The following is a 72,089-nucleotide window of genomic DNA, read 5'->3' on the forward strand; positions in this document are numbered from 1 at the left end:
CCAAAAGACAAATTCATAATACCATTTCGACAGTTAATGATCGCATTGGATGTAGCTAAAAACGGGCGACCTAAAATCACTGGTATTTGGTTCTCTGGGTCAGGGACAGGTTGGGTATCTAGGATAACAAAATCCACTGGATAAATAAACTTGTCGACCTCAATAAGAACGTCCTCGATCACACCACGAGGAATTTTAACGGACCTATCAGCTAACTGAAGTGTCATCTGGGTAGGTTTCATCTCACCAAGTCCTAGCTTAAGGTACACATGGTATGGCAGTAAGTTCACACTGGCTCCTAAGTCAAGCAAAGCTTTCTCGACACGGTATTTACCTATTGTGCAAGAAAGTAGGGGACCCTGGGTCTTTATACTTAGGAGTAGTGGTATTCTGAATAATAGAACTCACATGACTAGCTAGGAAGGCTTCTTCTGGACACTAAGTTTTCGCTTTCGCGTACACATATCCTTAAGAAACTTGGCATAAGCGGGAATCTGCTTAATCGCATCTAACAATGGGAGGTTGATAGTAACCTGCTTAAAAACCTCCAATATATCATTAAAGTTGGACTCCCTCTTAGTTGGAACTAGCAGCTGGGGGAACGGGGCTCTGGGAACAAAGCCGGGCTCAGCATGACCCTCATTGGTCTCTTTGGAGACTCTATCAGTCTCCTCATTTTCTGGCTCAGAAGGGTGAACTACAGCATGTTCACTATCAGGCATGGCAACCTTATTGTCAACTTTCTTTCCACTCCTAAGGGTTGTTATAGAATTCACATGATTGTACGATTTCTCTCCTTTAGGGTTAGGATCAGTTTGACTAGGGAACCTTCCATCTTCTCTTTCACTAAGAAACTTAGCTATTTGGCCGACTTGAAGTTCTAAGTTAGCAAGAGACTGGGAATTATTCTTAAAATTCTGCCTGGTTTCTTCTTGAAAACCATAGTGGTTCTTTGATAACATCTCATGGTTCTTTGCTAACATAGTAAGGGTTTCTTCTAAGGTGGAGATCTTTTTCTCATTCTGAAACTGGGTTGACCTGAAGAGTTCTTAGCATAACCAAAACCTGGGGAGGCTGAGAATTACTAGACTGTCCTTGATTCTGACCCTTAGACCAAGAAAAATTAGGATGGTTTCTCCAACCAGGGTTGTAAGTCTCTGAGTATGGGTCAAACTTCTGACGGTTCTCAAACCTAGCATTGTTATAGACATGGGCTTGCTCTTCACTAACCTGACCTTCCCAAAACGAGTTATTGGGTTCTACTCCACAACTAGACACTTGAGAGGCTCTAAACCTATCATCAGGTTCAACAAGAGACCTATGTTTAGGATGATTCAATTCCAAAGCTTCTAACCTTCTAGACAAAGCAGCAAACTTAGCATCAGACCCGAAGCTTGTATCTACCACATTGGTGCTACTTCTATTGACCAAGAGTCTTTTGGGGGTTCAACACAAGACTCCCACTGTTGGGATTTTTCAGCGACAGCTCCTAAGAAGGTAAAAGCATCATCAACACTTTTACTAGTGAACTCACCAGCGCACATAGACTCAACCATGGCTTTGGTTGAATAGTCTAAACCATCATAAATAATCTCTACGAGTTTCATCTTATCAAATCCATGGTGAGGACACTGGGATAGGAGATCATTGAATCTCTCTAAAAACCTATAAAGAGACTCTCCCTCTTGTTGCACACTAGCACTAATTTTCTGCCTAACAGACGCAGTTTTATGCTTAGGGTAGAATTTCATATAGAAAGCAGCAATAAGTTCCTGCCATGTTTCAATGGATTCAGATGGTAGGTTGTTCAGCCAGGTCTTGGCTTTATCTCTCAAGGAAAAGGGAAACATCTTAAGTTTCAAGACTTCATCAGTAAGGTCTTTTATTCTAATTGTCCCACAAATTTCCTCAAAGTCCCTAATATGAAAATAAGGGTTCTCATCATCTTTCCCTAAGAATATAGGGATCATCTGAAGAATACTAGGTTTTATCTCGAAATTAGCCGTAGTGGCTGGCAATTTAATGCACGAAGCTCGGGTGGACCTAGTTGGGAACATGTAATCTTTCAAAGTTGCCATTGCTGGCACAGCTGAAGTACTAGGGGTATTTTCCTCACGAAGAGACAGATTCTCAAAACTGAAGTTTCCAAAAACAGGGTCTCAAAAGAAGAGTCTTCGAGCTCCCCGCCTTCACAAGAAGAACTACTAGGTTTATCATAATCAACGACCTAGAGTGTTTCTTTTCCAAGCCCGCTCTTTAATAACCTTGGGCATACACTAGAAAAACAAAAGAAAAAAAAGAAATCCTAAAAGGAAGGGAAGTTCTATGCAAACACAAACAAGGCTGACTCCACACAGCAAACCTACTGATTTCTAGCAAACAAAAAGCATGATGGCTCCACTTAGATTGTTTCTAGACCAGCTTCTAATCCTTCGAAAGGGAATTCGTTACAATTTAAGCAAACCCCTCTGGAATCAATCCGAGTTAAGTAAGTTGAATCGAGACGAGGGAAGCTCAGGAGCTTTGATACCCAAGGCCTCACCGGCGTTACAACGGCGTATTCAACTCACAGAAACCATCATGAACTTTGAAGCATGCTTAAAAGAGTAAACCAGTATTTTTCGAATGACTTTCCTATTAAGCTCGTTACCCTATAGGTCTCGTTCTAGTCAAATTTTAGGCTTAGGTTCGCGTTTGGTTTCGTTTTCCTAAGGCATGCAAGAAGGGAACGGTGATGAAATCCGAACCCTTATCTTGTATGGCCAGTCCTTGCCCTTTACTAGGAAATTAAAGCAGCCATTTTCAAATCCTCAACATATATGCAAACGAAGGAATACAGTAACTCGCTGACAGGGGATTCGCGAGTGTTTCGACAAACTTACCTCCCGTACCAGACGGGGGATGAACTGCTGAAGTCGACTCGGGCCACGACTCCTATGTCATGTACGAACCCGAGGGGCCGAGGCGATATCGTAATCGCCGTCCTTCTCTGCAAACAGTTTATATTTAAACTCCCCTTCCGTAGGGTATAAAAAAAAATAAAGTCCCAAAGTCCACAATCCAAAGTCCAAAAATAAAGTGCAAAAGAAAAAAAAAATTCTAAATTTTTTTTTGTCTCTCTCTCTCTCTTTTTTTAATTAATTTTTATTCTTCTTTTCTTTCGCTCCTTTCGCTTTGCTTTTACTCCAAATCTTTAAGTATTCACCAAAAACTTTGGCAAATTTTTCTTTCGCTCCAAACTCCAAAATCTGTAAGGAAAAGACAAAAACCCAAAAACGTAAAGAAGAACTAATAAAATAAAAATGAAAAACAAATAAAAACCTAAAAAAAAAAAATCTAAAAACTCTAGCCTAAAGACAAGTCTGCGTCGGCAGCGCCAAAAGTTGGTGTGATTTTTAATTGAGTTGTAGTAAAAAGTTTGTTGAGACTTGTGAAAGCAAAAGATTTTAGATTTAATGAAATTTAAAAACAAACAAAACTTAATTCAAGATTATTTGGAATAACCAAGACACTGATTCCACTATCACACATGAATAAATTATGGAAAATAATCCAAACTCTAATTATCTTTTAACTCCCTTATTTATTAATTCACAATTAATCAAACATATTCTCAAATATTAGTTGTATTCCCCATGCATAGACTATCAATTGATTAAACAAAGTATAATCTATCAAATTGAATCACAAGTAATTAAGAAAATTATGTAAACATTTAAAAACTCTGCAAGAGCAGTGATTGATTAAATTATAATTAAAAATTAGGGAGAATGAAATAGTTACCCATTATTCATGAGCGAATAGCTTCCTCATTGCCTTGTTTGTGGGAGAATTAGCTCATCATCATGTTGGAAACACACTCAAAATTCCTTTTTATTGCTTAAAGGGTGTTTACAAAGATGAAATGGAGAAAAACTATTAAAAACCGGGTTTGTAACAGTTATAAGTATTACAAACTGAAAAGAACGATAGAACCGTACTGTCGCTGATTCTCGACCCTCGTCTGTGTGTCGTTTCCACTGTTGAAAAACGACTGTCTTGGATGGTCTGTTCTTCGCGTTCTTCAGATGAGCAGCAGCAGAAAAATATTTCCGGAACTTGATTTTCTCGACTCTGTGATGCTCTATAATCTCCCCAAACTCTCAGTAACACTTATATGACCCAAGGGACTCTATTTATACCCGAAAAATGCATCGAATCTCCTCCATAACTTCACAAATTCTCGGCAGTGAAAGAAAATATTTTCGGATATTTTCTTTCCTGTTTTAGCTTCTTACACGTTTTACAACTGCAACTCTCCTTGTTTAACTCTTACACGCCTCTAGCATTCTCCTAGCACATTCCAAACTCTCCCAGCAAAATCAGACGCGTGAAAATCTTCCCCTGGTGTACGTGTTGCTTTGTTTACTTCTACGCGAGAATCCAACCAATTTTAATCGATCAAATCACTCATGATAGTTTTGTTGGAACATACCACAACTACCCAACAAATTTCAGCTCTTTAATCAACCCAGAACTCCTTCAAAATTCGATCGGAAATTACACAGTTCGGTTTTCTATTTTCCCGCCAAAAATGAAATTCAAAAGAAGAAGATGGGTGCTAAGGATGAATTTGGGATCGCATAACCTTGGGTGCCCCTTAGCCAAATCTGGGGTCCGTATAGCAAATGTCCTCCAGGGGTCCAAATAGCACTTTTTGAGCAACTTTTTCCACACAAGTGTATTTCTCCAAAAACACCTACACAAACATAAAAACACCATAATAAGTACAAAATCAAGCACTAGCAATAGAGACACTGAGGACAATTCCTCTCCAATATCCGCTTTTGCTACCATATAGGAGTTATGGATGGGATCTGAGTAGTATGGATGAGAACGGCAAACAGTTTACATGCCTCGAGTACTACTCCTACATGCTCTAGGTATATATAATATTAATATTTAACAACTACACTTTACAATTGAAATTACACATATTATGTTGACACAAATAATATAAATAACTTATATATTTGTTGCCGCTATTGTTTGACAGATTCGAAGTAATGACGCTTCGCTTCTTCTTCGAGGTGGAAGAATACTACAACAATATGTTGTGGATAACTGGGTGAAGATTGATTTGTCTAGACTTAGATGGTTATGGGATCATCAAGAGGAGATAAGAGCTGAATTGCATCAAGGCCTACAAGATGCACGAATGGCCGGCGAAACCAGTGCAAGTAAGTTAATAGATAATCACTTTTTTTTGGTCCAATGTCGATTAAGCCTAGCTACATTCATTTTATTCTTCATTAAGCCCAGTAAAATGTTATAGGATAGTGACAAACAGTTAAAAGGAAAGTACTCCCTTGAAATATGAAATATGTTTTTTTTTTCATGACAGAGAATCTTGGTCAAAGGAAAGTGTTTCCTTCCTCATACATGGGCAGCCCCCGTGACATGTACCAGCGGTATCAGGATGCAACGGCACTGGTGCAAAAGTATGGAAAGCCTGATTTGTTCATTACAATGACTTGCAACCCACTTTGGGATGAAATCGTGTCCAACCTGGGGTGGCGTCAATGTGCAACGGATAGACCTGATCTGATTACAAGGGTGTTCCATGCAAAGCTTGAAGAGTTAAAGGTAGATCTTTTTACCAAGTCAATATTTGGCAGAGTAGCTTCCCATGTGCATGTTTTTGAGTTTCAAAAAAGAGGTATGCCTCATGTTCATATGTTTATTATTTTGAGTGAGTAAGACAAATTACAAGGTCCCGATGATTATGATAAGATAGTGAGAGCAGAAATACCTAACCCTAACGAAGAGCCAGAACTACACGAGTGTGTGAAAAAGTGGATGATTCACGGTCTGATGATTTTTCAAAATGGTTGTAGTAATAGTGGTAAAACTGGGTCTTTTCAGACTTGTGAAGAAAATAATTTTTTAGATGTAAATTAAAAACAAAAGATAAAACAAATTCAAAATTCAAAATTATGTAAATATTACGGAAAGACCAGGGTTTAGGATTTCACCATTCACCAAAATTCATGTGATTCAATAATAATTATTATCATGCAATTCTAGACATTATAATTCAAATCAAAAACAATTATGATTCTAATCATTGCCTAAATCAGATTTTTAAAACATCCATTGTTAATCGCAAGCATGAAATATCAAAAGCAATAAGCCAAGCATATTTCATCAAGAGAAAACACAATTAATTAATAAAAATCATTTATTCAATTTTCATTCGGTGCAATTAATCATAAAAGGATTGCATAAATAAATTTAAATGAATTTTACCACATAACTTTTGGAAGAATGGCTTCCTCCATCACCCCTGGGATTGGGTTTAGCTCCTCATCCCAAAAACACACTCACAAGATAAATTCATGGCTAAAATAGGTGTTTTTATTGATGTATATAAGATGAAACAGGAATTAGCAACGCTGTAGAAGTGTTACAACGTCACTGTTACAAAGGGGTAAGTGCTATTGAAGACTGCTGTAAACGATAAGCCTTTACTGCTGTAAAAGAACGACACTGGTATTGTTATTTAAGACTGCTAAAGAACGACTGACTATGTGAGTCTGTTCTTCGTGTTCTTGAATAATCTCATTGTTCTTCTCGGGCAGTTTGGAGAAAAATCACTTTCCTGTTGATTCACGTGGTTCTGTTGGATATTCTCTCGTATCCAAACTATTCTCTGACTTGGAATGAACTGAATTGGTATATATCCACGCAAGAATATCCCATAAATCTCTCTGACCAATCCCAAACCCTAAAAAGAGAAGCCGTATCCTGTTGGGACTTTGATCAATTATTCCGAATTATCCAGCCCAATTGGATGGGTCTAGACGATTGCATTAGGCCTGTTATGTCTTCTAGAGTCCGTAGGTACCAAATACACCCGTTTAATCTCCTCGGAACTCGCTAAGAATTCAACTCCAAAATTGTTGTCGCTGCAGCCAATTCTTCCCGCCAATTTCTGTTTTGAATTTTGAAGATGACCTCCCCCTATCCAGTTCCGGTGTCCCTTTAGTACATGCCCTGAAATGGGGTGCCCCTTATCCAAATTAGGGGTGCCTTTAGCAATTCTTCTGGGATGTTTTCTGCACTTTTTCAGGGTTCCTCCGGGGTATTTTTGGTACACTATCAACGGCAATCCAAGGGCCACATTTTTAGCCAATTTTGCCGCAAAGCCTTATTTATCCAAAAACACCTACAAAAGCATAAAAGACCATAATAAGTACAAAATCGAGCACTAATAATATACAAATGAGATAATTAGACACATAAATGTGTCTATCAAATACCCCCAAACTTATTATTTTAGTCCCGAGCAAATCAAAACTACAAAATAAAATCCTAACTCACTGTCGCAGGCATCGTCGATTGCATTTAGCGTATGCAATAAGCCTTTAAACCCCTAGGTGTCCCTAGTGGCCGAGTTATAGTCTCGGGAGGGCTTACAGAGATATACCCACAAAATTACTCCAGACCTAGCTATCTACGCAGAACCTTGGAAGCACTAAAGAATCTCCTTGGTTGGCATACTTATTGACTACAGGAAGTACCCTGATGCGAAATTCCAATTGTTGTACACGAGTTTGCACTCAAGCATACTAAAATTCATATAAAGTGACAGAGCTCTACTCAGATAGTTGCACTATTGACATCAATATCCGGAGTCAAAACTAATCACATGGATAAATCAAGAAGATGGATATAGAAAAACATAGATGGTTTTGATGTTTACTAAGTGAACGACGTTTTCCATATCTGTCTGAAGGCCTCCGCCAAAATGAACCTATCCTAATAGATTGAGGTACTAGTCTGACTAATATCAACAACCTGACATATACAAGGGAACCAGTGGTCGATAACCTAACTCTAGGTCAACACAACTGGCATATACAAGGGTACCCGTGGTCGACTTTATTGAATTTATTCTTTTTGGTCAAATGGTCTGGTCTCATTTTCTTTTCTTTTTTAAAACTTCTTTTTTTTTTTCAATTTTTTTTTCATGGTATCTCAATCACTCTAATTCACCCTAGCATTGGTAACAACTTGAATCGTGAGCCCCACCAAATCACTTAGAAACATATTTAAAAAGAAAACAACATCAAAAAAGAAGTGAAAAGGACTCAACGAGATATGGTGAAACTATCATGTTATTCCTAACAACTGAGCTCTGTGCTTTTATGAATAGACTCTTTAGATGTTTCCATCTAATCAGATTGGTTCCTCAACTCCTACAACCAAAATGCTTCCATCCACTTAGATTAGTTAGTGCAATCCTCAATAGGCATAAATTTCTAGGTTCTGGAGTTTATTTATTCATACTGCAACTAAAAAGTTTCTCCCATACCCCCAAACTTAAATCTAACATTGTCCTCAATGTTCTAAAGATAAAATTAAAAGCATGAACAAGGAAAAACTGTTACTATTTGAAGCAAAAGAGTTAAGGAAAGATATTACCGTGTTGCATGAGATTGGGTTACCTCCCAAGAAGTGCTAAGTTTAAAGCCCTCAGCCAGACATTGGAAAGGATTAGTCAACTCGAACCGTATAACAATAGCCGAAATAACTGTGGGTCTTCAAAACCAAATAATGCTGACCAAAAAAAACCGCAGTAAGCCAAGAAAATGAACAAGAATAGCATTCCCTTACCTAGTTTCCTGATTAAGAAATTTATATCTAATTGTGGTTCAGGTTCTATGAAAGGGTCTACATAGAAAATTTTCATTAGCTGCGTTTCTTCATAGGTGGGATCCGAATCATTAGGTCATAGAGTCTGGAAAAACTCAAATATGATCTTAGAAGCGCACAATAATGACCTAAATAACTGAGGATCCTCTAAGTCAATAATATTTGACTTACGTAATTGACCACAATGAGAGTAGTGGTCATTCTTAAGCAAATGTGTCGTGACTAATTTCCTAAAGCATTTAGGTTTAGTCTCACAACTTAATATTCGACACATTTGGAATATAAACGTTCCCACAGTTGGAAGAAAACTATTTGGTGGGAAAACAAAGTCAATCTGGGGATCATATCCTGGGCAAACCACATCAACCATAGGATGGGTTTCTAACGACTGAACTTCTTCCTGGACATCATTAGGTTCGGGAAAACGAGTATGAAGGTAATCTTGTAAAATTGTCGAGGCAGAGATATCAAGTCCTAAGTGAAGGGACTTTCTGAGAATTAAAGGTAAGGCACTAGGAAGGTGATAATCACCCCCAAACTTAGAGTTTTCAGTGTCTCTAGATAGACTAGTTACAATCTCCCTAATTTCTGGATCATTAGATTCTTGAAAATGGTCAATTGATTCTTCTAATTTATTATCAGGTAGTGCATATTTACTCATCTCTACGGGTATATCTTCTTCATCTAATACTATTGTTTCTAAGTCGCTAGACTCTTAAACAACATTTTCGGAATAAACCCGTTCCTCTAAATCACTATCGGCTTCGTAATCAAAAGGAAAAACTACATCGTCTAAAACGGTGGTATCCCTAATCAAATCCTCGTCCTTTTGAATAGGTGAATAATCATAAAAATTATTTGTATTTGAACTAGAAATAATATAATCATTGTAAAGCTCAATTGGATTAATAGATTCCTGATCACTATGCCTACATATTTCAGATTCTTCATTACTACTATCCTCATCATCATAATAGTACAAAGATGATTGAACCTTATCTAAATAAGTAGTGTCTTTTATTCTAGCCTCATCCTCTAAATTAGGCAAATATTCACTATTGATATCAAGGGTAGAATTAGAAACCCTATTTTGGAAATTTAGATTATTTCGAGCAGCATTAGCCAACTGTTCATTTTCTGCCTCTAGACGTGCCTGAATTTCACTGAGCATAACACTTATACGTTCACCACTCTCGTTTATCATCTCAGAATATCGTGTACACTCTTCCTTTGAACTATTCATTGCAGCTAAACGTTTATACGTCCTTTCAATCCGTTGTTGGGTCTCTTCTAGAGATGGAACAGGTTCAGAAATATCATAATCAGGACTAGTTTCCAAAAACGAGTAACTAGTACTACAGTGTTCCTGATTTTCTTGCTCGTAAGACCAATTCGCGTGTGGATAGTAATCAAGCTCACAATGGTATGAACCATAACCTTGAAAAGGTTGGCGTTCCCAACTACTATTCCCACCATGGTCATAAAACTGATGATGTCCATATTCAAATTCAGGTCGATACTCATTGTATTGTCTTCTATCATACCAGTTCGACATTCTTAATTGCAAGGGAATTCTACACAACCACAAACAAGGCCGACTCGACTCCACCAAAACAAACCTAAAGATTTCTAGCAAACAAAAAGCATGATGGCTTCACTTAGATTGTTTCTAGACTTGCTTTTATCTCTCGGAGGGGAATTCGTTACAATTTAAGCAAACCCCTCTGGAATCAATCCGAGTCAAAGTAAGTTGAATTGAGGCGAGGGAAACTCAGTGGAGCTTTGATACCCAAGGCCTCACCGCTATCACAAGGCGGCGCAGTCACGCATTCAACTCACAGAAACCATCATGAACTTCGAGGTGTGCTTAAGAAAGTAACCAATATCCTTCGAAAATTTTTCCTGATAAGCGCGATACCCTATCGGTCTCGTTCTAGTCAAGTTTTAAGCTTGGGTTCGCGTTAGGTTTCGTTTTCCTAAGGCGGGAAAGAAGGGAGCGGTGATGAAATCCGAACCCTTATCTTGTATTGGCCAGTCCTTGCCCTTTACTAGGAATTTAAAAACAGTCCAAATTCGTCCTCAATCAATGAATCACCTTAAGGAATACAGTAAACCCGCTAACAGGGGATTCGCGGGTGTTTCGAAAGCTTACCTCCCGTACCAGACGGGGGATGAACCGTTGAAGTCGACTCGGGCCACGACTCCTATGTCATGTACGAACCCGAGGGGCCGAGACGATATTGTAATCGTCGTCCTTCCCTGCAAACAGTTTATATTTAAATTTTTTTTTATTAATAATAAGACCCTTCCGTGGGGTTAAAAAAATAAAATAAAAAAAAATGTCCAAAAGTCCAGAATAAATTCCAAATAAAAAGTCCAAAAATTATGAAAAATAAAGCCTATTTACATATTCTAAAAAAATAAAAATAAAAGCTATATACAAAAAAATAATAATAATAAAAATTAAATCCTAAAAAAAAATTATGTCTTTTTTTTTCTTCTCTTTTAGCTTTTTGTTCCCAAGTCCTTAGTATTCCACTTCGAACCTGTAAAAATCAAAGACACAAAAAGAAACGTAAAGAGGAACAAATAAAAATAATAATAAAAAATAAATAAAAAATAAATCTAAAAAAATGCTACCTAAACACAAATCCGCGTCGGCGGCGCCAACAATTTGATGATATTTCAAGATGGTTGTACTAATAGTGGTAAAACTGGGTCTTTTCAGACTCGTGAAGAAAATAATTTTTTAGATTTAAATTAAAAATAAAAGATAAAACAAATTCAAAATTCAAAATTATGTAAATATTATGGAAAGACCAGGGTTTAGGATTTCACCATTCACCAAAATTCATGTGATTCAATAATAATTATTATCATGCAATTCTAGACATTATAATTCAAATCAAAAACAATTGTGATTCTAATCATTGCCTAAATCAGATTTTCAAAACATCCATTGTTAATCGCAAGCATGAAATATCAAAAGCAATAAACCAAGCATATTTCATCAAGAGAAAACACAATTAATTAATAAAAATCATTTATTCAATTTTTATTCGGTGCAATTAATCATAAAAGGATTGCATAAATAAATTTAAATGAATTTTACCACATAACTTTTAGAAGAATGGCTTCCTCCATCACCCCTGGGATTGGGTTTAGCTCCTCATCCCAAAAACACACTCACAAGATAAATTCATGGCTAAAATAGGTGTTTTTATTGATGTATATAAGATGAAACAAGAATTAGCAACGCTGTAGAAGTGTTACAACGTCACTGTTACAAAGGGGTAAGTGCTATTGAAGACTGTTGTAAACGATAAGCCTTTACTGCTGTAAAAGAACGACACTGGTATTGTTATTTAAGACTGCTAAAGAACGACTGACTATGTGAGTCTGTTCTTCGTGTTCTTGAAGCTCTTCAATGGCAGCAGCAGCAGCAGCACTGTCTTCTCTGTAATCGCTTCTCCTCGGCTCTCATGGACTCTAAACTCTCTCCTAAGGTTTTTTTAACCCTTCTATGATGAAAACACGGCTATTTATAGCTATCCAACTTCCTAGAAACTTGATCAAATCCGAGAATAATCTCATTATTCTTCTCGGGCAGTTTGGAGAAAAATCACTTTCCTGTTGATTCACGTGGTTCTGTTGGCTATTCTCTCGTATCCAAACTATTCTCTGACTTGTAATGAACTGAATTGGTATATATCCACGCAAGAATATCCCATAAATCTTTCTGACCAATCCCAAACCCTAAACAGAGAAGCCGTATCCTGTTGGGACTTTGATCAATTATTCCGACTTATCCAGCCCAATTGGATGGGTCTAGACGATTGCATTAGGCCTGTTATGTCTTCTAGAGTCCGTAGGTACCAAATACACCCGTTTAATCTCCTCGGAACTCGCTAAGAATTCAACTCCAAAACTGTTGTCGCTGCAGCCAATTCTTCCCGCCAATTTCTGTTTTGAATTTTGAAGATGACCTCCCCCTATCCAGTTCCGGTGTCCCTTTAGTACATGTCCTGAAATGGGGTGCCCCTTATCCAAATTATGGGTGCCTTTAGCAATTCTTCTGGGATGTTTTCTGCACTTTTTCAGGGTTCCTCCAGGGTATTTTCGGTACACTATCAACGGCAATCCAAGGGCCACATTTTTAGCCAATTTTTCCGCAAAGCCTTATTTATCCTAAAACACCCACAAAGGCATAAAAGACCATAATAAGTACAAAATCGATCACTAATAATATATACAAATGAGATATATTAGACAAATAATTGTGTCTATCACGGTCCATGTGGTAGTAAGTGCATGAGGGATGGTAAATGTAAGAGAAACTTTCCGAAAGAGTTTTCTGAGTGCACCGTGCAAGGAAAAGATGCATACCATGTTTGCAGCGAACGCAATAATGGACGACGCATACGCAAGAGTGAGAGTTTTGAAGTATATAATAGGATGGTTGTGCCTTATAGCCCTTGGTTATTACAAAAGTATGATTGTCATATAAACGTAGAAATTTGCAGTAGTGTGGATAATGTTAAATATCTTTACAAGTATGTGTATAAGGGTCTGGATTATGTATCTTTCGGAGTGCAACCAGAAGACCACGACGAGATAACAAGGTACAAAAATGCAAGATGGGTTTGTGCTCAAGATGCAATGCGGAAGATCTTTAGCTTTCCTCTTTACAAGGTCTATCCTTCGGTAGTGAGATTACAGATACATCTTCCCAATCAACAGAGTGTCAGGTACTATGATTACCAAATGTTAGATGAAATTTTGTCCGATGAGAGGAATTTGAGAACAACTTTGACAGAGTTCTTTGTGACAAATGCTTGCGATCCTAGAGCGAGAGAGTTCTTATACCGTGAATTTCCAGAGCGCTATTGTTGGGATACAAAATCCAAAGAATGGAGAAGAAGACGAAGTACGCAGAAGTCTATAGGGAGGGTTTATACGGTACCTTCATGTGCAGGAAAGGTGTGGTTCTTAAGACACATTCTGAACCACATCACAGGTCCTACTTCTTTTGATGATCTATTGTTTGTTGATGGAGAGAGATGTCGGACATTCAAGAGAGCTGGCGAAAAACTGGAACTCTTAGAGAATGATCAGAGTGCGAGAGCGTCTTTGGCTGAAGCAACAACAGTAAAGATACCGTCTTCTCTGAGAAGAAAAATTTCCTCTATCTTGAACTTTTGTAATCTATCAGGCGTGAGAGAATTGTGGGATTAATTTTCAACAGCGTGGTCTAGGATTACTCGAGTTCAAGCTGTAGCGCCCCCTAAGCTAGCAGCTGACTAATCCAAGAGATTAACTAAATAAAGAGGCACTACGAATCTAATTCAAATACTTAAACATTCAATTAAGAAATCTGCTACAAAACTTATCCCAAAACTAACCCCGCTCAGAATATATATACATGAACTTCTCTCAAATGATACAAATACAATAGTCAATTGGTTTACAGATACAGTAAACAACATAATAAACATAGCAGAAGTTAACTAATTAACGGAGTCAACACTTGTGGCTTTCGCTGCGCATCTCTGATCTGTCTCTGAAAACTGAAAGTGGGAATAATTAACATTTAACTTCTAAGTAATCATAAATAAGATTAAGAAAAACAATAATGTTTTCCCAGACATTAAATAGTGACCAAGTCACTGAGATACACAAACACGAATATGGACAATCTCTTTCTTCAAACAATGTTTACTATGGTTGTGCAATTCCGAACTCGCAAATCCACACCTAATCATAAATATGGATGTCCACAATTTCGTTGTGAAATTCCGAACTCGCAAATCCACACCTAATCATAAATATGGATGTCGACAATTTCGAACTCGCAAATTGTCGACCGATATAAGCATAAAAGCTGAATTCATGTAGGTATAAATATGAAAGAGCATATCCTCACATAAGTAAACAAACATGTATATGGACAAACTCCTTCTTCAAACAATGTATACTATGATTGTGCAATTCCGAACTCGCAAATCCACACCTAATTGTAAATATGGATGTCGACAATTCCGAACTCGCAAATTGTCGACCGATATAAGCATAAAAGTTGAATTCATGTAGATATAAATGTGAAGGAGCGTATCTTATATACCACAAGTGGAAATTCGTATTTCCCATAACAATTCATATGACAAACAAACATTACAAGTCCTTTCCAAACCATGGAAAGATTCAAAGAATCAACAAAATTATCATAATGCAATTTAAATAAAGCATGGAATGCATAGACAGACAATGCATGGTTTGTGAAATATAAAATTTTATAAAAGAAACAACAATGGCTACAAAAGAGTCACATGTATTCCCACCTCTTTTGATGAAAAGCCACGCCTACCTCGAGATCCATGATCCACTGGTCCATCCTTAATCGATCGTTGTTAAATAAACTAACTGTTAATCACACAAGCACTCTAAGAATTTATCCAAAAGGATGATACAAGGCTCATACAAGTCTATTCTATGGTTCTAAGCCCATTTATGACTTTATACCTTTTTATTATCTATCTTTAACATATCTAAGGTTTACTAATACGATTAGGTTGGTTCTATAGTCCATTAGATAAGTCTTGTGAATATCTACAACTTAGTAGAAGAAGCCAAAGGCTTATTCGGACCATAAAGGGTCCAAACATCTAATTAAGAAACACTTATTCTAAACCCAAGTCCACTACTCCAGCACATTAACATAAGGCATGGTCCATATGAGTCAACTAACAGTCACTGACGGTCAAAGGGTCCACTAACGGTCAACTTCAGTCATGGTCAAGTCAAGTCTATGGTCAACAGAGTCAGGGTCAGGTCAAAGTCCAGGGTCAATGGTCAACGAGTCAAGACTAGTGACTCAGTGGGTCAAACCCGTTTCAACCCGATTCGACTCAGTCAGATGGACTAAGTCAGCTAGAGTCAGATCCTGACTAGGATGAATGGCACAAGGCCACCAACTCTTGCACAGGCCAGAGCCATTGCTCAGGCCAAAGAGCACTAATGCACAAACATTGTACAACCTAAAATTAATTACAACTTCTACTCCATTACCAATTCAATTTAATATAACAACATCTAACTCTCATTGCAATATATCATATTAAATTTAACTGAACTTCATAATTGAACTTCAAATACAAGCTTAGCCTACCTGCGAAAGCAGTATCCAAGCTTTACAGCAACCACTAACAACAATTTCAATCACCACCAAACTCAACTACAAACACCTATATGTCTAACTCATAACTCAACCTCAACACAGTTTGTAACCCAATCTCTAAGCACTTCAACATAACCTAACTCAGATTCATTACAACCACATCCTACACAATCAAACTCCAAAGCAATCCACTACCTAGCCATAGTATTTCAGAGTCACACCACTTCTGTCATACAACCATGTCAGCTTCATTAACTTACAAACAACACTCATATCTATCATCTTTATCAATTACATCACCATTCTCATAACCCTGTAACTCAATCCAACTCTTCAATAACTCCATGTAATTCATCACATCCCTAGCTAAGTCACAATTATAGCTTCACTCCATTTCATCACTCCACCAAATTTATCTCTAACATCATCATCTTCTTTAGTTGTATTCGTTATTAGTTCATTTCCAAAATAAACAAAAACAACTTCTACATTTCAACTTCAACTTCAACTGCCATCAACAATACCACCAGAGCAGCCACTGCCTTCTCTACCGCAGATTCAGAAATCCATTGAAACCCCGTAACTTGAACATAAGTCTAGAAAACATACCACAGTTCCATAACACCTTTTCCATAATCATTTAAATTATTAGCTTAACAACCATTCCATAAATTCAATAATTCAAATGAGTAACTTAACTAAAATCACAGAGAAGAACAATTACCTTATTTACCAACTTTGGAGTCTTCTTATTCCATTCAACAACAATATCGTCTTCTCCATCAGTAACCCAAACCCAAAAACCCTAATTCCCAATTCTATTTAGAAACCCTAATTTCTAATTCTTAGATTCTACATCCAAACAAAAGCTACAACTGATAAATTAACACAAAACCCATCTTCAATCACCCTTCTGAAACATCAAATTCAACTTCTAATTCTTCTTTGAACTTCTCTTTCAGAAACCCTAACTTCTTTAATTCATCGCTATAAAAGCTTCACTTCGTCGATTTAACAACAACCCTTTTCTTCTCCATCCATCAACATCTCGATTCACTTCTCAATCTCCCACTAAACCCTCAATCAATTTCCAGAATTGAATCCTAATTGCCTCTCTCTGTTCATCACGAAATACTAATTATACCTAATCGTTATATTCAATCATTCACTACAGTACCAGCACCTTCAACATCTACACATCATCAACTGATTTTCTCAATTGAATCTCACTGAAAAAAACGGCCGGAGAAAAGAAAGAAGAAACGAGAATAAGAAGAACAGAGAAGCGGAAGAAAAGAAGAAAGAAGAAGAGAAAATGACTTTAACAACCGACCGAGGTTGTTAAAGTCACCCAAGAATCTGATAAGGTAAAGCCACAACGTGTCCTTGTTGCATCAAAAGCGTTTTTCCGGAAATGACGATTATACCCTTCATATTGTCTCGATGTTTTCTTCTTCGTCCGATATCTGATTCACACGTTCGAGTAGTCCATTTCGCATAACTTTTCAGGATTTATCCAGCGGTACTAGTTTCATGTCTAAATCGTTGTTAGATTAATTCCTATTAATTAATGTTCATGTTAAGCTAATCGAGTTATTATCGGCTAATACGTCTCTTGACTAGTCTAATAGCGTTGACGAGCTTGAGGTTCCTTACACAAGCAATACAAGCTCGACATTCTTATCAGATTGTTTTCTTCGCGAGTTGAATTTGATACTTAAGAAACACTATAACGATATATCTATGTATGATCTACCTCCGATTGTAGGCACATTGGGTGAGGACTTACAGATTTCGAGTCTGATTCAAGAGGAGTTTTCGATTCTTGTATCCGACGAAGACCTGTCTTCTGTCCAAAAGTTGAATGAAGACCAGTCTAGGGACTACGATACTATCATGTGAGCAATTGAGAGAAAGGAAAGTAAAGTCTTCTTCATTGATGGTCCGGGAGGTATGGGGAAGACATATCTCTATTGTGCTATTTTGGCGACTGTCAGGAGAAATGGTGGTATTGCGTTAGCAATAGCCACGTCAGGAATTGCTGCTATTATGCTACCTCGTGGGAGGATAACACACTCAAGGTTTTAGCTTCCGATGACACCGACATCAACTTCAATGTGTAGCAAACTTGGGAAGCTAAACTTTTAAGGCATGCTACCGTCCTTATGTGGGATGAAGCTACAATGGCGCATCGCTACTCTTTGGAAGCATTTGATCGGACGACGAGGGATATCACTGGGATTCCTGAACTATTTGGTGGAAAGATTCTAATCATGGGAGGTGATTTCCGCCAGGTATTACCAGTGATTCCAAGGAGTACAAGGGGACAAACAGTCGATGCATGTCTTAGCAGGTACGTTGCATTTTTTTCTTTCCTTTTAAGATAAAAAAATTTGTTTTATATTGATATGATGCGATACTTAATGTTTCTTAAACGCTGGTACTTAATTAACTTTTAAGAGGATATTGCGAAATGATATTGAGTTACATTGCATTATTAACATGTCACATTTGTGGAAAAGTGTAAATGTTTTGCATCTGAAGAAGAATATGCTTGCAGCCAAGGATGCATCTTATTCTGAATTTTTGATTCGTATTGGTGACGGGGATGAACCTTGCGTTGCTAATGAGATGATAAAGGTTTCGGAATAGATGGCCATACCATGGGTTAGTGATGCTTCTTTGTCTCAGCCTATAGATGTAACATTTCCAAACTTGGTGAAAAATGCCAGATATAGAGACTACATGGTCAATAGGGCATTGATCACACCATTTAACGAGTACGTCGAGAAGCTTAATGACCGAGTACTTAGCATCTTTCATGGAAAAGAGGTTCTGTTATACTCACTTGATTATGTGGACGACGATACTCACGGTACTTACCAACAAGAATACCTGAACAACATTGCTCCTGGAGGTTTGCCATCACACATTTTGAAATTAAAGATCAGTGCGCCTAATATGTTGTTTCGGAATGTTGATGCAAAAAATGGTCTATGTAATGGTACCAGGTTAATAATCAAAGAGTTCTTCCCAAACTATATAGATGCTGTAATAATTAATGGGAATTACATTGGTACATGAGTCTTCATTCACAGGATGTCACTGGAGCCACCTGAGAATCTGAAGCTCCCGTACAAGTTTAAACGTAAACAGTTTCCGATCTGTTTGTGTTTCGCCTTTACAGTCAACAAGGCACAAGGGCAGACGATCGAAAACACGGATATTATTTTCCCTGAACATGTGTTCAGCCATGGTCAATTGTACGTTGCTCTCTCGAGAGGAGTGTCAAGTAGCAACACAAAAGTATTAGTGACTAAAGGCACCATTGCTAAAAATAAGGGAACATACACGAAAAATGTTGTGTATAAAGAAGTGTTTTTGTCTTAGAAAACTACGAGTTACGAATACACATTCTTAATGTAAAATGACATTTATGACTGAAAAATTATTAAATGAAAAATTCAAGTTTAGTCATATTTACTTTTTGCAGATTAGATTGAAATTAGTTTTCACCACTTGGCGTTGATCGTTGACTTTGAACATTGACCAGTTGTTGACTTTAACCTTCGACTAATATACGAAAAAACAAAATTACAAAATGAACGGAACGGCAGGCGCATCGCGCGTGCGTGCTATACTAGTGTAAATAACAAGAAAACGTGAAGTTCATTTTTAGACCATCGTTTGTTGGGATTTTCAAACATAGGTCTAAATAAAATAAAAATCTAAAACTTATCTTCAATAGTCAGAGTTGTGTTATGTGATAAGCACAAAAATATTTGTTGATTTTTAATAAAATTGACGACATGGAATTATTTAGGGGTGATTCTAATGGTGTAGTTAAGATTTTCTCTAACACCTTCATATTTAGTAATTCGTCCCTCCTAATTTGGAAGACCTAACAATTGGAGATGCATTTATACTAAATGAGGGTCTAAAATCCTATATGTCATTTAAAAAAAAAGGATTTTCACCCTCTATTGGGGATGATCTAAGTCACTAATTCTTTTCGGGCACGCGACTTTCTGGGTGCAAGTTTGATTTTCTCGATTACTACGAGTTATAAGATAGGTTCAGAAATGTTGAGGACTAGGTACCCACCCAGCATTGTCAATTTCGGCCTAGATAGTTGACATCTCATTAGAAATTCTGATTTCAACATTTAAGATAACAAAATGTTTGATTTGGCCGAGACGAAATTTGGCCGAAATTGATCGGAATACAAAATTTTGGTTGAATCTCAGTTGACTCGGCTGGAATTGGTCGGAAATCTCGGTTGAAGTTTTTGAAATTTGTATGGATCTTGGGATTCTACCATTTTGAATGAAGATTTGTTTCTTTTTATATAAATTGGTGGTATTTCATTATATCTATACACAATTATAAGTGAAAATTGTTTGATATACATATTATAGGTATAAAATTCGGAAACGAAATTTTGGTAGTTGCCAATGTGATCAATTTCGGACGAGATCTCGGTGGCAATTACGGTTTCGGCGTTTAAGACAACGAAAGGTTTGATTTCGCCGAGACGGAATTTGGTCGAAATTGACCGGAATAGGCCAGAAATTTTGGTTGAATCTCGGTTGACTCGATCTTGGGATTTCTACCATTTTAAGGCTTATTCTTATGCACATGTCAAACAACTGATTTTATCACTTTAGCACCCACTATGGGTATGCCAAAGTGCCAAACATATATACCTATGTTCCGGGAATGGCAGTTAGGCATACACAACAGAGTCTCTAACGAGCGATAGAGTGTCCATCGCTAGATGGTCAAAATATCGCTCGTTGGTCATTCCAGTGCCAGTGCCAGTCTTATTGTCGCTCGCTGAGTTGATCATCGCTCATCAGTTCCTCATCCAACGGCTACAATCTCCCCCATCTCTAAACACGCAATTTTAAACTCATTTAAACTCACACGAGAATTTCTCAATCTCCAGTTCTTTTAATCACTCTTCCAATTCCTAAAAGAGCATGGCTGATAATATGATCATAGTTGAGTTCGTAGCAAACCAACATGCTGCCAAAAATCAAAGAGTTGTTAATCGTGCTAGTGTACGAAGTCGAAATAGGAGGCGATTACCAAAATTTACTACTGAGGAAGATGAATGTATTTGCAGGAATTTGTTTATTTTACTGAGACTTTATTCGTAGATGAATTCAGTCTCCAAACATTTTGGGTAAGGATTCATGGGAAATTTCAAGAACAAACAATGAACTCCAATAATCGTGTTGTTTCAGGGTTGAGTCACTGCTTCACTGTAATTAATAAGGAAGTTATTAGGTATGTTATTTTACTTCAGCAAGAAGGTCCAAACATGAGGGATGGTGAAACCATGATGGAGCTTCAACAAAGGTGTCATGCGGAATATCATCGCATCTACGAAAAAGACTATTTGGAAGTTATTTCGAGATTTTAAGAGGGTTTCCCAAATATAATCTAATATTTATGTTTTAATTTCTTAAGTGTCCACTTTAGTCTAAGTATCAAGTTTTAATATTTGTCTTACTTTAGTTTAAACTAAAATGTAACTCTAATTAAAATGTAAGATTGAATTAAGAATAAAATTAAGCTTAATTCATTAAACTTCGAATTAATCATTAATAGTCATTTTACAAGACATAAAACTATACAATAATAATTTGAAATATATAGTTTAAAAATAAAAATTTGGGACAATGTTCTTCATCTTGTTAATCTTCTTCATTTCACAAAACTTCCAATCAATACGCTCATGAATGAAGTTTCTTTTGTTTATCTTCTTCTTTGGCTTCAAATTTGTTTTTCCTTGATTTTCCTTGCTTTGAACTTTTCTTTGCCTTTTCTTAGTTGCGATTTTGACTTGGTTAATATCCAAAACTCGAAGACTTCTGCTTTTTACTTATTTCTTTTTAACTATCATATATCTTCTTAACGACACCTTCAAGCACTACTCCAAAAAATCAAGTTATGTTGCCGAATCAAGTTGGGTTTGAAATGGTGCCATTTGGGAAAAATTGAAAAAATAAGTTAGATTGAGAAAGAGAGAAATATAGAAAAAAGACATAAAAAAATTGTGTAATTTTTTGTTTGAAAATTACCTATTTATAGGCGACAAAGAATTAGTTGTTGGCGCTACATTTTATATCGAGCGATATTCATGGTACCGCTGGCGATATTATCTATACCGTTTGCTAGAAACTATGTCGCTCAGTGGTATTTTCATTGTGGCACAACTCGTTTGCCATGCCACCTGGTATGTCAAACAAGGTTTTTTTTGCCATGTGCATAGGAATAGGCCTAAATGAAGATTTATTTCTTTTTATAAAAATTGGTGGTGTTTCAATATATTCATACACAAAGTGATATATGTACGAAAAATATTTGATATACGTATTATAGGTATAAAATTCGAAAACGAAAATTTGGTAGTTACCAATGTAGTTAATTTCGGCCGAGATCTCGCCGGAAATTCCGGTTTCGGCATTAAGATAACAAAAGGTTTGATTTTTTCGAGACGGAATTTGTCCGAAATTGACCGGAATAAGCCAAAATTTTTGGTTAAATCTCGGTTGACTCGGCCAGAATTAGCCGGAAATCTCGGTTGAAGTTTTTGAAATTTGTATGGATCTTGGGATTTCTACCATTTTGAATGAAGATTTATTTCTTTTTATAAAAATTGGTGGTATTTTAAAATATTCATACACAGAGTAAAATATGTACCAAAAATATTTGATATACATATTATAGGTACAAAATTCGAAAACGAAATTTTGGTAGTTACCAATGTAGTCAACTTCAGCCGACATGGCCGAGATCTCGCCGGAAATTACGGTTTCGGCATTAAGATAACAAAAGGTTTGATTTTTCTGAGGCATAATTCGACCGGAATATGTCGGAATATTTGGTTAAATCTCGGTTGACTCGGCCGAAATTGGCCGGAAATTTCGGTTGAAGTTTTTGAAATTTGTATGGATCTTGGGATTTCTACCATTTTAAATGAAGATTTGTTTGTTTTTATAAAAATTGATGGTATTTCTTAACGTATGAGATTTTTTTTATGTATATATTATAGGTATAAAATTCAAAAACAAAATTTTGATAGATAGTAGTTACTCCGAGAATCTCCCCGAGATAATGTTGTACCTGTGTCTCGGTCCCAGCTGACCAGGACCGAAATCCAGAATTTACAACATTGCACCTACCCTATAGTAGGCGAGAGATAATTATTTGGGTGGAGTCAGGGATGAAGCCATGGAAATTCAGTATTGGATTCTAACAATTTTTTATGACATTCATAACTTTTTTGGCCCCATAGTGATGTAAAAGTTCAATTCTACTCTACATCTTTGCACCAACAAAATAAACAAATTACCCTAAATCGAAGCATATTCCTAAAGTCCAAAATTATGTGGGATATGTAGACCCAAATTCACCCCTTGGCTCCGTACTTGGGTAGAGTGATTTGACACTCTTAACTCTATGGAATTCAAGGAATGTGTCCATGGTAGAGGAACTGAAATCCCACTATGGGAACTTCTTCAAAACTAAAGAGATTGGGAAAGAAATATCTAAACCATGAATATTGCAAGTTACAAGAAGTAGATAGACTTGATGGAATTATGGCTCAAAAATACAAGGACTAGATAGTCATGTAGAAAATTGACAAGTGTTACCCTCAAGGTGCATAAACTCATACACACAGTCATCATCTAAAGAAGAATTATTATTTATTTATTTTTTGGTCCGAAAAGATTGTTTCACGTTTGACAAAAAACACTATCATAAGCTCTGGAATATTACTCATTCCCACATCGTTTGGTTGGAAGAATTGGATTTCTAGGAATCCAATTATGGGGCAATCTAATTCCTGGAATTGAATTGAAATCCAAAATAATTAGCGTTTGGTTGAGATAATCCAATTACTTTTGTTTTTTATCCTAGAATCCAATTCCATTGCACTACTAAACCAATACAATGGAAATCTATTATTTTGAAGGGAATTGGATTCCTAGGAATCAAAATTCTCAATTAATACATAAAGTTGATTTGGGTTTTTTGGTTCAAGGAATTTGATTACCAAGAATCCAATTCCTTGAAACAAACATGTTGTCCATTTGAAAGTCCAAAAGTAGGTCAACTTTTTATAAAGTATCACCCATGTGCGCGTTGGAGAAACAGTTGGTCGAGTGAATTATTAACTCTTATACCAATTTAACCCCCCTAGTCGAGTTAGGAATAATGGTGTTAGGTTATGTTAGAGTTTATAGGTACACCGTATAACTTGCAGTGTAATACCCGGGATAAAAAATGGGTTGAAGTTGTGTTTTGGATTTGCCCATGACATTCTCTTTGTTCAACCCTCTCCAATATGGGCTCTATAATATAATTGATGTTCTGGATCAATCTTGATTTTTGATGGATAAGAAATGATTTTAACTATATCTAATTGATGATCACCTACTACTGTTATTGGGTTTTGGTAATCTTGAGGCAGAAATTACAAATGGATCACATGCTTTTCATGTGATGACTTTCATAAGATCCTCAGCCACCGGATTTAAGTCCACATAAACCACATGCACATAGAGTATCTAAGTTATTTATCTATGACGCTTGATACTCCAGTACATCCTCACACTTGATACATAAACTTACTGTTTATGATGAAGTTTCTTCTCTTCATATTGCTGATACTAATGGTTAGATCCAAGTAAAACACTAAATGTAGTCTCACCATTTGCAAAATTGTCCATGAGAAGATTTTTGTTACATATCTTTTGTTGATGGCGTTTGTTATAGGTTATTTCCATGATGTTCGGTAAATTGGTTCATCCATATATACTCATTTTTCATAAACAAGTAAGGATTTTTGTTATGGTGGTGATGTTGTGAAAGGTTCTATTTTTGGGTGTGGTTTGATTTTGTTTTGATTGGTCTACCCTCTATTATATATGCTGATATAATAGGTTCTCTATACAGATAAATTCAACAATAATTGGGTTGAGATTCTGGTATAGAATCAAGAGGATAACATGTCTAGTGCTTCATTGCATATCAACGATGATGAATTATGATGTATACTCTTTAATCAGGAAATTGATGTAGAAGAAGACATTATTTTTCACCTTAACTTGGAACGCATTCTCTGTAAGTAAGAAATTAGAACTTGTACGTCACAGATTCAAAACGTCACTGCTTATATAGTGATTACTATCCAGCTCAGATTTTATAGAACTGGCATTGTTTTATACGTATGTCTTAATCAGTTATCCATTTAAATTTATACTGCGATAAAATAAAATACAATACCCAGTTTATTTTATACATCATTCTTAATGTGGTACCTATTTAATTTTATACGACCATCTGAAATATAATAATGTTAACATGTTGTCGCGGTTTAGGAAATATTTTAAACCGACCAATTCTTAATAAAGCAACACCACTACAAGACAAGGTTTAAAAGAATCACAACTGCATCATGTACATTGTACAACTGCTTTTTAGCCCTCTTTAAATATCTTTCATTTCCTATTTTCATGTAATTATCGTGTGCTTGTTACATTAATTATATGCCAATGTTGTAAGACTAGCGCATAACTTCACAATGCGAACAATATTTATTTATGAGCCAATGGTCTTTTTTTATTTCGTTTCAACTGCATTTATGAATTCCAGGATATAATGATAGTAACAAGTATTACGTTGTAGTTTTCTTTCTCATTAACTTCTCCATGCTTTATCTATCTTCTAATCGTACTTGTACTCTCGCATTACAGTCATTCCAGGAATATGAAACTTTTGCAGTTTTGCTAGAAGTAAAGGATTGGAGCTGCATCTTAATTCCATGGGCGGCGCCAATTGAAAATTTTGTCATATAGTTCATGTCTTGTGATCTTCCACTAAAACATTCACATTGTTCATTCTTTTCACTTTATAATGGAGCTATATTTGAGTATGTACCAGTTGTACCTATCCACATGAATGATGATAAGGAGTGCCTGGTTAATCTTATACTCTTTTGTTTTTACACCACACGTTATGTTTTCACAACGTGGTTGCAATCTTTCATCACTTCATCGCACATTCCTTAGTTTCTTTTATATAGAAAGTTGTGTAATTTGTGTTGTTGGATAAATTTGTTCATACATTATACTGTCCAAACAACAAATGGCATGAAAAAATTAACATATAATGGGATTTCAAAATGTCGTATAAACAAATATGGGTACCCTGTCGGGAAGGTTATATAAAATAAATTAGGTCCATTATTGGTTGGACATATAAAGTAAAATGGATAACTAAGTCAGTTGAGCATATTAAAAAAAACATAAGACTAATCCATTTAATATTCGTTTACAAAGGATCTATCTATAACTTCATATGTTCAAGCGAGAGTTAATGCTATAAAAAAGTTTAAGTTGGTGTATTCTTCTCATTGATGATCCTCTTTTATCTTCAAACTCAATATCATGATTAAATACTGTCGAAGCTACCCTTACATGTTAGGTACGACTTCAGAACTTTCATCTTACTCGACTAGGTCATGCATAAAGGATAAATAAATTGATCGACATTTTCTTGAGTGTATGCATGACTTTGTAATTTTAGTAAGAAAACAATGCTTCAAATATAAGTTCACAAGAAATATTATATGATACTGACTAAGAAAATGCAGTTAATAAGTCTGCACCCACAATGAATTACTTAGATTTATGTCAGTGCCACCTACTGTGTGCAGTTCCATTTCGTCAAAAATCTCTTTAAGGTGTTTATTCTTCAATTTACGTGTATTCACTCTCTAATTACCATTGTTATATAGTTGTTTCAGAATTTAAGAGAAAAAAATCCCCCTCACTAGTAGACCTTCTAACCAAAATAACAACCCAAAAAATTTCAAGAACCACATATCTCAAGAAATCTCATATTCATATTCAAGAAAATGAAAATGAAACAGAAACAATGTGAAATTATGATGGAAATATGTCGATTTAAGAGGTACCTGGGTATGCCATTGTTAATTGGGAAAAGTAAAAAACAATGTTTCACACATCTGCTTGATAAGGTGAAGAATAGGTTATCAATCTATAGAGGCAAAACTATGGCACAATGCAGTAAATCCTTAATGATAAATATTGTTACTAATACCATTCCTTCTTATACTATGAGCTGTTTTCAAATTCCAAAAGATATTATAAATGAGTACAATGTTGTGCAAAGGGATTTCTGGTGGGGTTTCGAGGAAAAAAGGGGCACCTATATTACCTCATGGAAGGACTTGAACTTGCATAAGGATATTGGAGGACAAGGTTTTAAAGATTTGGATATCTTGAATAAAGCTCTTCTCATAAGAGCTGCCTGGAGAATTTGTATAAATTCAGATGAAGTATGGGCCAAATGTATGGCAGCTAAATACCTCCCTGGTACCAGTATGTTGCATGCTACAATAAAGAAGGACTGTTATTGGGCTTTGAAAGGGTTACAGAAGAACATGGATTTCATTAAACAACACAACTGTTGGAGTGTTGGTGATGGTTCTGATATTAAAATTTGGTTGGATGTCTGGATTATAGGCATGGATGTACCTCCTACTCCAAGACAGGAAGCTGAAGATAATGAAAACTTTGTTTGGGTCAGTGAGCTATTTCTTTCTAATACCAGGGAATGGAATATTGATCTGGTAAACCATCTTTTTGATCAACACACTGCAGATTTGATTATCAAAATGAGAGTATCAGTTTCTACAACTGACAAGCTGATCTGGAAACTAAACAAAAATGGGAACTTTACTCTAAAATCTTCTTACAAGAAACTTTTTGAAGACAGCTTAGGCTCAAGGAAATTCTCAATCTTTATTCAGGGAACTAATACTAAATGGAAGGACTTCTGGAGAATTAACACTTGGCCAAGAGTTAAACATTTCTTTTGGAAATGTTTAAATGATATGCTGCCAACTAGAGTTAGATTACAAAGACAATGTGGGTATATCAATAAGATGTGTGCACTGTGTGTAATCAACATGAAGAAAGCACAATGCATCTCTTTTTCCAGTGTGATTTTCCAAGGGAAGTATGGATGGAAGTACCAGGAGGTAGTCAAGCTTTGACAGGAAGAACCAGTAATATTGCTGAGGTTTTGGAAGATTGGATTTCACTTCCAACTCCACAACAAAGTCAAAATGACTGGCTCAATCTAGGCATGGTGGTTACTTGGAGTATATGGAATGAAATATGTGAGGTGATCTTTCAGAATAAAAAGGCAAACCCCAAAATCATAGCTAGGGCAGCTCTTAGTTTTGCGAAATATTTATCCTCCATATCTGACAAAGCAAAATCCTGCATTCAGACCACTTCAGTTATCTCGTCTTCTACAGCAAAATGGAAACCTTATGATAGTTCATATTTAATTGTTAACTGTGATGCTTCTTATGATGGTAATACTTGACTAACAAGTATTGGTGTGATTTTACGTGATTTTGCAGGCATATGGAAAGGATGTCGTGCAGAACACTATGCAGGAGTAGCAGACTCAGAGAGAGCGGAATGCTTAGCTATCCACGAAGTTGTGGCGTGGTGAAGGTGTTTGAGGGTGAAAATGGTTTCTGCTGATTTTGGTAATTTCGGGTGTGTGGGTGAGCAACAAATTTAAACCCTAAATAATGTACTACAAGGGAGTACTTTATATTCGAGAGATCAATCCGTACAAGTCCAGCCTAAACCAAGAAATGGTCGTTCCAGACTTGCTTCGGTCACAAAGTGAAGGAGAAGGGTTGGTTTTGGGGAGGGATGCGAAGAGAGTGTTGAGACCAGAATAGTTGATTCTGGAAGAGTAGTTTTTTTACGACTTGTATCAGAAAGTGGGAATCTAACAGATGGGAAAGCTAGCAAATTTTTTTCTGAGTGTTGTATGCTCCTGACCAGAACTTGTTGTTCGGTGGAAATAGGTAAGACCTATTTATACAAGTCGAAGTGAAACGTACTCTGGTCTCGTAAGAAATGGAAAACAGATGAGTAAATAGGAGGAGGTGGTAACTGGTAACGTATGGAATTGATATTCCATAAAAGAAAGTGTTTTTCCATTACTCCATGTATTTACTAACCGCCTCATCCTTATGACACTATCTTGTAACGGGCGTAGTGTACACCGCACGCTGTAAACCGCCAAACCAATACCCAATGAGCATCCCCCAGTTTGTGACATGTGTTGATGTCTCGATTGTTTTCATGTAAAACATGTAGCATGTTGTTGTTGTCTGGAAAGTTGAGCTTGGGAGACTTGCTATCTCGGTGGTGACCTTCGACGGTCGAGATTTTGCATCTAAGATGGAAGGGTGGCCGTTGATTGTCACACGCCTTCGTTTTGGCAGCCGTGAAGGGAATGCCGACATGACATGGCTTAGGCGCGGAAAGGTGGCTGGCGCGACATGCCATTGGCACATGCGGCATGGTCGGCGTTCCTTGGCATGTTTTAGGCGCGGCTAAACTAGGGTTTTGGCGTTGGGCCAAAGGTTACCATGTGTCGGTTGGTGACCTTGGACGGCTGAGATTTGCATCTAAGATGGAAGGGTGGTCGTTTATTGTCACACACCTTCGTTTTGGAAGCCGTGAAGGGAAGGCCGGCATGGCATGGCTTAGGCGCGGCAAGGTGGCTGGTGCAACATGCCATTGGCACATGTGGCATGGTCGGCATGTCTTGGCATGTTTTAGGCGCGACCAAACTAGGGTTTTTACCTTGGGCCAAAGGTTACCATGCGTCGGTTGGTGACCTTGGACGGCTGAGATTTGCATCTAAGATGGAAGGGTGGTCGCTGATTGTCGCACGCCTTCGTTTTGGCAGCCGTGAAGGGAAGGCCGGCATGGCATGGCTTAGGCGCGGCAAGGTGGCTGGTGCGGCATGCCATTGGCACATGTGGCATGGTCGGCATGCCTTGGCATGTTTTAGACGCGGCCAAACTAGGGTTTTGGCGTTGGGCCAAAGGTTACCATGCGTCGGTTGGTGACCTTGGACGACTGAGATTTGCATCTAAGATGGAAGTGTGGAAGTTGATTGTCGCAAGCCTTCGTTTTGGCAGCCGTGAAGGGAAGGCCGGCATGGCATGGCTTAGGCGCGGCAAGGTGGCTGGCGCGGCATGCCATTGGCACATGTGGCATGGTCGGCATGCCTTGGCATGTTTTAGGCGCGGCCAAACTAGGGTTTTGGCGTTGGGCCAAAGGTTACCATGCGTCGGTTGGTGACCTTGAACGGCTGAGATTTGCTTCTAAGATAGAAGGGTGGCCGTTGATTGTCACACGCCTTCGTTTTGGCAGCCGTGAAGGGAAGGCCGGCATGGCATGGCTTAGGCGCGACAAGGTGGCTGGCGCGGCATGCCATTGGCACATGTGGAATGGTCGGCATGCCTTGGCATGTTTTAGGCGCGACCAAACTAGGGTTTTGGCGTTGGGCCAAAGGTTACCATGCGTCGGTTGGTAACCTTGGACGACTGAGATTTTCATCTAAGATGGAAGGGTGGCCGTTGTTTGTTGCACGTCTTCGTTTTGGCAGCCGTGAAGGGAAGGCCGGCATGGCATGGCTTAGGCGCGACATGCCATTGGCACATGTGGCATGGTCTGCATGCCTTGGCATGTTTTAGGCGCGACCAAACTAGGGTTTTGGCGTTGGGCCAAAAGTTACCATGCGTTGGTTGGTGACCTTGGACGGTTGAGATTTGCATCTAAGATGGAAGAGTGGTTGTTGATTGTCGCACGCCTTCGTTTTGGCAGCCGTGAAGGGAAGGCCGGCATGGCATGGCTTAGGCGCGGCAAGGTGGCTGGCGCGGTATGCCATTGGCACATGTGGCATGGTCGGCATGCCTTGGCATGTTTTGGGCGCGACCAAGCTAGGGTTTTGGCGTCGGGCCAAAGGTTACCATGCGTTGGTTGGTGACCTTGGACGACTGAGATTTGCATCTAAGATGGAAGGGTGGCCGTTGATTGTCGCACGCCTTCGTTTTGGCAGCCGTGGAAGGCCGGCATGGCATGGCTTAGGCGCAGCAAGGTGGCTGGCGCGACATGCCATTGGCACATGTGGTGCGGCTGGCATGGTTGGCATGCCTTGGCGTGTAGACGTGGCTGGCATGGCTTGCCATTGGAACGGTGGTGCGGCTGGCATGGTTGGCATGCCTTGGCGCGGAGACGTGGCTGGCAAGGTTTGCCATTGGCACGGTGGTGCGTCTGGCATGGTTGTCATGCCTTGGCGCGGAAACGTGGCTGGCAAGGTTTGCCATTGGCACGGTGATGCGGCTGGCATGGTTGGCATGCCCTGGCGCAGAGACGTGGCTGGCGTGGTTTGCCATTGACACGGTAGGATGAGAATTAGGGTTTGGCGTAGATGATGTCGGTCAATGTTAAGGGTTCTGCCGTGGAACATGACACATAAAAAAAAGGTACCCTGGTAATTCTTTCGTAGGCATGCTGATTGGTCTAATAAATGCGCTAATGGTCATAGTGACGTCATGTCAGATGTGCGGTTTTATGATTTTAACCCTAAGCAAAAAACCACCATCAACAGCAGGGAACTACAAATCTCACACGCAATGTTTGAGACAGACTTGAAGAATATTGAAAGCTTCATCAACACTGCATCACCAGTTATAGCTTGGGAGAACGAAGGGATTCTGCATGATGTTACCCTTACTATGAAGTTATTTCCAAACTGGAAGTGTCGTTTTATTCCTAGAAAGTGTAATAAACCTGCAGATGAACTGGCAAAGTTCATCAGGAGGTCTAGTGTAACTCAGGAATGGCTTAACAGCCCCTCTGAAGTAATTGAAAGTTTGCTCCTGTCAGACATTATTTCATCCCATAATTAATAAAATCTCTTAATATTTGCATAAAAAAATGTCGATTTAAGAAGATAATCATGTAATAGAGAAGGTTAGGGTTTGTGAGAGACTGAGGGCCTGTTTGGTACAGTTTTGAAAAACAGTTTTGAAAAATAGTTTTCCACTGTTTTAAAAACATACCCTTTTTTCCTTGTTTTTATTTTCTAAAAATTGTTTGGTAAACTGTTTTTGAAAACAAGGAAAACCAACTAAATCTGATCAAATGTAAAGATTCGTCTAAGAGATAGTGATATTAGCCATGACTCACTTGCAGTCATTCCCAATCTCTTACTTTGTTCTGAAAAGAAGAAAAGAATAAAGAAAAGAAAAAAAGAGAAAACACAGAAAACAATAATTTGTTGTTTTCATTTTTTTGTTTTTAAAAACAGAAAACAGATAGAAAACATTTTATGAAAATGTCCTTACCGAACGCGTTTTCTCCTGTTTTCTGTTTTCTCTGTTTTTAAAAACAGAAAACTGTTTTTGAAAACTATACCAAACAGGACCTGAAATTTTGCTCGGGTTTGTTAAATGGTTAGCCGAATTTTCTTGGATTCAACTGAACCCATTAGTTTAGAAATACAAATTTTACATCGAGTGCTAAGAATATAATAACATGAAAATCCAATGTCTGTATGCCTTCGACAATTCTTGGCAGACCTAATAATATTATTGGTGCTTAAATAGCATAGTTTGTTACAAATCTTAACACTAGGTACCTTGATAATTTTGGACACATGTGAAGCAGAGAGCATGGGCCTTGCATTTAGAGCACGTGTCTGCGCATGGGGCTGGTTTTAGCACTGAATCTCCTTATTTACCAGGAGCTTCACAGAAACAAGTTTAGGAACTCAGGGTGCTTAATTACTAAATTCTTTTGCATGTACAAATTGAAGCTTACCGATGATGGATTGAAGCTAAAAGAGCTGATGTGAGGATTTTCTTCTCCTATCTTCCCTTCTCCTCTCTTTTTCTTTCTGTTTTTAAAGGGGGGAATTCGTGTTAATCACGAGCTAGTTATCTTGTTTCTCTCTTGCAAATCGAAACCTAAAGAACCCAAAATCCTTCTTCGAGAAATCACCAGTTTTATAAGATGCATCTCGTTACTATGGTGATTTGGGGTGTATTCTTGAGTTTGGAACAACAAAACAGGTTGGAGAAACTTCTTATTCTTAATTTTAGGTTGATTTTATCATGCCCTAGATCCATATTCACTAGTGAAACTATTCTTTGATTGAAAAAGGAGTAGTTCATCTAAATATTGTGTTTTATTAGTTTGAGTTTTGATTTGTTGGAACTCCTTGTTAACTTATCTTACATGATTAAACCTAACTTGAATTTCGAATTTCTGTTTTTTCTGACTACCAAAAAATATATGCATTGTTTGAACTGCAAAGTGAAATTCAGACGTTAGATGTTTGTGATTTTTGGATATGTTACTCTTAGATATATCCGGAAAACTCGTTTAAATGTTCAGGATGATCGGACATGGGGAAGTAGCATAAACTTCTGAATTACAGAGAAGTATAGTACAGAATTTTCTTAACCTGACAGAGTTTTGAGAATTAAAATGGGGTACTTGGATTGCATGGATTTGTTTGATTTTTGGATATGAAGAACCCATTTTTGTAATGATTAATCTGTAAAAATTTCAAGACAAATTAATCAAGGTAAGTACTCAACTAAAGCTAGACTCCATGGTGCTTTACTTGTTAAATTCTTAGGATTTTATAAGAAACCCAATAATGGGTGGTCGGAGCTTTTAAATTTAAGTCTGCATGCCAAAATTTGGTGCTTAGTACAAGATTACATCTACTTGAAATTACTAGCATATTGAATGTGAATGGTCATAAGTAGAAATGATGATGTATGGATGTAGTACAAACAATTTACAGAGCTACTTGTTTTCTGTTTTTATTGTGCACTGTAACTGTTTGTGAATTTGTCTAAAGGACCTAAACGGCATAGCTAATGGGTATATGATGGTATATCTTTGTCTTCTGGTCATGAACGGGTTCACTAATGGACATATATATTTAGTTTCTATAATTGGGTTGTAGACACAATTCCTATGATTATACTTTGTGGTGTATAAGTTGTTTTTCCTTCCTTTCACTATTGGTCTTATAGCTTCGTTAGTGCGTTCTATAATATTATATTGGTGCTCCACCAGCTTCACAAATAGGTACATGTGAATTTCTTAAGTTGGGTTGCTGCTAATTCTAATATGCAAATGAACTATTTTGAAATCTTATTTCTTTTAACCATCCTGGGGAAGGAATGCTGCTCGTAGTTGTTCTTAGTCGGAGGTGCTTTTATACCTCGTTAAATGTTGTGCCAGAGCTTGGCGATGAAATGAGCTGGTAAATGTAACCACCACTTGTCTCATTGGCATTGTGTCAAGTATGTCGTCCCCTTTTCTTTATGAAATCTGGTGCAAATGGGTGTATGAAGAACTGTCGTGGAACTCTTTGGCCGGATCATTATGTACTAGCAGGTCTTTGCATATTTATATTATCCCTGTCAGATTTCTTATTTGTGTATCAACTTCCTATTCTATCTGTAATGATTTTCGTAGGCTGGTAAAATGAAAAGAGTAAGATATAGATTTTGGTTTGACTTGGTTACCCTCGATATTTTAGTTTGTTAGCTAATCACTCACTTTGATTCCCCTCTAAACTCAGTGATGTGAACTTTATGGTATATATGACTCATGGGTCTGAACTGGAGGGGTAAAAATGCACCATTTTGGTATATACAAAATGTATAGTGTTGGATTATTTCTTCTCTGACTTCTGTAGAATCTGTACTCTGTACTCATGAGATTGATTTTCTATAGACAATTGAAAGAATGGAAACTCGGCCTATTATTCAAAAAGGATATGGGATTCTTCAGAGATGCTATCTAGAACATTTTTCTTAGGACGCCTCGGCTAGAGTTCCGCCGACAGGTTGGTATTCTTAGTTTTATTTTAAGTCATACCAGTGGTTCCTAAATAATTATGTTTGGCTTGCGCCTATCGGTTTCAAAGGATGAATAATCAATTATTGTTTCTTTCTTTTCTTTTCTCTTGGTTTGTTCTCATTGTTCATTTCATATACCTCCGTATTTACGACGCAGTGAGTTTATATCTTGATTTCTAGAATTATGTTTGGATTAGGAACTTACTGAAATATCAATGTTTTCACTTATCACCTTTACTAATTAGTGGCGTAACTCATTTGAGGTTAGATATGTCTAGCCTACAGGGCCAACTCGAAAGTACAACATTTGGACTGCCATTTCTTAGTTATACTTTGCCATTGTAATATTACTGTAGGAGATGCACGGTTGACCTTACTCGATATGGGTAAGTACAGATTTAGGTCTGGTGGAAAAGAAGTAATACTTTAGCCATCTTTAATACTCTTGACACCAAATTTATCTCAGTGTTTGAATGGAAATGGAAACATGTAGGAATGTGTACTCCGGGTACTAATTTTCATACAGGATGCTTAGATATTGACAAAGCTTGTACGGTGTGTACTACAAAGTAAGTAGCATATAATCCCCGTACTGTGTTAATGTGGATTGTTTTGGTTTGTTTCAATGATTCATCTTGCTTAATCATTAAGGAAATTATTGTGCATCTGTTCTCATTGGATCATCTAAGTGCATATTTTATCATATGTACTCCAACTATTAATAAATGGTTATGCAGATGGTATTACAGTATGTCAATTATAATATTGTTGGTATAGGGGCAGTGGTTTTTGTGCAATTCATACTATCCAGTTTCAGGGATGCCTGTAACTATAGTGCAGTTACTGTCATTATGGGTGGTTCATACTATCATGACGAACTACGGTCGTGCTTGATCCCTTCGAGCAACGGAGAGGGTACGTAGGCAGCCGCTATGCGGTTCAGCATAATTCCACAAGGGTGTTCATATCGTCTAAAAGTGTTGGTTTCTGTTTTGGCCGGCAGTTTATACCACCCACTCGGAGATGCTTGCAACCTTGACATTGGCAGTTGGCCGTATAAATTGTTAGAATCGGTAACTGGCCGTATAATTAAGTAACTGGAGTTGGCAACTGGCAATCTCCCATTTTTGGCAATTGGCCATCTCTTGTTTTCGGCAATTGGCCATCTGTTATATTTTGGCAATTGGCCATTTCTTGTTCGGGAAATTGGCCTTCTGTTAATCTGGGCAATTGGCCCTCTGTTTATTCTGGGCAATTGGCCTTCTGTTATCATTGGCAATTGGCCGTTTTATTTTGGCAACTGGCCGACTCTTATTCTTGGCAATTGGCCGTCTTTTTTTTTTGGCAACTTGCCGATTTTTATTTTTGGAAGTTGAAACCCTTTCGGAATTTTATGAGTACTATGGTATGGGACATATAATCATAAAATTCTAACCTTGAGACTAATGAGATTTCTACCTCGTGCAGGATTATGAATGAACACAATTTTTACTTGAGTGGCGTATCAGAGAGTCGGACCTTGTAAGCGAGTCGAAACCCAACCCGTTGGGAGCAAAAACTCTCTGGTCCGTTACAGGGTTTCAAGCAGAAAATGAAGGAGATAAAATGGAAGGATAAAATGGAAGGATATAAATACCATACGGATTTGAGGCAATCATAACTATAAGTCTCTGCGAGCTTGCAAATGAATGAGATGAAGATGAAGGAGAACTTAAAAGATAAAGTGAAGAAATAAAGAGGGCCAAAAAAAAGATGGTTGACTCGATATATTTCGACCCATTTTTCCCGAGTATGACACAGCACGGTATACCCATATAACCTATCCTAACCTAACTATTACTAGCTCAACCATGGAGGTTAGATAGGTAAAAAGGTGAATAACTCACTCGGCCGGTCCACCCCATTCTCCAACGCGCACATAATTGAGGCTTTTTCACGAGTGACCTTTGGACGAAATATGTTTTTTATTTTTTTTTATTTTCCGTTACATTGGCATGAGACCAAAAAAACTAAGCAACAACTCTCACTCCTCTAGTGACTGCTCTACCAACAAGATCCGCTCTAATAAAATGTCTAATATCATCAGGTGGTTGATGTATCCACAGTCCACACGCCCTCCATCTCATTTGATGCGCCTCTTTTGGCTATAAAGTCAGCCACATAATTAGCGTCCTTGTATCTCTGTTGAAAAGAAACAACTTCAAAATAGTTTGACAAGGCCTCGATGTCATTGACTAAATGCGCATTATCCAAGGAACCTGCACCTTCATCTTGCATAATTGAATAGCATAAGTTGAATCACTTTCAATCTCCAGCTTCTTGATTCCAATCTCTTTTCCCAGAATCATTCCATTTCTTATCGCCCAAACTTTCGTCATATTATTGTCATCATGTAAATGTGCTTTGCAAAACAAGCCAGGAACCCGCCATTATCTCCGCAAAGAATCCCTCCAATACCAACCAGGCCCTCCTGGTTAGAAGCTTCATCACAGTTCAGTTTTGCAAATCCATGTTTGGGGTAAAGCCAAGGAACATGCACATCTATGATTATGTACTTTAACATGTCTCTGATGGTCAGTAACATTAAGAAACTCTCTTGCATCTCTCAAAGCTCTTGCTAGAACTTTCATCGGTTGGAACCTTATTCCTTTGAATATATAATCATTTCGTCCTCTCCAGATCGACCACAGAATAAATGGGAGCACATATATCCAATCAACATCACCAATCTTTCCTTTAAATTTGCACCAATTCTTGAGCAGAGTGGGAGTCATGAAATCAGCAGCCGGTTGGAATCATATCCAGCTCTGAATCTTCCTCTACAAGGGACCAACAACTCTGCAATTGAAAAAAAGATGGTGAAGGGTTTCAAAGTCATTGTCACAAAGCCTACACCCTGGATGATTAGTAATATTCCAGAGCTTTGCTTTTTTTTTTCTTTTTTTTTTTTTGCAGGAACAAAAATGCCATCATTGAGAGGGATCATCAAAAAAATCTGGCCCGGGCACCGGATGCCTGATGATGCTTCCAATAGTGGCGCCCCTATGTTTCCAATTCTCTCTTTATATGCACACCCTTGACCCTTTCCATGGGCAGCTAGCTAGCCAAAGCCAACACACCAGAAACTTCACAATGACATTTCATATCTTAAATGGTTGCTTTTGAGTTTCAGCTATTCCAAAGTACATCTCCCACCTCTATAAAGCCTCCAAGGGGAAATCCAAACTCTAAAGAAACCTCTTCAAAAACTAGATATATGTGACTAGTGACTTCATCTTCCCTGGTATTGAAGTTCAAGAACTTTAAAATCTGGTAAGCTTTTTTTTTTAATTAAAAAAGTAGGGTTTTTGATTTTTCTTTTGTAATTTCAATTAGGTTTTTTCATCGTTTCTCTGTTTATGAATGTCTTCGTATCTAATATAAGTTGTGATCTGTGAAGATGTGAACATTTTTCTCTGTTCCGTTTTTTTTGTGAAATTTCTCAGCTGTTGTTTGTCAAATTGCCAAGCTGAATATAAAGATCTTACCATTGTTACTAATATTCGATTGTAATGTCAAAAGTAGAAACTGCCCATTGCACCAGTGAATTGTTGGAGTTTTGATTAAACTCAAACTACAAAAGTCTTAGGATCTGTGAGTGTAGTGGAGTTTTGATTACTATTCTTCCTCTCTGCTCTCTCTCTCTCTATACTTGATTTTCATCAAGAATGGCTGTCACAAACCAGCCCAGGTAGCTTATCAAACCCTTCTTTTGTTTTTCAATATTTGTTGATTCTGTGTGTTGCTGCTATGCATACTCATCCACGATAAGTTGGAGAAACTTCTAGAATACATCCTGGACATGTGCAAACACAATTAGTAGTTTTGAACCGGAGGACAGAGATGTGCCGGTAAGAATTAAAAAGTTCAGCGTTTTGAGTCAGTTGTATACAATACTATCATGCTAGTCTCCATACCTTGTCTTGATTTGACTGTCTGTTCATAGAACTGCTCCAATGGAAACCAGATTATCATCTGTATTGTTAAGCTGATTGAGAACCATAGGACCCTATTCTCCTTGTGAATTAGTTTGCCATTGGCCTAGGCCCTTGGAAACACACCATAATAAACTTCAAGTAATTGTGTGAGTACTACCAATGGACAACGACGGCAGTGGCACCTGGCATACATCGCCCGTACCACTGTTTATATGAAACTGCTATACGCGGCATAATGGTTAACATCAGTTATCAGGAAACTGAAAACAGGTGACATCTACAAATGTTGTCTGTTTAAAAGATGTCAGAGACCGCGAATATTATTCATAGTCGTTGTATGGGGAAACCGAGGATACCATGTGAATGGAATCAACAGTTACAGTAGTAAAACACGGCAATCTAGTGTGGATTTTTAAGTTAGGCATCATCTGTGCAAGAATATTTCAGTTTTTTTTCCTTCTTTCCATTTTTTGTTACTTTTCCATTCTCAGTGTAGGTTATTTTGTTACTTTTCCATTCTCGGTGTAGGTTAAAATTTGTTCTTTGTTAGATCGGTAAATTTTAATACTGGAATGCTGCTTGTGTGCCCCATTGTTTCTGGTGCTCTTGGTAAAACATTGTATCTCTCTCTATTATAGATACGTTGCGGCTAAGAAATATAGACCCTGGAACATGTGCGTGTATATTTCTCTTTTGGGAGTGTCCATACTTTTGCATTATAGACCTGATATACAAATATGCGCATGAAAGGCCTGGGTTACTACTTAATCAGGCACTTGTTGCTCTTGGGTTGAGTACCCATTTCTAGGTCTCCTTAGTTTTGACATCTCTATTCATAAAATAAGATTGGTTGGAGTTTTGTTTCTTAACTTACTGAAGCTTAAACATGGAATGAGTTCTTTTGACCACGTTCTGGTTTTTGTTTGTGATACAGCTAAGTTTGGAACTGTTTACAGTTCAACTGATTTTGTTTATATATATATGTATCCAGGCCTAGGGTTTGATCACATTCTCTTTGCAGTAGCAGTCTTTATTGTGCTAGAGAAAGATACCGTCTTACTCTTGGGTTAGCCAACTCTCGCCCATTTCTCTTGTTTGATAGATTTTGTGAACGTCTTCCTGATTTGATTTGTTGTAATTCCATACTACAGGAGTTTGGTTATCATTTATCAATGGTTTATTACATTTGATGGGGTTTTCGAACCTCTGTAGAATTATCTGATTACAGAAACCATTGTGAATTTGTGATAAAAAAAAAGTTGAAGGATACATTTGTTATAATATATGTATGGATTACTTTTAATATACATAATACTATAAAACTTGGGAAATTCACAATGGGGCCTGGGTCAGATAACTGAGTTGAATAATGGAGTTGAAAGCTGATCATTGAATCGGGTTCTTGTATTGTCGTTACACATTTGAGTTCTGAAGACCAACCATAAAAGTTATTTTAGGTGGAGGTCAGGGCCTATTTTCAATTATTGAGCAAATTCTTGTCTAAGTTAAGGCCATTGCTATTTTTTCTTGTCAATATATTTTCTTGGAAGCTTATGATGCACACATTTGTTGCTACCTAACCAACTGTATTAAGCACCAAACTTTTCTCATTGACTGCAGTCAAAACGGAAGAGTCACTGTATTCATACGAAGCAGAGCAGTGGAAAAAGGAGAAACGTGAAGGAGGTTTGTTAAAAGCAGTCGAAAGGGAAGTGAGGAACATGGCAGAACTAAGCATGGGATTGCTCATTGAGATTGTTGATGAAGAATGGATGAGAGATACACTCCCAGATGATGATCTTCTGTTACCTTCTGTGTTGGAAGCTCGGACCGATGACAGTGAAGATACTAATCAAGAGACTCAACCAGTGGATGGAGATACATGGCATGATCTTGCCCTAGGAAATGTACCATAAGCATCCTTTTACAGTTATGCAGTCCGTGCAGTAGCTAAGGAAGAGCAACTTGTGTTATGTAGCATTGTGTAGTTTGAAGTGCGACTCTCATAAGGACCTGCCAAACCTTTTATCAACTAGTGGTTATTTCTTAAACGAATTGCATTTCAATGTATTCCTATTTTCAAAGAGTTGTTTAACATGCCAAAGAAATAAACAGAGCAGGTTTTGTGATTCAGTGGTAGTCAAGCAGACCTAATTGACCTAGCCCCTAAGTTTGTGTACCTAATCACTAGTTAATAGTAACCTAACCCTCCACCACCACCATTAAGTCACCCCTTGTACTTTTTTCATGATTGAAAATTAGACAATTTACATATAGTATAAAAAAACCGTTAAGAAGTGTCCCCGCACAAGCCGTTGATAGCTTCTTTGACGCGTCCCTCTTTCTATTTCTCTTAACCGACGATGATGAATTTCGTCTGAAGAATCTTCAGACAAAAGAAAAAGAGAAAAAGCAAAATACATTCAGATGACTGGTCTTCACGTCTCTTCTTCCCTAAATAATCAAACCCTAATTTCATAACAAATACGATTTCCCCAGCTGCATCATCATCCCCTTAATTTCCTAGATTGAAAATTTTGTATCTACAGTTTTATGATCCTTAATTCTAAAGAAAGGGAGAATTTAGCTAGAAATATAGAATTTATAGATAGATACGTAAAGAGATGTCGAATCTGTATGGAGATTTTAATCAGAAGATTGATTATGTATTCAAGGTTGTATTAATAGGTGACTCTGCTGTTGGTAAATCTCAGCTATTAGCGAGATTTGCTAGAAATGAATTCAGTCTGGATTCTAAAGCAACTATTGGTGTTGAATTCCAGACTAGAACCCTTACTATTGATCACAAGACCGTTAAGGCACAGATTTGGGATACTGCCGGCCAGGAAAGGTCTGTCTCTTCTTCCTTTAATCGGATTTCTTTTTATTAGATTTCTGAATCTTTTTTTTCCATGATATTAAATTTTATTGCTCGATTTCAAATCTTATAATGTCTTTCGATTGGTTATACTGGGTTACAAGTAGGAACTAGATGTTCAGGAAATGAATTTGATGTCTTCACAATCATATAATATATTGAAATTTAAATCATCTTATTCGGTTCCTTTTATCTGTCACATACTGAAATTTGGAATCCTCAAGAAATCATATGCCACATGTTCATGGAAAAACTGAATTGCTGCAAAATATCCTGTGAAAGTTTTGTATATGTTGAATACTTTAACCTATGGCCACAGTATGGCACCAGGAGAATAGTGGCTTCAAAGAAAAAAACAAAACAAATGCATATGAAACATAGCGGATTGTCATGGTTTGAAGTTGTTTTTTTTTGCTGTTGTTATGTTATAATTGTTGGTTAAATTTCAACATCGAAGTCACTAACAAGCTGGTTAGGACAAGATTAAGAAATTGATGTAATCCTAAGGGAATTAGAAGTCATCTAGTTCTAAGAAAAGGAAAGACATGTAATAAGGTAATAGGATTAGGAAAAGGAATTCATAGTTCTATATATATATGAACACCAAAGTTGTGGTTGATCATATGAGCAAGATTAGACCTTGTGTTTAGTTTTGAGAGATTTTCTAAACATCAATAAAGAGAGTTGTCTTTATATAAGCTAAGTTTCATCTTGCAGTTGCCATTAATTGGTATCAGAGCTTGTTTCTGAGCCATGGAAAACGAAACCACCATTGTGGGTGCAAAACAGTTCACGCCACCATCAATACAAGTTCCAATCCTCAATGCCACAAACTACACAGTATGGGCCATGAGAATGAAGGTACTGATGAAAATTTACAAAGTTTGGGAAACAATTGATCCTGGTACATTGGACCCAGACAAAAACAATGTTGCCATTGGATTACTCTTTCAAGCAATACCAGAATGTCTTGTTCTACAAGTTGGTGAACAGGAAACTTCAAAGAAAATTTGGGATGCAATAAAGGCACGTAATCTCGGAGCTGATCGAGTTAAAGAAGCCCGTCTCCAAACCTTAATGTCTGAACTTGAAAGAGTGAAGATGAAAGACACTGATACTATTGATAGCTTTGCAGGAAAGCTATCAGAGATAGCCTCAAAAGCTGCGTCACTTGGACAATCCATTGATGAAGATAAACTGGTAAAGAAGTTTCTCAATAGTTTACCAAGATCCAAGTATATTCATATCATAGCTTCTCTCGAACAAGTCTTAGATTTAAAGAAGACTAGTTATGAAGATATAATTGGAAGATTGAAAGCATATGAAGAGAGAATCCTTGATGAAGAAAACAATGGAGAAACTCAAGGAAAACTCTTGTACACAAACTCTTACCAACAAAACTCTGCGACAAGAGGAAGAGGTCGTGGAAGAGGTGGTAGAGGAAACAGAGGCCGAGGAAGGGGAGGAAGGTTTAACTCACAAGATAGAACAACAAGTCAGAATGATCAAAACCAAGGGAAAGAAAAGAAGGATAGATCAAACATTATTTGTTACAGATGTGATAAACCAGGACACTTCTCCTCTGTATGCCCTGAAAGAATACAAAAGATGGAAGAAGCAAACAATAATGAAACAAGGGAAGCAGATACAACTCTTTTCATGCACGAAGTTGTATTCTTAAACGAAGGGAAACTAATACCAAAGAACTACGAATCAAAGGATGGAGAAGAAGGAATCTGGTATTTAGATAATGGAGCCAGCAATCACATGACTGGTAAGAGACACTACTTTTCTGAACTCAATGAGAAATTCAAAGGACACGTGAAGTTTGGGGATGGATCTTCTGTAGAAATTGAAGGGAAAGGATCAATTCTATTTCAGAGCAAGACCGGAGAACAGAAGCTTGTCACAAACATCTACTTCATCCCAAACTTACAAAGCAACATTCTAAGTTTAGGACAAGCTATAGAAGTTGGATGTGATGTTAGAATGCGACAAGATTATCTAACAGTTCATGACCCAAGTGGAAGACTTTTAGTTAGAGTCTCACGCTCACAGAATAGACTCTACAAGATAAGTCTCATGATTGGAAGGTCATTATGTCTGAATATGAGACTGGAAGATCAGACATGGAAGTGGCACGCAAGGTTAGGACACATAAGCTTTAGAACTTTAAAGGCAATGTCTCGGAACAAGATGGTTCGAGGACTACCACAGATAAACGATGAATCAAGGATCTGTGAATCATGTTTAGTTGGGAAACAAACGCGTCAAGGTTTTCCAAAAGCAATAACATTCAGATCCTCAAAGCCTTTAGAGCTTCTTCATGCTGATTTATGTGGTCCTATTACACCACAAACCCTTGCAAATAACAAATACATATTTGTTATTATAGATGACTTCTCAAGATATATGTGGTCTATTCTTATGAAAGAAAAGAGTGAAGCATTTGACAGATTCAAAGCTTTCAGAAATCTGATAGAAAAAGAGTTAAAAGAGGAAGTCAAAATGCTTAGAACTGATAGAGGAGGAGAGTTCACTTCCGTAGAGTTCAACAAGTTCTGTGAGTCAAATGGAATCAAAAGGCAACTCACAGCACCATATACACCACAACAAAACAGAGTGGTGGAGAGGAGAAACAGGACTCTAATGGAGATGACGAGAAGTTCATTAAAAGCTACGCAGATACCTAATTATCTATGGGGAGAAGCTGTACGACACTCCACATACCTAATAAACAGGATACCTACGAAAGCTCTGAAAGACATGACTCCATATGAAAGTTTGCAAAAGTGAAAACCAAATATAGATCATTTAAGAGTGTTTGTTTGCAAAGCATACGCAAAAGTTGATTCTGCAACTCTTAAGAAACTGGATGATCGATCTCAGACTCTTGTGCATCTAGGAATTGAGCCTGGATCCAAAGCTTGCAGATTATTCAATCCAACAACGAAAAGAGTAATAGTGAGTCGACATGTGGTATTCGATGAAAAAGCAAACTGGAACTGGAAAGAAACTAATGATGGACCAAGTAGGGATCCAGGAATGTTTCACATGAGATGGGGTCAAGTAATTAATGAAGGCGAATGACCCATAATCATCAATACCAATGGAAACAATGATGTTAATCAAGAAGAAGAAGAGAATAATGAAAACACTGAGAATAACGAAGAAGTAGAAGAAGAAGAAGAAGAGGAGGAGATCGATGAAATAACTCAACCCATTCCACTGCGAAAATCAACAAGACAGATACAAAAGCCACTGTATCTGGAGGATTATGTTCTTCAAGCTGCAGAAGAATGTGAGATTATGCTACTTTCTGTTAATGATGAACCAAGGAATTTTCGGGAAGCAAAGGTCTCGACTAAATGGACACAAGCATGTAGAGAAGAAATTATTTCAATCAACAGAAACAAGACTTGGTTTCTAGTTGATAAGCCAGATGGGATTCAGATTAAACAAGAAGCTTATGCAAGGAGAATTCTGAAAGAAGCAGGACTTGAAACTTGTAATCCAACTAAGATACCCATGGAGTTTGGACTTAAAATTTCAAAGGCACAAGAAGAAGCAGAGATTGATTCAACGAGTTATAGAAGAAATGTTGGATGCCTAAGATACTTATTACACACAAGACCAGATTTGGCTTTCTCTGTGGGATTAGCAAGCCGTTATATGCAGAGTCCACGCAAGTCTCATGGTGATGTAATAAAGCAGATATTGAGATATCTAAGAGGAACAATCAGCTGTGGATTGAAGTATGGTCGAGGAGGATCAAAAGGAATTGTTGGGTATAGTGATAGCAGTCATAATATTGACCAAGATGATGGAAAAGGTACAACTGGTCATATATTTTATCTAGGTGAAGCACCTATTACATGGTGTTCACAGAAGCAAGACACTGTAGCCCTCTCATCCTGTGAAGCTGAGTTTATGGCCGCAACATAAGCAGCTAAACAATCAATATGGCTTCAAGAACTGTTGGGTGAAATCAAAGGAACAGAACCTGAAAAAGTTCTCATCAAGATTGATAATAAGTTTGCAATTGCACTCACTAAAAATCCAGTGTTTCATGGGAAGACGAAACACATTCACAAAAGGTATCATTTCATACGAGAATGTATCGAGAAGGAGATCATCAACGTTGAACACATACCAGGAACTGAGCAGAAAGCAGATATATTGACAAAGGCATTAGCTCGGATCAAGTTTGAAGAAATGAGACAATTGATTGGAGTACAAGATATGTCACGGGTAAGGTTGAAGCTTAACGGGGAGAATGTTGGTTAAACTTCAACATCGAAGTCACTAACAAGCTGGTTAGGACAAGATTAGGAAATTGATGTACTCCTAAGGGAATTAGAAGTCATCTAGTTCTAAGAAAAGGAAAGACATGTAATAAGGTAATAGGACTAGGAAAAGGAATTCATAGTTCTATATATATATGAACACCAAAGTTGTGGTTGATCATATGAGCAAGATTAGAGCTTGTGTTTAGTTTTGAGAGATTTTCTAAACATCAATAAAGAGAGTTGTCTTTATATAAGCTAAGTTTCATCTTGCAGTTGCCATTAATAACCACCAATCCATCTGCCTACTTTGAGGTGACAACAGTGAGTAGTTTTAACTAATGATTTCTTTGATATCTAATTTTTACAAATAGCAGATTTATCATTTTCTGGTTGAGGTCACTGGTCCACAAAATACAAAGAGAAAATTGAATGTATGATTCAAATGCTTGAAATGATTAATCCAGTTTCCTTGTTGCAAAAGCTTGCGACTGGGGACTTGAAACTTGTAACACTGTGGAAATGTTATCATTTGTTAGTGATGTGTTCCTTAGAGATACTTACAGCAATCTGAACTTAGCTGTTAATGTTCTTTTTTCTTGTATTTCCTTAACTCACCATCCGGAAATTAAAAGCAGTAGGAACTGGACAATAAACTTGAAACAAATACATCTATGGTTATTTGGACATTGTTACTTGATTGGTATTGTAGTTAACTAGTTCAACTGGTCACATAACTTTGTGTGCTAAGAATCTCTCCATCTTTGCATAAGTACCAAAATTAAATCACAGGTGTGAGATGTGACGTGAACACTTATTCGAGAGTGTGCACAGAATTGGACTAAAGAGAGAATACTTCTACAACCATATCATTATCATGCTGCATATCACGCATTTTCTGCACAACTTTCTACCTAGTTTTGGTTTAGAATTGGTAGTTTAAACTCTAGTTTAGTTTCACCATCATTATCACATTGCAACACTGACCCACTTTATATATTTGACGCACAACTAAATTTGCCTTATTTTCAATGGCTAGTTTAAACTCCAGTTTAGCGACACTATTGCAGGAATCCAGAGGTTCACTAATATTCCACTTGCTTCCCCCCCATTAATCTTCCATCTTTCCCCTTTTAATTGTTGTTGCATAATCTTGTTAGGTACCGAGCAGTCACGAGTGCCTATTACAGGGGAGCAGTAGGAGCAATGTTGGTTTATGACATGACTAAACGGCAGTCTTTTGATCACGTTGCAAGGTGGCTGGAGGAGCTTCGTGGCCATGCTGATAAAAACATAGTCATCATGCTTATTGGCAATAAATCTGATTTGGGTACCCTTAGAGTTGTATCCACTGAAGATGCTAAGGAATTTGCTCAGAGGGAGAATCTTTTTTTTATGGAAACATCAGCCCTTGAGTCCACCAATGTTGAAACCGCATTCTTGACAATTCTGACAGATATTTACCGGATTATCAGCAAGAAAGCTTTAGTTGCCAATGACGAACAAGAATCCGCAGGAAATTCATCGCTTCTCAAGGGAACCAAGATAGTTGTTCCAGGTCAGGAGCCCGAAGGTGGAAGGAAAACAATTTGTTGTGGTTCATAGGCCTTCTCTTTTGAACAACCAAGTGTTCTGTTGTTCTTTAACTTTTTTTTTTTTTCGGCCTCACTTCTTGCTTGTGTTTTTCCTTTCTTTATTGATGAGGCGATCGTTAATTCACAGCCCATTGGTAATTTCTTACTCTTTTTTCTTACTTCTCTGTGTACTTGTAACTTGTTTAAGGCACTTGTGTAACAAAAGTTTTGAAACATCAACCCAAAATCAACTACTTGAGTACTCTAACGTCGAGATGATACTAAACAAAGAAAATGTGACATGGTAGTTCTATCCGATCAAGAATTGACATGGTCTGTAATATGTTATTTACAATCAAATACGAGCAACCCTTGGAGTAGAGGTTTGCCCATTCCCTGTCCACAATGGAAAGCTCAAAGGCTCGAACATGATGGGCAATTTTTTTTTATTTATTTTTTTTTTAATCAGAAAAAAAGGGAGATCAAGATCAGCGCGCACACAGCACTGGCGCTACTGGGCTGATGGCAAATGTTTCGTACAACTAAGAACCGGTCTCATCATATTAGTTAGGAATCAGGATCGATTAAAGGAAAAGATCGAAGAGACTGCTGCAGATCTTGCACTAATGATAGATACAAGTTGAAAAACTTGAAAAAAAAAAGAAAAACAAAAGATAGTCGTTGACGAGTCTCTTGCGACCTGTTTCAAGAGTTTGAACATTGAAGAAACATATGTGAACAACCAGAACACATCCAAAGATTTAGAAAGATTCTTGTTGTTTAAGCTTTTAATAATTGACTACTCAATTGTTGATCCATTTCAATATTTGTATAAGGTCTATTTGAAACTACCGATAATAAGTTAATGATCAGCTTTATTATATAAATCTTGTATCATTCTTTTGATAGATTGATTGTACATCTTGAGTATTTCATATGGCTCTTTGCTTTCTGGCTATGGGATAAACTTTATGTTTCGGTTTCATGATTGTCATCTTTTTTGATTTTGTGACTTTTTAATTTGGTGGGTTTCATATGTAACCTTTAGGGTCGCTTGTCAAATGATCATATGAAGCCGATTGATTAACTCACGTGTAAAGTCACGATTATACTATTACCGATTTATATTTCATAAGTTGTGTATTTATTGTACATATGAGTTTCGGATTTAGCTTTTACTTTGTGGCAGGAAATAACTAAGATCTCCTAACTTTTATCTGGCAAAGATTGTCTTGTTTTTATTCTATTGTCTTACGAGGAATAACAAAACAATGGGGGAGAAATCTACTTTGAACTGGTGCTTAAATGTCATATCTTTGTGTAGGGGTGTAAATTCGGGCAGGCCAGGTTTAATATTTGTGAGCCCGTAAACAAATTCAGGCCGGACAGGCCGGGTAAAAGTAGATAATTTGCTACCCAAAGCCCGTCCAAAGCCCGCTTTTTATACGGGCAGGCCAGATCGGGCCGGACATGCCACTGTTTTGATTTATTTTTCTTTTATTTTTTAAGTTTAAATTTTCAAATGAATGGTATTAAATGTATTTATTGGACAGGCCAGGCCGCCCGACCCAAAAATTAAGACAGGCCGGGCAGGTCAGGATTAATATTTGTGAGCCCATAAACAAATTCAGGCCGGAAAGGCCGGGTAAAAGTAGATAATTTGCTACCCAAGGACCGCCCAAAACCCGCTTTTTATACGGGCAGGCCAGATCGGGCCGGACTGGCCACTATATTTTTTTTTTTTAAGTTTAAATTTTCAAATGAATGGTATTAAATGTATTTATTTTTAATACAATATCCTTTCCTTTCAAACATTGCATACCGTAAGTGATAGTATTATTTTATATTTAAATTACAATGACAAACTTTTAATTTTAGCCTATAATAAATAATTAATTATAGTACAATAAACTTTCTAATAAGAAAATTTATTACCAATAATGTTTTTAAATTACAATGACAAACTTTTAATTTTAGCCTATAATAAATAATTAATTAGAGTACAATAAACTTTCTAATAAGAAAATTTATTACCATTAATGTTTTGAAAAGGCTAATTATAAGTAAAAACAACTATATATTTTATTTTTCTTGACACAAAATTGATAATTATAAAATGGTAACTTTTAAGTCTTTTTAAGAGGATATTAAATGATTAATGACACATAGAAGGCTTTCAGGCCGGGTATCATAATTAATTGCAAACCCCGAGATCGCCCAATAAATTAACAGGCTTTAGGCTACTTCGGGTACAGGCGGGTTCGGGCGGGTACTGGCAGGCCGAGTATTTTCGGGAATTATTTACACCCCTATTTTTGTGTGTTGTGTGGTTGTGGAAACCGGGGAAATAATTATTTTTGTTAATCTCTTTCCTAATAAGTAACTAGATCCAAAGGAGTTGAGTTCTAGAAATCCTCACAACGGGTGAAGCAACTAAGATAATGCACTCTATCTTAGGATTCACGTATGCAAACCAGATTGGTAGTAGACGCAGAGATACTGAAGGAACCGAGTTAGTTTATTTGGTCTCAAGTATACGAAGTTAGTAGTAATTTTGTATATCGGCTTAATTCTGAGTGTATTCAAAATTGGACCAGGTCCCGAGGTTTTTCTACTTAACAAAATCTTGTTGTGTGCTTTTACTTTACTTTTAGCATTATAATTATTATCTTTACTTTCGATATTATAATTATTATTTTAGTTATAATAAAGTAAACGCACTAGTGCCTTAATCCAACACTTGGGTTTGATCCTAATAGTTAGGTCCAGTCTCGGTACCTATTTTATATACTCAGTGCTACCTTGTTGAAAAGTAATCTCCTTGAAAACACTTGTATGTATTAGATTGTTAAAGGTGTGTCTTATATAGGTTGATATGGAAAAGATTGTGATGTACTTGGACCCCCGTCATTTAAGTAGTTATTCTCATTGATGGTAAAATTTACAGTTGGAGCATTTTCATACTTCAGTTCTTCAAACAAAAGAATATTTATGCAAAATATTGATGTCATTATTTGAACCAGGAATTTCAAAAAAACATGCCATATCTGACAATCATAAAAAGCTCGCAACTTCCATCACAACAATTGGTTTTGAGTAGTGACCCTTATACTGGATAAATTTTTGACGTCGTTTGTCGATTGATGTGGGCATGTACATATGTCATATGTATTTAATGAAAATTATAAACAATATTTATAATAAATAAATACTTACCAAAGATTTTAGACTCTATTTTCTAACAGAAAAACAATATTTGACTTTGACTAATTCAATTACTACATGTCGTATTATCGTTGGTTTCACATGCACGCATCGAAGGTTAGTGCATATCAAAAATTTATTCCTTTAACTGATGTCAAGCATACATCTCCACTGAAAATGAGACTGTAACTAGTACACCACAAACTTTTTCGCTCGGGAATCTATATGAAAAATCCTTGTACAATCCATACGTTCGGTCATGAAACTTACTCGAACTAACTTCCAAAAAGAACATTTATTGTAATTCGTGTTTCAAGAAACGAATTCAACGAGAACGAATCGTGTAGGCTCTTTACAGTTGAGCTAATATTATTTAGGTTTAACAATGCACAATCTGTGATATATCAATTCTTAAATATAATGCGGAAAAGAAATAACACGGACACCAGAAGTTTTATTAGCAAGGAAACTATAAACTTGTAGAAAAACTCTGGGACCTAGTACATATTGAATACATACGGATTAAGCTGTTACACCAATTAGCTACTACCAGATTTCATACTAGATGTAATGCCTGCTTCAGTTGTATGCGTGCACCTGTAAGACTCCTAGCAGAACATTGGTTCTCTTTTGGAAGTCTTTTGTAAATCTTCTAGCAGAATGTTGATTCTCTTTAGAAGATCAATACACCGAAATAGCCTTTTTGTAGCGCTTATAAATGTTGCACTGAATTTGTGCAACGGCGTTGCGCATTTTTCTGCAACGCAAATCATCCGCTGCACAAATTAAATAGCGCAACGTGTATAAACGTTGCTCAGTTGCTTTTTCAACTTTTCATTTTCCAATTTGTGCAACGGATATTCTAATTTAAGCAACGGAAAATAATTAAAGCAACTTCTATATACATTGCAAACTTTTTACTGAGAAATAAAAAAAAAATTCATTTCAAAAATCCAGCATTACAAAACTGGGCACCTGCTCCATTGAATCCAGCAATAAATTCTTACAATATTCTCTTTTCCAACATGATTACATATGTTAGAGCACTGCTAGGTCGAACTCGCATGCGTTGCTATATCAAGCATGTTTGTCAAATTTAGTTGTCAAAACTATATGTCTTCATTTCTAGACTACTTATAGATAAGTCTCGGTTTATGACAGATTAGTGTAGTTGAGCTCCAGACTCCATGGAGATCATCTTAAGAAGACGAAGAACTACTCAAGGAACCAGTGGAACTTCATTTGACTAAAAGGTATGTGGAGACTTGAATTATATATCACTCAAAATCCTATCTCTCCATCTCCTACTCTTGAGACAAAGTCGTATAAGTATGATAGTTTTCATACATACACATTTGCTATTTCCAACCGAGTTTACTCGCCTATCTTTTTCTCAAAATACATGTTGGTAAGCTTTCGCTTTAACCATTTTTCATCTTTATACGTGACGAAAGTCATGATGACGTTTCAATCTTGAAAATAGCTTTGATGAAGATAGTTGTGAATAACGACTGTTATAACATTATAGAAGAATGTTTCATTGATTGAAATGTAGAGATGAGATTATGTAATTAACCAACTATGGATATAAGCATATATAGTGTGTTCGCACATTAGTGTATAAATCCATGTGCCGGAAACCAATTGTGTGCACTTGTGCATGCGACATTGGTAAAGGAGACAGGTTGGGTACGCGTACTGGCGGAAGTTTTCTAACCGGAAATTTCTGCCGGAGTTTGTAGTTTAAAAACCGGAAAACCAGTAACCTTAGGTACACGTACCCGTACGCGTGCTCATGGAAGTTTTCGAACCGAAAATTTCTGCTGAGTTTCCAAACTCAAATCCGGTAGCTAAGGTACACGTACCCGTACACGTACCCAAGCTGGTTATTTCTCAAATCGTAAGTTCATGAACTTAAAACAATAAATCAATAAGGAATGCAATCTTTGCAAACCATGGCAATATTGTTCATGATTTCATTCAAGTGAATCAAACCGATTTTGTTTCAATTGTGTCTATGTATAAAGACCTAAGCAATTGAACAACTCTTCACCTAGTTCTTTTGAAGTCATTTGAACTAGTTGCAAAGAAGATGAATATGGTAGATATGAAAGTACTCATATGGCTAACCTCGATTAAATATTTGTGAACCAACCAAGTGTACACGTTTAGGTACGGTTACTCAAACCTAAATGAAACACATTTCATTTGTGTATGACAAGCTAAGTTTCGATCTAACGGTTGAAAGATATTAGCTTGGAGAAATCAGGTTTTTTATCTAATGGTGAATATTGAATGCTTTGTTACCAAGGTAACTTATATTGCAAACCCTGATTTGAAAACTATATAAAGGAGACATCTAGCAACTGGAAAAACTAATCCCTACACCTCCTGTGTGATACTAGTTGGTTTTGCTAGAGTCGGTTCTCCTTTAACCTTAGGTTTCTTCCCGAGACCCTGTAGGTTAACGACTGAAAGACTTCATTGGGATTGTGAAGCCAGTCGAAACTACTTCTCTTGTAGTTGAACAATCTGATCTTGCCATTTTCTATCGTACGAGTTCAATTGAATAATTTACTTGATATTTATCTCCGATAGGGAAAGATAAAAAGAAATCATAAACATCTCCGTCTCATCGTTTGCATTTCCGCAACATCTTGTTTAACTACCATACGATTAAGATTGTTGTGAGGTGATTGATATTTCTAGGCTGTTCTTCAGGAATATAAGTCCTGATTATGAATTGGTTCCTGTTCACCTTGATTTATCAAAAGACGGAACAAAAACTCTTAGGTCTATCTGTGGGAGACAAATTTACCTATAATAGACTTTTCTGTGTGATACAGATTTGTTTATTAAAGTCTTCGACTTTGGGTCGTAGAACCTCTTGGTTGTGGGTGAGATCATCTAAGGGAATCAAGTGCGTAGTATCCTGCTGGGATCAGAGACGTAAGGAGCGCAACTGTACCTTGAATCAATGTGATATTGATTTTGGTTTAACTACAACAAACCGAAGTTAGTTTGTAGTAGGCTAGTGTCTGTAGCGGCTTAATACAGTATGGTGTTCAATCTGGACTAGGTCCCGAGGTTTTTCTGCATTTGTGGTTTCCTCGTTAACAAAATTTCTGGTGTCTTTGTTATTTCTATTCTGCATTATATTTTGTTATATAATTGAAATATCACATGTTGTGCGTTAAGATCAATCAATTAGAATATCCAACCTTTGGTTGTTGATTTAAATTGATTGACACTTGGATATTGGTCTTTGGTACCATCCAAGTTATTATCCTTTTATTTGATAAAGACTCGCAGATTTCTATTTGCTTGAGTAAAGATCAAATCAAGAGATTGAGATATTAACTCATCGATATACTTTTCTCTAGATTGAGTCGGACTGTCTAGTTGATTCTATAGAAAGTATATTGGAGTTAGTCCATACATATTGCTAATCGAAATATTGGGTGAGGTTGTTGTACCCCCTCATTTTCAATTGGTATCAGAGCAGGCAAACACGTTCAAGACCTCAAAAGTATGTGTTTGTAGCGATCTGACTCTATGGACAGAGGTGTTATCTCTATTAACGTACCACCAGTCTTCGATGGCTCTAATTACTTATGGTGGAAAATTGATATGCGAGCTTTTCTCCAATTACGTGATTTTCAATCATGGGTATATGTTGTTAATGGCTATGATGCTCCCGTTGTTGCAGTAGGTAACGATAATGTTCCATAAAATATTGGCGATTACGATGCTGCTGAGATACTTTCTGTAAAGCAAAACTCCAACGGTTTGAATGTCATCATACATTCCATTACCCCAAATCTTCAGGACCATGTGTCAAACTGCATTAACTCTAAAGATGCGTGGGATATCCTAGAAACCGTGTTCGAAGAAAATACCAGTGAAAAGGAAGTCAGGCTTCAAAACCTAAATTCCGATTGTGAAAACCTTCGTATGGCAGATGAAGATTCATTTGATGAGTTTAATCGCAAAGTGTCTGAAATTGTTAATGCATCTTTTGCATTGGGTAAGACTATTCCTGAAAAGGACATTGTGATGAAAATTCTCAGATCGCTGCCATCTAGATACGAACCTAAGAAGTATGCCATCGCTGAGGGAAATAACCTGGATAATCTCTCCAGAAATACGCTGGTTGGGAAGCTTAAGATCTTTGATCACGAACACTCATCCAAATCCAAGGATGTTGCGTTCAAAGCACTGAAAGACACAAATTACTTGATAAAAGTAAAAATTTGTACATCTCTGAAGATGATCACTCTGAGACTGATTCATCATATGAAGATCTTGACAAATCGGTCTCGATGATCACAAGACATTTTAGGGATCTTCTGTTGAAGAGAAGTAAATGGTTCTCCAGAGATAAGCCAAAATAATTAGTCAAACCTCATAATCGTATTCCTCCTAAAAACGGGGACACAGATGAAACTGATGACGAGGATATGCCTCAGTGCTTTAAGTGTAAATGGTTTGGTCATTTTGCAAACAAGTGTCCAAATCGTAGAAAATACACTAGGAACAAAGGTCTTGTTGTAACACTTGATGAGATGTCTGATAATTATGATTCTGATGAAGACAAGAAATTAAGTGTTGCTCTTCTATGTGAAAACATTGATTTTGATAAGTGTAGTAATACATATATCAATCTTGATGGCTTTGTAGAAGAAAACCCAATCAAGATGGAAGAATCAATTGACCCTTCTTTTGGAAACTCTATGTTTAATGCTTCAGGATCTACTTTGTGCCTAGCAACTTGCACTTCACAGGCGCCTGAATCATCTTATGCGTTGACATGCTCCTATTTTTCTCTAGGGTCATGAGCTTTCAAAGTGTTTCAAGTACAAACACAAGATGAGATATGTCAACAAGCTTCAACGAATAGCAGATCGGTTAGCTACCAAGCTTAAATTAGCGGAGAAAACAGCTGAGGTATGTAAGATCTTATCTTCATCGAAGAAATTAGTTTCCAAGGATAAATTTAGACCATTAGAGAAGAAAACATGGTCTAAACATAAGGTAAGGTAGAGTTCCGTGAATTCCAACAAAAAGGGTCATGGTGGACAGATTGTTTTCACCACAACACAACTTGATTGTGTTGTTTTGTGCATCTTGTCTCATGTGCCTGTTCAAAAAAGAGAAAAGATCTTGCAAACCTCAGGCTTTAAAAAATAATTTTTTTGTTTTTTTTTTTAGCTTTGTCTTGTTTGGTTTTTGGAATTCCACCATATCACTGTTGATATTGGAAATGACCGTTTTTCCAAAAGAAGAGGGTTATTATCGACAACTCTACTCTTTATAGGATTGTGAGTTGGACGTGTACGAACCTGTTTAAAGGATTCGAAACCCTACATTCCTTTTTCCTTCTATGATATTCTTTATATCTTAAGACTACTTGTTGAGATTGTGAATTCCTCTCACAAAATCGGTTGCATAAGGGTACTCCAAGCATCATGTCTTCTGATGGAAAAGATATCAATATTGAAAAAGCGGGGGTACAACAACCACACCCAATATTTCGATTAGCAATATGTATGGACTAACTCCAATATACTTTCAAGAGAATCAACTAGACTCAATCTTAATAAAGTATATCAAAGAGTTATATCTCTCTTTCTAGATTCGATTCTTACTCAAGCAAATAGAAATCTGCGAGTCTAATTGAATACAAGAGAAATCACTTGAACGGTGCCAAAGACCAATGTTCAAGTATCAATCAATTTCAATCAACAACCAAAGGTCGGATTTCCAATTGATTGATTATAACGTACAACCTGTGATATTTCAATTATATAACAAAATATAATGCGGAAAAGAAATAACACAGACACCAGAATTTTGTTAACGAGGAAACCTCAAATGCAGAAAACCCCCGGGACCTAGCCCAGATTTAACACACACTGTATTAAGCCGTTACAGACACTAGCCTACTACAAACTAACTTCGGTATGGACTGTAGTTGAACCCCAATCAATCTCACACTGATCCAAGGTACAGTTGCGCTCCTTACGTCTCTAATCCCAGCAGGATACTATGCACTTGATTCCCTTAGATGATCTCACCCACAACTAAGAGTTGTTACGACCCAAAGTCGAAGACTTTAATAAACAAATCTGTATCACACAGAAAAGTCTACGATAATAGATAAATATGTCTCCCACAGAAATACCTACAAATTTTTGTTCCGTCTTTTGATAAATCAAGGTGAACATGAACCAATTGATAACCCAGACTTATATTCCCGAAGAACATCCTAGTATTATCAATCACCTCACAGTAATCTTAATCGACGCGTCGAAAGAAGATATTGTGGAATCACAAACAATGAGACGAAGATGTTGGTGAATACTTTTATATCTTGCCTATCGGAGATAAGAATCTTAAGACAATCGTTACGATTGTACTCAACACGATAGAATATGAAAGTCAGATCCCATAACTACGAGAAAGTAGTATCGGTCTAGCTTCACAATCCCAATGAAGTCTTTAAGTCGTTAACCTGGTTTACAAGAAGAAACCTAAGGTTAAAGGAGAAACGACTCTATCTAATAAAACTAATATCACACAGGAGGTGTAGTGATTAGGTTTCCCAGTTGCTAGAGTTTTCCCTTATGTAGTCTTTCAAATCAGGGTTTGCTCAATGTTAGCTTAGTAACAAAGCATTCAATATTGACCGTTAGATGAAAACCTGATTAGATTCAAGCTAATATATTTGTTAGAGCATTGCTCGGTCGAAATCGCATGCGTTGCTATCTCAAGCATGTTTGTAAATATTAGTGATCAAAATTATATGTCTTGATTTCTAGTTTACTTATGACTAAGTCTCGGTCTAGGATAGTCAAGTGTAGTTGAAGCTCCAGACTCCATGGCGATCATCTTACGAAGGCGAAGAACTACTCAAAGAACCAGTGGAACTTCAACTGACTAAAAGGTATGTGGAGACTTGAACTTATCTATCACTCAAAAGTCTATCTCTCCATATCCTACTCTTGAGACAAAGTCGTATAAGTATGATAGTTTTCATACATACACATTTGCTATTTCGAGCCGAGTTTACTCGCCTATCTTTTTATCGAAATATGTGTTTGTAAGCTTTCTCTTTAACCATTTTCATCTTTACCCATGACGAAAGTCATGATGACGTTTCAATCTTGAAAATAGCTTTGATGACGATAGTCGTGAATAACGATTGTTATAACATCATAGAAGAATGTTTCAATGATTGAAGTGTGGAGTTGAGATTAACATCTATGGATATAAGCATATATATTGTGTTCGCACATTAGTGTATAAATCCATATGCCGTAATCCAAGTGAGTGCATATGTGTGCATACGGTATTGGTGAAGGAGACAGGTTGAGTACACGTACCCACGGAAGTTTTCATACCGAAAATTTCTGATGGAGTTTGTAAGTTTGCAAACTAGTAAACCAGTCACCTTAGGTACGCGTACTCACGGAGGTTTTCGAACCGAAAATTTCTGCTGAGTTTGTAAACTCAAATCCGGTAGCTAAGGTACGCGTACTCAAGCTGGTGATATCTCAAACCGGTAGTTCATGAACTTAAAAAAATAAATTATAAGGAATGCAATCTTTCCAAACCGTGGATATATTATTCATGAATTGATTCAAGTGGATCAAACCGATTTTGTTTCAATTGTGTCAATGAATAAACATCTAAGCAATTGAACAACTATTCAACTAGTTCTTATGAGTCATTTGAACTAGTTATGAGAAATATGAATACGGTTAATATGAAAGTGCTCATATGGATAACCATTGGTTAACTATTTGTGAACCAACTAAGTGTACACGTTTAGGTACGGTTACTCCAACCTAAATGAATGCATTTCATTTGTGTGTGTGACAAGCTAAGTTTCGATCTAACGGTTGAAAGATATTAGCTTGGTTGAATCAGGTTTTTCATCTAACGATGAATATTGAATGCTTTGTTACCAAGGTAACTTAGATTGCAAACCCTGATTTGAAAACTATATAAAGGAGACATCTAGCATCTGGAAAAACTAATCCCCACACCTCATGTGTGATACTAGTTGGTTTGCTAGAGTCGATTCTCCTTTAACCTTAGGTTTCTTCTCGAGACCCTGTAGGTTAACGACTGAAAGACTTCATTGGGATTGTCAAGCCAGACGAAACTACTTTTCTTGTAGTTGACCGATCTGATCTTTACATTTTCTATCATACGAGTTCAATTGAATAATTGGCTTGAGATTATATCTTCGATAGGGCAAGATAAAAAGAAATCACAAATATCTTCGTCTCATCGTTTGTGATTCCATAATATCTAGTTTCGCTACCATACAATTTAGATTATTGTGAGGTGATTGATAATACTAGGTTGTTCTTTGGGAATATAAGTCCGATTTATCAATTAGTTCTTGTTCACCTTGATTTATTAAAAAACGGAACAAAAACTCTTTGGTATTTTCGTGGGGACAGATTTATTCAATTGTATAGACTTTTCTGTGTGAGACAGATTTGTTTATCAATTCTTCGAATTTGGGTCGTAGCAACTCTTAGTTGTGGGTGAGATCAGCTAAGGGAATCAAGTGCGTAGTATCCTGTTGGGATCAGAGACATAAAGAGCGCAAATGTACCTTGAATCAGTGTGAGATTGATTAGGGTTCAACTACAGTCCAGACCGAAGTTAGTTTGTAGTAGGCTAGTCTCTGTAGCGACTTAATACAGTGTGGTGTTCAATCTGGAGTAGGTCCCGAGGTTTTTCTGTATTTGCGGTTTCCTCGTTAACAAAACTTCTGGTGTCTGTGTTATTTCTATTCCGCATTATATTTTGTTATATAATTGAAATATCACAGGTTGTGTGTTGTACCGATCAATTGTGAAATCCAACCTTTGGTTGTTGATTGGAAATTGATTGATCCTTGGATATTGGTCTTTGGTACCATCCAAGTTTTTATCCTTGTATTTGATAAAGACTCGCAGATTTCTATTTTCTTGAGTAAAGATCAAATCAAGAGATTGAGATATTAACTCCTCGATATACTTTTCTCTATATTGAGTCTGACTGTCTAGTTGATTCTCTAGAAAGTATATTGGAGTTAGTCCATACAGATTGCTAATCGAAATATTGGGTGAGGTTGTTGTACCCCCGCATTTTCAATCTTTCAACCGTTAGATCGAAAACTTAGCTTGTTACAAACAAATGAAATGCACGTTTTTAGGTTTGTGTAACCGTACCCAAACATGTACATTTGTTGGTTCAACAGTATTTAACCAAATGGTTAGCCATATGAGCACTTTCATATCAACCATATTCTTCTTCACCGTAACTAGTTCAGATGACTCAAATGAACTAGTTAGAGAGTTGTTTAATTGTACAAATCTTATATAACTATACATGACACAATCGAAGCAAAAACGATTTGATTCACTCGAATCGATTCATGAACTTTATAGGCACGGTTTGCAATTTGCATTCCTTAGTTTATATAAATATAAGTTCACAAATAATCGTTTTTAGATATAACCAACTCAAGTTCGCAGACTTAAGTTCCCGGAAGGAGTTCACAAACTCCAGGAGATATTCTCAGGATGAGAACCTCTGCCAGTTCGCGGACTGGGTTCGCCGACTGAGTTCACAATTCTTGTTCCGATTTTCCTGATCAAAAAAGTACGCATACTTTGGTTCAAGGAATAAGGACTTATACATATATGTGTTTCCACACAATGCTTATATCCAACATGGTTATATAATCTGAACTCTCATTTCAATCATTGAAACATTCTTAGAGGACGTTATATAGTTGTTATTTACAAACTATTTTTCATCAAATCCATTTTCAAAGTGATTGAAACATAACATGACTTTTGTCACTAGGTAAAGATGAAATTGGCCAAAGTGAAAGCTTACCAACACATATTTCGAGAAATAGATACGCGAGATAAACTCGGCTCGAAATAGAAAATATGTATAATCAAAGTCTATACATCAAAACGACTTTTGTCTCAAGATAGGAGATAGAGTAGATATACTTTTGAGTGATAGATAAGTTCGAGTCTCCACATACCTTTTAGTCGATGAAGTTCCACTAGTTCCTTGATAAGTTCTTCGTCTTGTATGATGATCACCATGGAGTTCTTGAGCTCAACTGCACTTTCTATCCTATTCCGAGACTTAGCTATAGTAGACTAGAAATCAAGACTTATAGTTTTGATCACTAAAATTGAAAAAAATGCTTGAGATAGCAATGCATGCGAGTTCAACCGAGCAGTGTGATGGTATTTTTACAGTGGTTGTAGAAGTGGTAAGTAATGGTTCGTTCAAGACTTGTGAAAGCAACTTTTTTAGACTTAATTTTTATAAATAAAAATAACAAACTCGAATAAAGAGTGTTGTGAGAATTATGGAGAGACTAGGGAAAGGATTCCGCTATTTACCAATTCCAAAGTGATACTAATTATAATCATGCAATTCCACACGTTCAAATTGATTCTCAACTATTGCAAAAGTAGATTTTTAGAAACAACAAATGTTAATCCAAAGCATGAGACATCAAAACCCTAGGCTAAGCATGTTCCATCAAAAGAAAATACAATTGTTTAACAAAAATCATAAAATCTATTTTCAATCTAGGCAAATAATCATAAATAAAAATTGCACAAATTAAATAATTAAGAATTACCACTTTTTCATCGGAAAGATAGCTTCCTCCGTCGCCCCAAGGATTGGGTCTAGCTCATTATCATGGAAACACGCTCAAAATTCATTTTTATTGCTCAAAGGGTGTTTACGAAGATGAAATGGGAGAAACAATGATAAAACCGGGTTTGTAACAGTTTTATTTGTTACAAACTGAAAAGAACGATAGAACAGTACTGTCGCTGATTCTGTAGCTCTACGACCCACGCCTGTGTGTCGTTACCACTGTTGATAAACGACTGTCTTGGATGGTCTGTTATCCGTGTTTTTCAGATGAGCAGCAGAAGAAAAATATTTCTGGTGGTTCTGATTATCGCCTCTGTCTTCTCCTAAACTCTCCCAAAATCCCCTCCTCCTCTATGCTACCCCAGAGTCGTATTTATACTTAACAGGGCCAAGAATAACTCCTCATTACCCCACGAAATCTCCCATTATACGGCAGTGAAGAAAAATGTTCGCGGGTTTTCTTCCCTGATTTTCCTTCTCATGCGTCTGCAGATATCTAACACACTCCAAAAAGATTATACACGCACCAGATAACATCAAACACGCCTCTACCACAAGATAACTTCCCAAAATAACGAGAAGTCCCGAGAATATTTCACAAAGAATATATGGGCCCTGTTTTCTTCAAATGAGAGAATCGACCTTCCTTTTCTGAATCAAATGCAGTGATCACCCCTGTTTTAACATAACAGATCAATACCAATCCAGTTCAAGCCAAGAATATCGCCAAATATCTTCATCAATCTTCACAGATTAAATGCAGGAAAACACGAGTTTTTCCTCACTCCCTGTTTTTCTTCCAAATGATTATCTAGCCCAACTGGATCGATTCCAGCGACCCTACCACTCCTGTCTAGTCCAGAGAAAAATACCCAATGATTTTCAGCCTTTTAATCTACCTAAAACACGTTCAAATCGCAAACCCTAATTATGTTCTTCCGCTGCAAAACCTTCCCGCCAAAACCGTAGTTTGAATTGGAGAAGATGGGTGCCCCTTAACCGTCTGTGGATTGTAAATAGCATGTGTCCAACGGAGGTGTCCCTTATAAATTGAGGTGCCCCTTATCCAAAACTGAGAGTCCGAATAACATGCGCCCTCCGGGTGCCAAAATCAACTTGTCGAGCCGAATTTTCCAAAAATGTTTATTTCCCAAAAATGCCTACAAACACATAAAATACCAAAATTAGTACAAAATTGGGTGCCAACAATACTGAAAATTGAGGACAATTCAGTCACAAAAATGTGTCTATCACAGTGCTCTAACAATCTCCCCCTTTGTCAATTTTAGTGACAAAACTATCAATACATATGGAATACAAAAATAAATGATAAACTTTTGTAGCTTCTATTCCACATGCCTAATCTTCAACATTACTCGAAATCTTCGTCACTTCCAAGTACTCCAATGATCCCAAAGGTTGTAAGTTCAGCATCATCGTTGTTGAAAATCCGTAGCTATAACTGATCGAATTTTAGATAGTGGTAAATAGAGTTTTCGTTCACTCGGACTTGATAAATTGATTTTAAGAATTAATAAACTAAAATAAAAGAAAAATATATACAAAATATTGTCACAGTACGAAGAGAGTTACTGGGACTAGGATTTCGTCGAATTCATAACATAGGGTTCAATTTATTTATTCTCAACAATTAAAGCTCAATAAATAAAATTAAAATGGACTCTGATTTTTCCAAGATAGATTCTCAAAAGATTAGTTGTAAATCCTAAGCATGATGTATAAAAATATTTAAGCTAAGCATACCTCTTCAAATTAAATGACAACCAATTAGTTCAATTCATACTTCAATTAAAATTAATGCAAAAGTCTTAAAAAGAATTAAATAATTTTACCCATGTATGAAATTCGTCTTCCTCCATCGTCCCAGTGTTGGGGTTTAGCTCATCATGTTGGAAACACGCTCAAAGTATGATTTCATTGCTCAGAAGGTGTTCACAATAATGAAATGGGAGAAAAACAATTAAAACAGGGTTTGTAACAGTTATATTTGTTACAAACCAAACTGTTACAGAGAATGATAGAAATGAAGTATCGCAGGTACTGTAGCAATACGACTGTCTTTTATGGTCTTATGTTCTTCGTCTTTTTCTTCACCAACAGAACTGGTTCATCTCTGCAACTCTGATTTCTTCCCCAATTTCGTCCCCTAACTCTCCATCTTCCTTATGAGACTCGTACTTCCCCTTTTATACATAACAGCGCAACAAATCTCTCTCAATCACTCCCAGAAATCTTCTCTTACTCGGCAGTAAAGAAAATTATTCTCCGGATATTTTCTTCCCTTTCTTCTCTTCCCACGCTGTCAACCAGTGCTGAATATTCCCAAATTAACTCTTTCACGTTTCCTCGGCGACCAAACTCTATCCAAACACGAGTAGCACACGTCTATACAAACTGAAATTCTGTGATTATCTTATCTGCACACGTACTACCCTGTTTGACTTCAAGTCCATGTTGCGGCTCAATTTCTTCAATTTTGATGGACTTACCAGTCCTGTTTATCTGCAATAGGCCCAATCCGATCGATAGTAGATCTTTAATCTCCTAGAAGTCGTCCAAAACCAAAATAGCAAAGTCGGGTTTTCAAGAAACACACAAGTCCCTGATTTCTTCAATCTGAAACTCCGGTCAAATCTAATCCAATCCATTGATCATACCCTGCCTGTTGATCTTAATCAAGTCGTCACAAGCAATTTCAGCCATTGAGTATGCTTAAATCACCTCCAAAACACAAACCCTAATATCTGCTAGTGATGAACACAATTTCCCGCCAAAACAGGAAATTCAAACGAAGAGGAAGGTCAACCCTTATCCAACAGTTGGGGTGTGAATATCATTTGGGTACCCCTTAGTAATTGAGTTGCCCCTTATCCAAAATTGGGGTTCGAATAGTAGGTGTCCTCCGGGTGCCTTTATCAACTTTTCGAGCCGTATTTTCCAAAATACCTACAAACACATAAAACACCATTATTATTACATAATCGAGCACTAACAATACAGAACATTGAGAACAAAATAGACACATAAATGCGTCTATCAAATACCCCCAAACTTATTATTTGCTAGTCCCGAGCAAATCTAATCTACGAAATAAAACCTAACTCACTAGGTGGCCCTAGTGAACAAGTTAATCTCGGGAGGGTTTACCAGAGGTGTACCCACAAAACCTTTACTCCGGACCCTAGCTATCTACGCAAAACCTTGGAAGGCACTAAAGAATCTCCTTGGTTGGCATACTCTCATTGACTACAGGAGGAAGTATCCTGATGCAAAATTCCAGTTGTTGTACACGAGTTTGCACTAAAGCATACTAAAATTCATATAAGTGAGATAGCTCTACTCATATAGTTTCTGTACATCATAACCGGCGTCAACCAATCACATGGAAAGATTAAGAAGATGGATGTAGAGAAAAACATAGATGGTTTTGATGTTGACTAAGGTGAACCTATCCTAATGGACTGAGATACCGGTCTAACTAATATCAACACATCTGGCATAGACAAGGGAACCAGCGGGTGATAATCCTAACTCTAGGTCAACACAACTGGCATATACAAGGGCTCCAGTGGTCGACTTTATTGAATTTATTCCGGTTGGTCTGATGGTCTTTTTTATTTTTTTATTTTTTTTTTGTATCTCAATCACTCTATTTCACCCAATCACTTTATGTACACAAAGGGTTATTAAATCCCGAGAAATCTTCTCTTTTTCTTTCACCACAAGACACGGTCTTTCCTTCCTTTGCTGCTTCACCTTACACGTTTCTGGATTGTTTTAAACCTCCCAAATTGTCTCTGTGACGTAATAAAATCTTATGGGACAAATGTCTTCCCTTTTAATCCCACGTAACTTCCATGTAGAATCAAACAGGATCGAGTTTACTCCCCTGTTTCCGTAGATATTTTTCTTCCATATTGTTTTTGATAACTTCCAAAACTACGGAGATTTGATATCTTTTTTTTTTGCGTCTTCCAACAATCAGATGAATTTCTCAATATATAACTCAGTCGTACGAGAATATATCTCCCACGTACGTTCCATAAACCAAACCCGAGAAACTGACATCCCTGTTTCACGAGAAACCGATCAAGCCTTCAACCGCCTTCCCTGTTTCATCCAACTAGGCCCATATGTACCAAATCCACAAAGAAATCCGAGATACCATTGCCAGAACCCAATACAGTGAAGTACGCTGTTACTGGAATTTCAAACCATATTTCCCGCATATTTGCTAACTTTGAACCGTGAAGAAGAGATGCCCCCTAACCTCTGATGAGGTGTCTTTATCAGCTGGGTGCCCTGGGGTGCAAATAGCAAGTGGATGCCCCTTAGTAAGTGAGTGCCGCTTATCCAAATGAGGGGTGCCTTTAGTGATTTTCTCCCACGAGCGCAAATACAACTTTTCGAGCCAATTTCACCGCAAATGCTTATTCCTTCAAAAACACCTACAAAGACATAAAAAACCATAATAAATACAAAATTGAGCATTAAAAATACATAGAATTGAGATCATATCAGACACGAAAATGTGTCTATCAAATACCCCCAAACTTATTATTTGCTCGTCCTCGAGTAAATCAAAAATAAAATCCTAACTCATTGTCGCAGGCATCGTCGATTGCATTTAGCGTATGCAATAAGCCTTTAAACCCCTAGGTGTCTCTAGTGGCGGAGTGTTGTCTCCGGAGGGCTTACCAGAGGTATACCCACAAAACCTTTATACTCCAGACCCTAGCTATCTACACAGAACCTTGGAAGGCACTAAAGAATCTCCTTGGTTGGCATACTTATTGACTACAGGAGGAAGTACCCTGATGCGAAATTCCAATTGTTGTACACGAGTTCGCACTCAAGCATACTAAAATTCATATAAAGTGACAGAGCTCTACTCAGATAGTCGCATCCAAACTCAGAATCAAACAAATCACATGGATAGATTAAGAAGATGTATATAGAAAAACATAGATGGTTTTGATGTTGACTAAGGTGAACGGTGTTTCTCATATCTGTCTGAAGGCCACTTCCATAATGAACCTATCCTAATGGACTGAGATACCGGTCTGACTAATATCAACACACTGGCATATACAAGGGTACCAATGGTCGATAATCCTAACTTTAGGTCAACACAACTGGCATATACAAGGGTTCCAGTGGTCGACTTTATTGAATTTATTCCAGTTGGTCTAATGGTCTGGTCCCAATTTCTCTCTCTCTTTTTTTCCAACTTTTTTTTTTTATTTTATGGCTATCTCAATCACTCTATTTCACCCTAGCAATGGTAACAACTTGAATCGTGAGCCCCACCTAATCACTTAGAGAAACATATTTTAAAAATATAAAAAATAAAAATAGAAGTGAAAAGGACTCAATGAGACATGGCGAAACTACCATGTTATTTCTAACACCTGAGCTCTGTGCTTTTATGAATAGACTCTTTAGATGTTTCCATCTAATCAGATTGGTTCCTCAACTCCTATAACCAAGATGCTTCCATCCACTTAGATTGGTTAGTGCCATCCTAAATAAACATAAATTTCTAGGCTCTGGAGTTTATTTATTGCAACTAAAAAGTTTCTCCCATACCCCCAAACTTAAATCTAACATTATCCTCAATGTTCTAAAGATAAAATTAAAACCATATGAACAAGGAGAAACTGTTACCATTAGAAGCAAAAGAGTTAAGGAAAGATATTACTGTATTGCATGATATTGGGTTACCTCCCAAGAAGTGCTAAGTTTAAAGTCTTCAGCCAGACTAAGAAAGGATTAGTCACCTTATAGAATCATAAAGTAATAGCCAGAATAACTACGGATCACCAAAACCAAATAGAGCTATCACAAGTAAAGGGAATATGCACCATGCCAAGAAAGTTAACAAATAAAGCACACCCTTGTCTAGTTTCATGTATAAGACAACTACATCTAGCTGCGGTTCAGGTTCAGGTTTTATAACTGGGTCTAGATAACATATTTTCCTGGGTTGCATTTCCTCAAAAGTTAGATCTGAATGTTCAGGTTCTAGAGTCTGGAAAAACTCAAAATAAAAACTTAGAAGCACATAACAATAACCTAAATAATTACGGATCCTTAAAGTCAATCAAATTTGACTTACACAACTGACCACAAAGAGAGTGGTGGTCTTCCTTAAACAAATATGTCGACCCTAATCTCCTAAAGTAATTAGGTTTAGTCTAGAAACTTAATATCTGACACATTTGAATTTCGTAAGTTCCCACAATTGGAGAAAAGGTTTTTGGTGGGAAAACAAAGTCAATCGAGGTATCGTAGCCTGGTTTAACCAAATCAACCAGAGGATGGGTTTCTAACAACTGAACTTCTTTCTGGACATCATTAGGTTCAGGAAAACGTGTATGAAGATAATCTTGTAAAATGGTTGAGGCGTATATTTTAAGTTCCAAGTAAGGTACCTTTGTAAGAGTTAAAGCACATGGAGAATAAAAATCACCCCCAAACTTAGAGTTTTCAGTGTCTCTATAAAGACTAGTCACAACTTCCCTAGTTTCAAGGTCATCAGATTCCTGAAAATGGTCAATTGATTCTTCTAAGTCAGGAACATCCTCACTCATCTCTAAGATTTCATTTTGTTTTTCTAAGACTAATGTTTCTAAATCGCTAGACTCGAAAACAATATTCTCAGGATAAACCCGCTCCTCTAAACTATCGTCGCCTTCGTAATCAAAAAGAAATACTACATCATCTAAGGAAGTCTTATCTTTTGTCAAATCCTCGTCCTTTTGAATAGGTGAATAATTATTAAAATTATTTGGATTTGAACTAGAAATAATATTATCATTATGAAGCTCAGTTGGAGTAACAAATTCCTGATCACTATGCCTAAATATTTCAGATTCTTCATCAGCACTATCCTCATCATAATCATAATAACATGAAAATGGTTGAACCTCATCTAAAGTATTGCTTCCAATTATATCCTTGTCATCTTGATTATGTAAATAAAAAAATTCCTCACTTTCAAGGTTGATTTTTGAAGCAATGTATTGGCAATTCGGTGTAATTCGAGCAATTCTTTCTTCCGTCTCTAACTCAAGCCTACGTGTTGACTCAGAAAACTCACGTGTTGACTCAGTTAACTTACATGTTGACTCAGCTAACTTCCTGAGGTTATCTTCTAAAGAAGGTTCACTCATTGTTACAGTTCTTTCATCTATAACTAAGTCATCTGTGTCCGCTGACTTGTGTGTCGACTCATGTAACTTACGCGTTGACTCAAGTATCTTACGTGCCTCATTTAGAGAAGAGGAATTATAAGAATTTTTCTCGTATGACCGGTATTCATGTGAATAGTAATTGGGCTCATCATGGTATGAGCCATAATCTTCAAAAGGTTGGCATTCCCAACCACTATTCACACTATGGTCAAAGTAATGTCCATTTGAAAATCAGTCGGATATTCGTTGTGTTGGCGCTATTGTAATACCAATTCTACATTCTCAACACAAAATAAACCCACTGACAGGGGATTCATGGGTGGATAGAACCTTACCCCCCGTACCAGACGGGCGATGAACCGTTGAAGTCGACTCAGGCCGCCGACTCCAATGTCAGTGTACGAACCCGAGGGGCCGAGACGGTAGCGTATCGTCGTCCTTCCCTGTAACAGTTTTATTTAAATGAACCCTTTCTTAGGGGTTTTAAAAATAATAATGTCCAATGTCCAAAAATAAAGTCCAAAAAATGCCCAAAAATAAAAAGAAGAAATAAAAAATATAGCAATAAAATCCTAATCACAGTTTCTAAAAATAAAATAAAATATCTATATACAAAAATATTCTTCTTAACTCCTTTTGGATTCCTATTTTCTTTCCTTCTTTGGCTTCGCTTTTGTTTTCAACACTTTCTCCCTTTTTCTTTAGCTCAGCTCCAAATCTGAAAAAAAACAAGAAATACCAAAAGGCGTAAAAAAGAACAAAAATAAAAATAAAACCTAAAACAAATCTATACACAAGTCCGCGTCGGCGGCGCCAAAAATTGATCGAACTTTAGATAGTGGTAAATAGAGCTTTCGTTCGCTCGGACTTGATGAATTGATTTTAAAAATTAATAAACTAAAATAAAAGAAAAATCTATACAAAATATTGTCACAGGACGAAGAGAGTTACTGGGACTAGGATTTCGTCGAATTCATAACATAGGGTTCAATTTATTTATTCTCAACAATTAAAGCTCAATAAAAAAAATTAAAATGGACTCTGATTTTGCCAAGATAGATTCTCAAAAGATTAATTGTAAATCCTAAGCATGATGTATCAAAACATTTAAGCTAAGCATACCTCATCAAATTAAATGACAACCAATTAATTCAAATCATACTTCAATTAAAATTAATGCAAAAGTCTTAAAAATAATTAAATAATTTTACCCATGTATGAAATTCGTCTTCCTCCATCGTCCCAGTGTCGGGGTTTAGCTCATCATGTTGGAAACACGCTCAAAGTATGATTTCATTGCTCAGAAGGTGTTCACAATAATGAAATGGAAGAAAAACAATTAAAATCGGGTTTGTGACAGTTATATTTGTTACAAACCGAACTGTTACAAAGAATGATAGAAATGAAGTATCGCAGGTACTGTAGCAATACGACTGTCTTTTATGGTCTTATGTTCTTCGTGTTCTTCTTCACCAACAGAATGGTTCATCTCTGCAACTCTGATTTCTCCTCCAATTTTGTCCCCTGACTCTCCATCTTCCTTATGAGACTCGCACTTCCCCTTTTATACATAACAACGCACCAAAATATCTCTCAATCAGTCCCAGAAATCTTATTTTACTCGGCAGTAAAGAAAATTATTCTCCGGATATTTTCTTCCCTTTCTTCTCTTCCCACGTTGTCAACCAGTGCTGAATCTTCCCAAATTAACTCTTTCACGTTTCCTCAGCGACCAAACTCTATCCAAACACGAGTAACACACATCTAAAAAAACTGAAATTACGTGATTATCTTATCTGCACACGTACTCCCCTGTTTGACTTCAAGTCCATGTTGCGGCTCAATTTCTTCAATTCTGATGGACTTACCAGTCCTGTTTATCTGCAATAGACCCAATCCAATCGATAGTAGAGTTTTAATCTCCCTAGAAGTCGTCCAAAACCAAAACAGCAAAGTCGGGTTTTTAAGAAACACACAAGTCCCTGATTTCTTTAATCTGAAACTCCGGACAAATCTAATCCAATCCATTGATCGTACCCTGCCTGTTGATCTTAATCAAGTCGTCACAAGCAATTTCAGCCATTGAGTCTGCTTAAATCACCTACAAAACACAAACCCTAATATCTGCCAGTGACGAACACAATTTCCCGCTAAAATAGGAAATTCAAACGAAGAGGAAGGTTATCCCTTATCCAACAGTTAGGGAGTGAATATCATCTGGGTGCCCCTTAGTAATTGAGTTTCCCTTATCCAAAATTTGGGTTCGAATAGTAGGTGTCCTCCGGGTGCCTTTATCAACTTTTCGAGCCGTATTTTCCAAAAACACCTACAAACACATAAGACACCATTATTATTACATAATCGAGCACTAACAATACAGAATATTGAGAACAAAATAGACACATAAATGCGTCTATCAATAACAATGAGAAAACAAGTATTCTCAATCATTGTTATATAGTGTCATAATATTATTACACAACATCAAAGTTCAATTGTATCACAACTTCGACAATAATACTATAGTGATATGTATCACTCCCCCTTAGTCAATACTCCATCTCACATGGAAACCACTCCCCCTTACATAATGATCCGAAAACCATATGTATTTGTAGTGTGAACTACGTATTAATTCTCCCCCTTTTTGTCAATAAAATTGTAAAAGGTACGAAAACGGGATCCTAATGAAATTTTCAAAAGAGACATTTCATGACCAAAAGAAAGCATATATCAACTTGTTTAGATGCAATCATAAAGCCGAAGCTAAATGCTTTCATCAAGGAGTTTATAAAGATACAAGATAACCCATATAATATTCCACAGCCGCATTCCCCACAAAGATTTGGCAATTAAGCACAAGTTCAATTAAGAACTCTCCCCCATAAAATGTCATTCCCGAAAGAACAACAAGAGCGACCTTAGTTTCAAAAGAAAAGAAGGATTTCTTTGGACATAACAAATCACATATGAATATGAATTTGAATCCAAAAGTACTCAATTAGATTAATCACAAGAGAACCCATAATAATCTAATCAGAAATATACAACCAAATTAACCATAAAAAGTGATGAATTTAATTGATCATGCTCGACATAAGAGAACTTACGGAGCCTCACTGTAATACATAGAATTATGGATCAGGGAAGATCAATACTGCGGAATATACAAGGATTCATTCTATTTTCCATCACTATTTGCACAATGACATATATAATCCTTGTCAACAAAAGATTTTAACCTATCTTCCATCAATAAATGACATAATAGGCTTCAAACTTTTGTGTTGTCAAAAGTCCATTCATTGTTTTATCAATACATGATATCGACATATGAAATACTTAACTTTTGACAAGGTATGGGACAATCACAGTTCACGGACGCAAACACACATATTCGATAACAAATTGCAATATATGAAACCATAAAGATTAATACTGCAAAAATCATCTTCCAAACAAGTTTATAATTTAAACAAATAAACCTAAAAACATGAAGATGAAAACGTTGGACATAGCTATGTGTAATCACAATACTGGCTATTCCAAACTCTAGTTATTCTTCTA

General features: G+C 36.9%; 4 protein-coding genes across 9 annotated transcripts; all 4 read left to right on the forward strand.

Annotated features, from left to right (window-relative positions):
- The first annotated feature begins 13,008 nt into the window (after window positions 1-13,008).
- On the forward strand, window positions 13,009-13,932 carry LOC113324378. Its single transcript, XM_026572700.1, has one exon. The coding sequence runs from the start codon at window positions 13,009-13,011 to the stop codon at window positions 13,930-13,932; it is 924 nt and encodes a 307-aa protein (XP_026428485.1).
- Window positions 13,933-18,523: 4,591 nt separating this feature from the next.
- On the forward strand, window positions 18,524-19,261 carry LOC113324379. Its single transcript, XM_026572701.1, has 2 exons — window positions 18,524-18,882; window positions 18,970-19,261. The coding sequence occupies exons 1-2, from the start codon at window positions 18,524-18,526 to the stop codon at window positions 19,259-19,261; spliced, it is 651 nt and encodes a 216-aa protein (XP_026428486.1).
- A 13,228-nt stretch (window positions 19,262-32,489) lies between these two features.
- On the forward strand, window positions 32,490-40,795 carry LOC113323024 (anaphase-promoting complex subunit 13-like). 6 transcript variants are annotated; one of them, XR_003347402.1, is made up of 4 exons: window positions 32,490-34,672; window positions 36,153-37,997; window positions 39,654-39,728; window positions 40,283-40,795. XR_003347402.1 is itself a non-coding variant. In XM_026571256.1 (3 exons), exon 3 carries the CDS (start codon window positions 40,384-40,386, stop codon window positions 40,576-40,578), a length of 195 nt encoding a protein of 64 aa, XP_026427041.1. In that variant the 5' UTR covers window positions 37,774-37,997; window positions 39,654-39,728; window positions 40,283-40,383; the 3' UTR covers window positions 40,579-40,795. The 6 variants fall into 6 exon arrangements, 1 of the variants encoding a protein (XP_026427041.1); XR_003347400.1 differs by lacking the exon at window positions 39,654-39,728 and having other exon boundaries at window positions 32,493-32,873; window positions 34,561-34,672; XR_003347399.1 differs by lacking the exon at window positions 39,654-39,728 and having other exon boundaries at window positions 32,494-34,218; window positions 34,561-34,672.
- A 159-nt stretch (window positions 40,796-40,954) lies between these two features.
- On the forward strand, window positions 40,955-47,668 carry LOC113323023 (ras-related protein RGP1). The gene is made up of 2 exons (XM_026571255.1): window positions 40,955-41,513; window positions 46,987-47,668. The coding sequence occupies exons 1-2, from the start codon at window positions 41,287-41,289 to the stop codon at window positions 47,429-47,431; spliced, it is 672 nt and encodes a 223-aa protein (XP_026427040.1). The 5' UTR covers window positions 40,955-41,286; the 3' UTR covers window positions 47,432-47,668.
- The last annotated feature ends 24,421 nt before the right edge of the window (window positions 47,669-72,089 follow it).

This window comes from Papaver somniferum, chromosome 11 (assembly GCF_003573695.1).
Source record: "Papaver somniferum cultivar HN1 chromosome 11, ASM357369v1, whole genome shotgun sequence".
NCBI classification, from domain to species: domain Eukaryota; kingdom Viridiplantae; phylum Streptophyta; class Magnoliopsida; order Ranunculales; family Papaveraceae; genus Papaver; species Papaver somniferum.

Bases quoted from the DNA above. Each gene is read 5' to 3' on its own strand.
- LOC113324378 (XM_026572700.1), top strand. From the start codon at position 13,009: ATGAGGGATGGTAAATGTAAGAGAAACTTTCCGAAAGAGTTTTCTGAG.
- LOC113324379 (XM_026572701.1), top strand. From the start codon at position 18,524: ATGGCCATACCATGGGTTAGTGATGCTTCTTTGTCTCAGCCTATAGAT. The intron at 18,883-18,969 runs GTTAATAATCAA...CTTCATTCACAG, and splicing joins GGTCTATGTAATGGTACCAG to GATGTCACTGGAGCCACCTG.
- LOC113323024 (XM_026571256.1), top strand. From the start codon at position 40,384: ATGGCAGAACTAAGCATGGGATTGCTCATTGAGATTGTTGATGAAGAA.
- LOC113323023 (XM_026571255.1), top strand. From the start codon at position 41,287: ATGTCGAATCTGTATGGAGATTTTAATCAGAAGATTGATTATGTATTC. The intron at 41,514-46,986 runs GTCTGTCTCTTC...TAATCTTGTTAG, and splicing joins GATACTGCCGGCCAGGAAAG to GTACCGAGCAGTCACGAGTG.